Genomic DNA, 72,089 nt, shown 5'->3' with positions numbered 1-72,089 from the left:
TTGATAGGGGAAACTGGTATCTTATTGTGGTTATTTTAATTGCCTTTTTAAAATTTCCTATTTTCTACTAGTTTAATTTTGTAATAAAATTAAATAAATTTGATTACTATAAATCTTAAGGAAATGGATTAAATGCTTCACTATTTTACCTGGAGCCAGACTTAGCTATTTTATTCTAAAAAAATGAGAAAAGGGGGAAGCTAAAAGTATCCCACACTTCTACAGCTTGTTTCAGAAATAGAAACAGCTTCTTTACTCTGAGGAACCACTAAAAAGTTTGTTCCTCTTCTCAACAGCCAGCGGGTCCCCACCAGCATCAGTATCACCAGAGAAGCTAAGGGCGACACACCCATGTGATTGGAAGCAAGCGGGCAAGTATGTGTCAAAACTAGGTTGAGCCTCACGCTGCATTTTCTCCGTTTTTTTATATAAACTCATCACTGGCAATGGTCATACTATGGTGTCTCCACATGCTGAGAATTTTATGCAATGTAATGAATACCCAGTTACGAAACATGCAAATCCCAGTACCTGTGCTCGAGTATAAGGAAGTGGGTCAAACAGAGCAGGTCGCTGCCCTTTCACACTGCATCAAAGGGTTGCATCAAACAGGATGATGGGTGTTGCAAAGGGCAGAGACCACAAACCGCCCGCTGCCACCACTGCCAGGCACCACGGAACCTCACTGTTGCTGCTCCCTTAACCCTTTCCTGGCAAACAGCGCCTGACACATTGCAAGAGGGCAGCTCTAACTAAAATGCACAATCAGGCAAGAGAAAAACAAAATCAGATTATTAGCTATTTTAGAGTACATTTGAATTCCCGAGTGTGATGACTCCCAAATGAAACCACTGTTTCCAACCCAAATAGCTAAAGGCAACTGAGAAACAGCAGGAGAGAAGCTACACCCTCAAAAGAAGCTGGATTTCTGCTCTGGCTGGCTTTGTTAGAGCATATTCTGCCCCAAAATACCACTATGAGATATGTCCTCCAAAAAGCTAAGTCTTCCAGAAGATAAGTAAAGGCTGCTCTAGGAAAGCAGGAATAATGCTCAGATGAAAGGTATATTCATTTCCTACAGCTACTGTAATAAATTACCACAAATCAGTGGCTTAAAACAACACAATTTCATTATCGTATAGTACTGGAGGATTTATGTCTGAAATGGGTCTCACTGGGTTTAGGGTTTAAGTCACAGTGTCGGCAAGGCTGTGTTTCTTCCGGAGGCTCTAGGGGAGAATCCATTTTCTTGCCTTTTCCAGCGTCTAGAGGCTGCCATCATTCCTTGGCTTGTGACACCCTTCTATCTTCAAAGCCAGCGATGATTCTGTCTCTCGCTGTCATCTCTAATTTTTCCTCTTCTTTCTCCGTCTTTTGAGGATTCTTATCCTCTTTACAATGGTCCCACCCAGATGATCCAGGATAATCTCTCCATCTCAAGATCAGCTGATTAGCACACCTTAACTCCACCTGCCAACCTAAATTCTCCCATTGCCATGTGACATGACATAGTCACAGGTTCCAAGGATTAGGACCGAGACATCTTTGGGGGACCATTATTCTGCCTACCACAAGAGGGAACACCAGAGACATTAGTTTTGTATCTCTAATCCACACAGCAAACGTCAAGGTGGGACGTTTACAATATAAGAAACTGAGGTTTTGAGAATTTAAGTAATTTTCCCAAAGATATTCTTCTAGTAAGAGACAGCTGGAACATGACCCCTTTCTGTCTGTTTTGAAAGCGCATTCTCATCCTCCACATCATGCCCCCATCCAGGAGGCAACCCTGGCCCTTCTACTAAAACCCATGTCAGATAGAGCCTGAAGACTATTCAGCAGGAACCTCAGAGGAAATGCATCTTCCTTTGGGAATTTCAGGGAGTGCTGGTGAGGAGAAAGACTTAGGACACTTGGCCTTGACTTCGTAATGAATTGCACCCACTGTGTGACTCTGGGCAATTTACTAAAACTTTCAGGTTCTCAGTATCCTCAACTGTAAAACCAAGGATTTGGACTGGATGGGGTCTAGCATTCCTTCCAGCTCTAAAATTCTAAAACTGAATAATCCTCTGGGCGAAACCACTGTGTTGCAGGACAGTGCTACATAATGCATGTTTTGTGGATCCCTGTCAGTCCACAGACTATTTGTTACCTATCTGGTAGTCCGTTCAGGCTGCTACAACACAACACCGACTGGGTAGCTTGTAAACAACAGAAGTTTATTATTCACAGTTCTGGAGCTGGAAGTCCAAGATCAAGGATTTTTGTCTTTAACTTGTTTGGTAAACTTGGGAAAGTTGGCGTTTTTTCCTCTGCTTTTTTGTTCCACCCAGGGAATTGAATCAACAGTAGTAACATTTATAAAGTGTATTATGAGAAACACTAATTTTTAGAAACAAATATATATTTTAAATACAGGAAGAATTTCTACAGGAAGACTTTCTGTTACATGGTAGGCACTGATGTACAAAACATCTTTATTTCACTTCACTCTCATATAATAATTTAGGTGAGTACAGAGGTCCAGGCTGATGTCTATTTCACTTCAGCACTGTGACATTTATCTTTCGCATCTATTGTTGATAAGTCTGTTCCTGCATGACTACTATTCTTTTGTAGGTAACCTATGGATCCTCTCATTGTGTTTAGTATTTCCTTGTTGTCTTTGATATTCTGAAGTTTGACCCTAATATATTTAGTGTGGACTTGGTTTTATTTTTTATGCTTGGGAATTCAGAATGCTTCTTCAAACTGAGACTGCATACTGTTCCTCTCTAGAAAATTCTTAGCCATTGGCTCTTCATTGGCCTCTCCTTCCTTCCCTCTATGCTTTCCTTCTACTAGATGTAATTTTAAAAAATCTCTTATTTAGTTCCCCATGTCTTTGAACTTTTCTCATGTATATTTCCATCTCTTTATTTTGGTGTACTGCATTCAAGACGATTTCTTCAAATTTATCTTCCAGTATTTCAGCTGTTCCTAATATGCTGTTTAATTCATACAAGTTTTTATTTTCAATGACTTATTTCTAGAAATTCTATTTGATTCTTTCTTAACTCTCTTTTCATAGAACCTATGCTGTTATTATGATTTCTAAGCTTATTAAAAATTTGGTCACTATAAAACATATAAATGTTTATTTTACAGTTTCTTTCAGATTATCCTGTTATTTAAAATTCTCAGCATGTTAATCTCTTGTATATTATATGCTAACTCTCTTTCATGATAGCTGATTTCCTCTTTGAGTAGAATTTTTTTTTTTAATTGTACTCATCTTTACTAGGAGTTAATTTTTCACTGGGAGTCCCAGTGAGCCTTGGGTTCAGACAATCTTGCATTTGTTTTGGCCGTGACTCTAGAGCTTTCCATGCCTCTGTATCAGTTTGCACGTTCACTTCTTGGCTTGAGTATCACAATCCATACAAGCAGGATACATTGATAAGTCATGCCTGTTTGTGGTTCATGCCCAGAGTTTTTATTTTTTATGGGTGACTTTTTCCCCCACGTGCCCATAGATATGATAAATTTTCCCACAACTTCCTCAAGCAAGTGGCCAACATTTTTCTAATATTGTATTTATTGCCAGAACTGCTCCAGGGCTTTGCTCACAACCCTCCAAATTCCACTTTTAGCAGGAGTATCCTTGCTCCAAACCTGCCAACTCCCCCAACCTTTAGCAGTAGTTACCATAAATCTTTTCTTTTGTTAATTTTATTATTTTTATTGATTAATAATTATTTATTATACATAATTAATAATAACATACATATTATTAATAATGTATCATTGCTGTGGGAGTTACACTCTTTTTTTCTTCTGGTTTCTTTCTTTCTTAACATCTTTATTAGAGTATGCCATAAATCTTTAAGTTAAAGGGTCCAGTGATAAGAAAGGAAGCTACAAACAGACAAAACCAGACGGAACCAGTTGGGACCAAGATGCTGAGGAATCTGACCTCCAACAGACACTGAGTCTCATTATACAGTGATTTTACTACATTAGCACATAAAATAACACACCCACCTGCAGCCAAAACCTAAGAATAAGGACCCAAAAAGGATAAAAAGGGGGTAGCACCCCTCTCCCTCAGAAAAAGCCCTGCCCCCTCTCCAGCGGACTAATGCATATGCCTCCCCTCGCTCCTTCTCCCTTTGCCTTTAGTGTTTAAGATTAAACCACTCTCTCCAGGTAGGTGAGAAGCTGATCTGTGAACTTAGTTCCCGCTTCTCCATTCTTTGGCCACTGAATAAAGCTTGTGCTGTGTTGCTATCTCAGCTTCGGTTTCCTTATTCACCTACTGAACCCAAGTGGAAAAAGAACCCTCCCCTGCAGAGACAGAGGGCCTCTGTGGGGCCAGGGCCCGGAAGAGGGTCCCTACGACTCAGTTAGGTAACATACTGGATCACCCCCGACTCCGTCGGCCAACTCTGCCCCCCACCCCAACACCGCCCTTTTCCTGTCCAGGGCAAAGTCCAGCTTCAACTCTGCTTGGGGTTTGGAAGGTTCTCATCCCCTGAGCTTCATCATTGGAGTTGGCATCCTCCAGCCACTCCCTTCACAGTTCTGAGATTTTGTTAAAACCAAACTCAAACTCCAAACTCAAAATTCGCCATCTTAGTTTGCTACTTTAGAAAATCCCTGAGGAAACTTAGAATAATAGTGGCATACCTCTGGTGGTTCCAGGTGTCAACTTGGCTAAGCTAAACGGCATTTTCCAGCATCTCCTTCCCGGTAGGTTTCCAGGTAGAGAGAAACCGCAGGAGTTAAATTTGCACGCGGCACCACCCCTCCTTGCTGAGGACTGAGGGCGCGCAAAGCCTGCCGCAGCGCATGCGCATTGTCATGGCTCTGCCGGCTTGCCTTGTTGAGGCGGGGCAGCGGCTGCGCCCAAAGCCCCTCCAGCTCCCGCGAGATCAGCAATCCAGAAGGAGAACACCAACGGGGTACCGTTCACTTGTCCAGGAAAACCAATACTTTTAGTACAATGCCTTCTTTGTACCAGCATAGTTATTGCATATGCATTTGTATTTACTCTCCTCTTGCATTTGTATGAAACTCATGACAAAACTTTCTTTTGTGAACATCGAAACAACGAAGTCTCAGCGGCGTATTTCATGTTTCTTCTGGTGAGACTCATTTGGTTGCAAGCAACACAAGACTTCAAGCTAACTCAAGTAAAGGGACTTCATATAAGGATATGAATAAAGTAATGGGGAAGGTGGGCTGTCTTTCAAACTTGAAAGCACGTCCTCTTCCCGGGACTGGATCTGGAGAGAGTTTCTGGATCCACAGACACCCTAGGGGTCTGAGTAGCAAATGTGGCATTGCTTCACTCTTGGGCTGTGGTTTTAATACGACTTACCTATACTCTGTGGGTCCCTGTATGGAACTGTATCATTTTTAACCTCAAAAAAATTTGTCTTCCTTTGGTTATTTGTATAGTATCTCATTCTTGTTTGGGATGCAATACCTTCTCTTAACACACTGAGGATATTCGTTTTTTAACTTTTTATTTTGAAATAATTATAGATGGTTGGGAAGTTGCAAAGATGTATAAAGATGTAACACCAGGAGGTCCCAAGTACCCTTTACCCAGTTTCCCCAAATGGTTATATCTTACATACTTGTAACACAATATCAAAACCAGGAAACTGACATTGGTATAATGTGTGTGTATAATTCTGTCATTTTATCACATAAGATACATCACCAAGATCAGCCTGTGCTATCCCTTTATAATCTTACCTTCCCTCCTCCACCATAGAATGTTAATTTATTTTTTTTTTGTTTTCAGCATGATCTGTTTCCTCCATGTTTGTTCTTTCCTTCCTCCCTCCCTCCCTCCCTCCCTTCCTTTCTCTCTCTCTCTCCTCTCTCTCTCTCTCTCTTCCATTTTGTAGCTACCCACAAAATGTCTGGTGATCTTGCCTATTCTTATTTAAGCACGAAGCTAATTGCAAGTTCAGTTGTGAGTATTTGTGGGGCGTCACCACAGGGAGATCAATTGGCAAGTTCCCGTTTTCATGTGGGGGGAGGGAGGTCCTCCAGTGTTGGTGCCTGGGATCTTTTTTCTTGGTTTATTCACAGGCTTCAGAGAAGAATCCTCGGAGTGTGGGGTGGGGGATGAGAGCCTACTATTCAATGGGCAGATTTTCACTTAATTCCCTTGTTTTCAACTTGTATCCCATCTCTCCCCACCCCACTTCACTATGATTCTCCCGAGTTTCTTAAGGTCAGTTTCTCTAGAGAATAAGCCTCCAGACTCTGAGGGGTGGGGAGGGAAGTTGCCAGACTTCACGAGGATGGGAAGGACGGCGAACTGCTCCATAGACAGACTTCCAGAAAATCCCCATTCTCAGCTGTTGCCTTGTGGCACTGCATACCTTGGGAAGCCTTTCTGTGGGTCCAAAGAGGAACCCTTGGCTTCCCATCCTGCCCCCTTCTTTGCAAATCCTCCATCACCCAAAATCGTGTTGAAATCTCTCTCATCTAATGCTGTTTCATATCCAATTCACTTTGTCCTCTTGGATTTTTGTATTTTTTTTGGTTTGTTTTTTACTACCTTTACAGTCATTTTAATAAGATTCTAGGAGGGAGGGTGGGAAGGAGCATGTAGTTAATCTGCCATGCTTATGCAGCACACAACAATCATTTTTTAAAAAACAATATTTGAAATATACAATGAAAACCAAATTTTTCTCTGAGTGCATTTTCAATATAGATGTAACATGGGAGTTTAGTTCAGACAAGGCACTACAAAAAAAGATTAAGATTCCTTCCACAGCTTCAGGACAGAAGTAATATATTTTCCTCATTTGCCTTTAAAACTTTGTTGGGTGATATACGGCTCTATCTTCCACATATATTTACCCCCCTTTGCTGCTATTGCATTATCAGTGTTGTGAAATTTGCCAGGATATGTGAGGAGGGCTAAGTTTAAATGAGCTCCAGAGAGTAGGAACCTTTTGTCTCTGGAGTTAATTGCCTCTAACGAAAGACACGGACCCACAGGGCTCTTTCTTTCGGTTCTTGGCAGATGACTTGAATGAATGATGATTTTGTCTGCTCTTCTTTGTCTTCTAGAATCCACACTTTCTGACTGACCGTGGCCCAAGGGGATGTCAAATAGGGTGGGAGGGGACTGAGTACAGGGGTTATTCACTGAAAAGTTGGCTTTGAAAGATATGAGTAAGGTCTCCTGAAGGCTGAAGACTGGCAACAAGCATGGAAGCAAGAGAGAGACCCCATCAAGCAGAAAGAAGTTAGTAAGAATGAGAACAAAGAGATAAGTGGACAGTAATGGAGAGAAAGACAGTGGAGAATATATGAGAAAAACTGAAAGCAATTTGAAAGACAAGACATACCAAACAAGAAGAAAGCTAGGATCATTAACCAGCAAATACTGATCTGAACAGAATTGAAGTCAGCACACTCATTCACTTAACAAACATTCATTAAATCTCTATTGAGTAGCTATTATTTACAAGCCCTGTATAGGACGGGATAAAATAGACCATAAACGTATTTTTTTTAAGTGAGAAAGGAAAATATCAGATAGTAAGAATTAAAATAAGGTGAAGTAGTTAAGAGTGACAGGTGTCTCAAAGTGGTGATGTTTAAGCTCAAATTTTAATGACCAAAGGGAACCAGCCCTGTATCTATCAGGGCAGGTGATCAGCAAAATGCAACTTTCTGTAATTCAGAAACTATTTCAAAATAGAAACGTTTAAAAAATTAAGGTATTAGAGCTAAGGAAGAGAAAGAGAAGTAGGGAGAGAAAGAGAAACTGAAGGGGGAAGAGGAGGAGAACTTGGAGGAGAAGGAGGAGTGGGAGGAGGAGAAAAAAAAAACAGAACTCCTTTCTTCATGGAGCAACTCAAAGGACTAATGTTCCAGGGAACTCACTGCTGGAAACACTGATTTAGTTCATTTCTGCTCAGTTTAAAGGCAAAGAAATGAAGGCCCAGAGAGGTGAGGTGACCTGTTTATGTCAGTCGTATAACTTAATTGATGCACGTAAGACCTATGTTTCCAAATAAACCCTGGCCCTTCGGGCTTCAGGCCTAGCCTAGCCTCTCTTAGGTGATACTGACAATGTGGGCTGGGGGTGGGATCAGGAGACAGCCCTCACTCAGCTCTGTGAAGCCCTATCTTTGTCACTCGTGCTGCTTCACAGATATTCAAATACTGTACACATTTTTTTTTCTCTTATTGATGCAGCTCATGGACCAAGGCACTTAGACACTCACTGAAGGACAGACCAGCTCATGGCTGACCCTGTGGTCCTACTGTAATGAATTTCTAGTTTTCAACCAAAAGGAAGAAAAAGGCCAAGTTCAGAAAGAGTCCCTTTTCCTTACTGAATTCTCCAGTAGTCACTTTTCCTTGTGGATTTCCTAACAGTGGTAGTGTTGGGGCCCAAGTTGGCATCTCACACCTTCTTTCCCTCAAGAACCTTTGGAATGGGGGCAGATTTCCATTTATTGAGGCTGATTTGAATGTGGAATTAGGATCAGGGTGTAAATGACAGGGGGCCCGTTGACTTTGGGAGAGCACACGCTGTGCTTTCTGCGGCCAGGACGCCACAGGAGCGGGAGGTTGGACCAGGTGCAAATTCAGGTGCCACTCTGCCTCTCCGTGGGCTTGACATGTAGCCCATTCTAGAAGGAGGGACACACCTGATGCCTCTCTGTCCACTCCAACTTGGGGTTTTGACCACCTGGATTCTACCCTTGGGAAAACAAGGAGGTATTCTGTGGCCAGTTGCTCCTGGCTCGGGGTGATGAGTGCTCGGTGCTCTACAAAGCTGTTCTCACCCTTAAAATGCACACACGCCATAGCGACAATGTTCACCATCACTTGTATCGTGCTTCCCAATGCGGCCAGTACTGCGCTGATGCTTTCCACTTACAACCCATTTAATCTTCACATCAACCCCCTAGGGCAGACGCTGCTGTTATGTACATTTTACAGATGAGGAAACTGAGACACACGCATTACATACCTTGCACAAGGTCCTAGAACTCGTATGAGACAGCTTTGAAACTCAGGTGGTCTGGATCCTGAGGCTCTTAAGCTTTGTTCTGCCCATCGCCCCTTCTCCACCCCCCCACTCCAGCCCCAGGTCTAAGAACAACCCTGGGAGTTCCACCTTTAAAGAGGTAAAGATACTGTAGATTTACCAGGAAATCACTCCTGGTGCAGTGTGGTGCTTTGTAATGGCTGGAAAGATAGGATAAACCAACTCTTCCTTATAAAAAGGGGATATGTTGTCCTTGTGGGGAAATGACATGTTTCAATTACAGTCTGATCGACCACCTTCCTAAAGGGTGATTTTCTAGATGATGATAATGATTGATTCGCTGCTTCTTTGCCTGTGGAGACACCAAAGGGAGCTTGAAATGCTGTTGATTTTGGTAGCCTTGATGTGCACGCTTCATTACTGGAGGCTCAAACTCAGAGCAGTGCTGCCACCTGCTGTAGAGATGGATGATATCTTTTTTCTTTTTTTTCTCTTTCCTCAACAATGTTAACAGTCATAGAAACAAAGGAGGGAGCGAGGAGATTATCAGTCTCAACCAATCTCCCCAAGTGCTGAGTGGGTGCCTAGCTGCGGTCATGGCCAAAGATGTAATTTTGTTACTGCATTTCTTCTCACAATTGAGCATAAGTATACTTCGAGGTCTTAATCACAACATTGATGCCTGGACAACAGACCATCAACTTCTCTCAACTCCACTGCTGCCACTGCAGTTTTCGGCACCATTAGCTCTCGCCTGGACTTGGATTGCCTCCAGCTGATCAGCCAGCTACCACTTCTTCCCCTAAACGTGCCCTTCTCTGGGGTGATCACTTTATTTATTTATTTAACTTTTTATTTTATATTGGAGTATAGCCAATTAACAATGTTGTGTGATAGTTTCAGAAGCAAAGCAAAGGGACTCAGCCATGCATGTACATGTACCCATTCTCCCCCAAATTCCCCTCCCATCCAAGCTGCCACATAACACTGATGATTACTTTTTTTTTTTTTCGGTATGCGGGCCTCTCATTGCTGTGGCCTCTCCCGTTGCAGAGCACAGGCTCCGGACGCGCAGGCTCAGCGGCCATGGCTCACGGGCCCAGCCGCTCCGCGGCATGTGGGATCTTCCCGGACGGGGCACGAACCCATGTCCCCTGCATCAGCAGACGGACTCTCAACCACTGCGCCACCAGGGAAGCCCTGATGATCACTGTTAAATGTAGAGCAGAGCGTGCTACTCCCCTTCACGTAATCCTCCAATGGGCTTCTGCTTCACACAGAACAAAATCCAGACTCCTTCCCACGGCCCCGGCAGCCTCACGTGATCTAGCTCCTGCCTGCTCTCTGAGTGCTGCCTGGGTTGCTCTAGCCATGATCTTCTGGTTTCTGGACACAGCAGGCTCCTTGGTACTTTGGATTTTTAGCCTTTGCCATTCTTCCTGCCAAAGGATGCTCAGGCCACAGATCTTTGCATGTCTTTCTGCTCTTTGTTATTTAAGGCTCAGAATCAACGTCATTTCCCCAGAGAGAATTTCTCTGGCCATTTATTTTTAAAATAGAAAACCTCAAGTCCCTACCACATAATAGATGCACAGTAAATATTCATTTTCTCCCTTTTTCCAGACATCCCAGGCTCTGGTGCTGTTAACACAGACAAAGCTGGGGGCGAAAGATTTATCGTTTGAAGTCCTTACCTGCCCCTAGCTCTGAAGTTGGTACAAAACTGGGAGAACACAATAACCTGTTAGCATAAGTTAGTATAGCTGGGAAGGCTGAGGGGATAGTCATAAGTAGGTGAATTTGGCTTGTGTCCATGTGAGGCTGAGCCCCTCAGGACAGGGAGGTCTAGTTGGAGCACCAGAGGACCTCGTTAAAGGAACTGGACTAAACTAAGGGAAGGCCGGGGTCCATAGCCATCCTCCCCCTACACACCTGCCTGTTCACCCTTACAGTTACCCACACCCTGGGTCCCCTACTGCCACCACCAATCCACATTTATAAAAACAAACACCTCCAGATTAGGTCTTTCCTCTCAGGCTGAACATCAGAGAGGGGTCTTGGGGCAGAGAGAAGTGAGAGAGTGGAAGGAAAGAGGATATTTCAAGGCCAGACCGGAAGTAATGGGCATCACCTCCACTTGAATTTCACCGGTCCCACTTTTGCTACATTGGCTGAGCCAGATGCATGGGGCACATTCCATGTGCCCAGGAAGAGAAGAGCAATATTGATGGACATGCTACAAGCTGTAAACACATCTTTCTTCCTGTTATTTTTGGGTTTTTTTCTGTGGTACGCGGGCCTCTCACTGTTGTGGCCTCTCCCGCTGCGGAGCACAGGCTCTGGATGCGCAGGCTCAGCGGCCGTGGCTCACGGGCCCAGCCGCTCCGCGGCATGTGGGATCCTCCCGGACTGGGGCACGAACCCGTGTCCCCTGCATCATCAGGCAGACTCTCAACCACTGTACCACCAGGGAAGCCCCCATTCCTGGTTTTTTTTACAGGCTCATGGTTCATGGGAGCCACTGTCCATTAACTTGATGTAATAAAGATTGCCCACCAGCTACTAATAAGCCAGCTTCTGTCCCCAGAGGCCTCCCCCTTCGGTGGGAAGGCACGGTGCTCGTCTGCCAGTTGTGGGGTCCATAATGAGAAGAGTTCAGGGGAAGGAGTTCAGATCCAGGTAACTTGAGTCTGGGCTCTAGCCCTTTCCCAAAGGTACCTTTTTATGTGCCTGGCAAAAGCACCCCCTCAACAAATGGCCTATGGAATAGCATTGTTAATTTGTTTTTAATGTTGCAACTTGTTTAAAGTGAATGGGACGGGGCTTCCCTGGTGGCGCAGTGGTTGAGAGTCCGCCTGCTGATGCAGGGGACACGGGTTCGTGCCCCGGTCTGGGAGGATCCCACATGCCGCGGAGCGGCTGGGCCCGTGAGCCATGGCCGCTGAGCCTGCGCTTCCGGAGCCTGTGCTCCACAACGGGATAGGCCACAACGGTGAGAGGCCCGCGTACCACAAAAAAAAAATAATAATAAAGTGAATGGGACGGAGGGCAAGAAAAACAGAGTGGGGATAGGGCGGTGGCAGAAGGGGACACTTCCCAAATGACCACGTAGAAGCTTCTCTGCCTCTGCCTAGGTGTGGCAGGAGGGCTCTGTGGGCGGAAGGCTGCTTTGCAGGCTCATGGCTCTGGACACCAGGACTGGACCTCATGCATCCTGGCGGCCTCCCTGCAGCCGCCTTCCTCTTCTCGCTGAAAGGAACAGTGTAGACATGTGAGCAAGGAGTTGGGAACCTCAGTCCCTGCCGCCACGGCTCAGCTGGTTTCACGCCAACCAGATGTCACATACACGAAGCCTCCGTCACGAGACTTCTCAAGGTCATTTCTGAAGGGGGACGTGGGAGAGAATCTCACTGTCTCATTGTCGACATCCTTTGTAAGGTGCTTCCTCAAAACAAACATTTGAGGATCTCTGTCTTTAAATAATTCCCCAACTGGTTTGGAAAGAGGAATCAGAGTTCTCTTTTTCACTTCACCAGAAACTAAAATAGGGCTTTCATGGGTGATGTCACAGATGGCAGATTGCAAACACAAGTGGAAAACCTCAGCCTAAAACTGAGAAAACACGCTTCTCCGCTTCCTCACACACGTAGGGCCAGCTCTCCTGGCCGAGAGGACTGAGGGTCTAAGAGATGAACCCCAGAGTTGAGGCAAATCCTGTGCTTCTCCCTGCATTTTGTCAGGCCCCTGCCTGCACCTCCAGGCATCTCTCCTCCCAGGGCCGCTCCTGACCTTCATCCTGCTGCGTTCCTGCCTCCATGCTCCTGCCTCTGCTGGGTGCTTCATTTTCATGTCAAATCCTCATATCCACTACATATTGTTATTATCCCCCAGTTTTCAAACAGAAGCTCAGGTACTGATAATTTAAGTAGCGTGGTCAGAGTCACACAGGCAGGAAGTGGCAGATCTGGGATTCGGTCCATAGTTCTGGGCAAAGATTCTTACCCTAGTCATCACACCAGGACGACTTTGGGATGGCTCAGCCTCCTCGCCCCATGTCTCCCTACTTGCAGCTGAGAATCACAATTGTAAAGGACGTGTTATTGGGATTTTCCAAGTAAAGAGTAAAAAGGCAGAAAATTGATCCCTGAGACCCTGGGACTGAGCCTCAGTGCCTTACGGTGGGCGATGGTCTGATGAGAAACACTAGGTCTTCGTCTACCTTCCAGCAGCCACGGGAAAACCAGGCAAGGAGTCAATCCCATTAAAGAGCAATATATGTCACAACTAATTACGTCCCTCCGGGGTGGGCTGAGGCCACTTCTCTGTTCCAACAGGTACCTTACTGGGAAGGAGCCTCTGTTACCAGGGCCGGGAGGAATGACAGCCCAGTCAAACCTGTAGACTGGTTATTTAAATGGTCTCATTCTTCCTCAAAATAAAAAACCAAAAGCATCACTTCCTGGTAGCTCCTGTGCACTCTTCCTCAACATCAAAAATGTGTCTCACACCCATACACACACACACACACTCACCAGTGCCTTACAGACCTGGCAGCCTGAACACAAAGCCCTTCAAGCAATGCATAAGCCACAGCAACTCCCTCAAATCAACACAAGGGAAGAATGTGAGAAAGTACTCAGCCAATGCCACCAACTGAGGTTTGACCAGCACTTAGAAGTTAAAGTGTTTTTTTTGTATAATCTAAGAAAGATACCACGGAAGAAGTGGGAGTTGGAACATGGTCTTTGGAGGCAGGCAGCATGCATAACTTGTGGGAACCTAGGTAAGTTACGTCTCTTCTCTAAGCCTCAGTGCCCTTACCTGTAAAATGGAGATATTAACATGAACCTCGAAGGACTGTTATAAGGAATATCAACATGCCCCTCGGATCCTAGATTCCTAAGACAGAATATAAGCTATGGGTAAAAATGAAACAGTGTCTTATATTTCATCTCATTTATCTTATCCTATATGCCTGAATTTCTATTTAAAAGAGACCTAGCTTGGACTTCCCCGGTATCCAGTGGTTAAGACTCCCTGCTCCCAATGCAGGGGGGACCGGGTTTGATGCCTGGTCGGGGAACTAGATCCCGCATGCAGGCCACAACTAAGAGTTTGCATGCCACAACTAAGAGCCCGCATGCCACAACTAAATACCCCACACGTGGCAACAAAGATCCCGCGTGCCGCAACTGAGACCCAGCACAGCCAAATTAATTAATTAAAACACACTGAGATTTTTTTTAATTAAAAAAATAATAAAAGAGACCTAGCTTAAATAATGAATGGGGGCACAGCTCCAGCAGAGGCATCTGGGACAGGAAAATGACTGATAGGATGAGAAGACACCAGATTTATAGTAGACACTCATTTCTTGAAAGTACTCAATATCATCCCACTGAATGAAACACAGACACACACACACAGACACACACACACACACACACACGACTGGATGGGGTAAGGGAACGACCTGTCCCACCTTATTGCTTGCCTGTGCTGTTTGACAAGTTCATTCTGAGTAGGTTTACTTAGGGTGTGAGAATCCTGGGGACATGATACCACGTTCCAGACTAAAGATGTGCCGAGAAGGGACCCAGCCCCAGGGCCCTTTCTCAAGCAGGAAAAAGTATATAGGAGGTGGAAGAAAAGCATGTAAATATACGAAATATTAGGAAAAAGAAATTTATAAAGGTTTAGTGATTCACTTAACCTTGTTAATGGAATGTCTATGATTTTAAAGTTATTACTATAATCACATTGTGTTCATTAACAGCATTTCCCCACAGTGTATTTAAGTCTTCAAATATCTTATGGTCAATTTTATATCTATGAGACAAAACCCTGAGAGTTCTACCCACCCATGCGTCCCCTGACTTTGTGGAACAGAGGTGACAAATACAGGTTTGATTTGTGCCACCTGAAAGAGCGCCATCTAGTGGCAACTACTTCAAATGGCACCTGCATGCACCGCTAAGCATCTCAAACTCATCTTAACACAGATGTAACTGCAGAAGTCATACGTACCCTCTGTACAAACCCTGGAATAAGTAAATCTGTAAGACTGATACAATTACAAAATTGAATTTAAGTTGGAAGAAAAGCCTGAGCAAAACAGATTTTTGTTGCCTTTTTGTTCCTTGAAAGTACCAATCCCTTTCACAAAACAAGCTTTATGGGAAGAGAAACTGAGTCATTTGTCTTGTCAGTTACAATTCATAAAAAATAGGCTCCACCATTAGCTAAATACAACTATTCAAATATAATTTAAGAAGTATCAAAAGAAAAAAAACCTTAAAAAAACAGTAGCAGCAAAAACATTGAACATCTGTAAACAAAATCACCAGTAACAACCCTAGGCTTAATAACAAAGAATCTGCATTCTTGTAAAATATTAAATATATATAATGAAGAGAATATTGGCCATCTTTTTTCTTAATAGACAATAGTCAATAATAAAACAATCTTGCGCTTCCCTGGTGGCGCAGTGGTTGGGAGTCCGCCTGCCGATGCAGGGGACACAGGTTCGTGCCCCGGTCTGGGAAGATCCCACGTGCCTCGGAGTGGCTGGGCCTGTGAGCCATGGCCGCTGAGCCTGCGCGTCCGGAGCCTGTGCTTCGCAACGGGAGAGGCCACAACAGCGAGAGGCCCGCGTACCGCAAAAAAAAAAAATAATAATAATAATAAAACAATCTTATCAATAGGAGATGTGATCATAACAAGTGTTTCACAGTCTTTCTCACGACAGTCAAGGGCATGACGTCGCCACAGAGGGCAAACTTTCCAGAAGTCTTTTCCTGGCTGTGATTCTCTCACACCGGGGGCACTCGGAGGACTGGAAGCACTGCTTGTGAAAGCAAGCCCTGCATGCTGCAAGCAAGGAGGACAACCGTCAGCAAACAGGTAGCTGGTTTTCTGAAGTATGTACAGACGCTCATCCCCATCCCGGGGAGAGAGGGGATCTGAACCCAGAAACCAGAGTCTTCCAAAGAGAAATCAGGCAGGTTGAAACTCAGAGGGACTATAAAGTCCCCAGTAGGTCATGAGGGCCAGTAGAACATGAAGCTCAGAGAGCTTGATGTCGTGGATGCTGCAGTGCCTCCCAGATCTGTCCAAAGACCACCCCCCAGGGTGCTAAGAGTGCATCAGCACATCAATGGCTGATGGCTCAGAAGGAAGCATCCCTTCTCTAGAAATGGCCTTAACTAAAGAGAGCTGGCTTGATCAAGGTCGTGCCCCCTTGCTGGCCCCAGCCCGCATCTAGTGACTGGTCAGTATGAGGTTTAAAGGCCTGGCTGGCTCTCTTGTCTCCAGTCTGGCAAAATGCCGCAAAACCATCCCAGCTCCCCTGAGATGCACTGAGTCTTCACGGCAACCCCACCACGGTTCAACTTCTCCCTCTGCCCAGCCCTGCTGCCTTCACACTCTCACAGGTGTTGAACCTGAGAAGTGCCCTAGTGAACTTGGGATGGACTGTGATTCAGTTACAAAACAGGGGCAGCTGGGGCTTCCCTGGTGGTGCAGTGGTTGAGAGTCCATCTGCCGATACAGGGGACGCGGGTTCGTGCCCCGGTCCGGGAAGATCCCACATGCCGCGGAGCGGCTGGGCCCGTGAGCCATGGCCACTGAGCCTGTGCGTCCGGAGCCTGTGCTCCACAGCGGGAGAGACCACGACAGTGAGAGGCCCGCGTACCACAAAAAAAAAAAAAAAAAAACAGGGGCTGCTGTAACTTGCCCTGACGTAGAAGAATTGGGGGACAGGCCAAACAGGGACCACCTCCTGTCTCCAAACCCTGTTCCATAAGACATCATCCTTCAGCTCTGCCCCACTCAAATCCTCCCCGCTGTGCACCCAAACCTTTATTGGCTCCAATTCAACATAGAAGCACACACCAGCATTATTATACTTTAAAGAAATAACACAGTGCTTTAGTTATTAAGCTCTTTTTCAGCTTAAGTTAATTTTGTGCTTAAGTCAGCAAACTTAACTTTGCGCTTAAGTTATTAAGCTACTATAAAGCTTAAGGTATTATCGCATTATGATACCTGAACATCTTCTACACGTTGCGGTCTGAAACGGGAAGATGACAGCTGTACTCCGGCAAAATTCACAAATGAAACCCTTTCCTTGACACAGCTGTAAGAATAGGAGTCAAAAAGTGAGAGTCCTCATTGGTAATGTTTCTCCTGACGCAGAAGCTGAGTTACCGCTTTCACAGAACTTTATAAACACCAGTTTTTTTCCCCAGGTACTGAAATCTTTTATTATAGCATCCCCCAGATTGACTGTGGAAGTAACAAGTTTCTGCATTTAAAACGTTTAGATAAATTCATGAATTGTAATTTTCATAGAAGTCAAATGAAACATTCTGCGTAGGACAAAAGATATGCCTAAGCAACATATCATATTTGCACAAGGCCACTGAATGTCATGGATATACGTAACAATTAAAAAGCTTGTCTATGGCAGATGATGTAAAGATTTCAGTTTGGTATTCTATAAGCCAAGACTGTAAGCTACTCTGACTATACAAGCGTTCTAATGACATACAGAGTTCTGTAAACACCAATGTTTAAATGTGTATGATTCTAGCCTCTAGAAGGAACGGGATGCTATATCCTGCCACAATGGAAGAATCAGAACAATAAATGTGCATTTGTTTTGTCTGGAGAAATTGCACATCAGGGCAGTTTGAGGCACCAGAGAAAGATCATGATTTTAAATAGGTGTTCTTAAACAATCTCATTTTGTTTCTGATGGCTCCCTTGCAATTTGTCAGGCTGTGAAGACACAGAGGTCCTGATCCACTGGATCCTGAGTCTACACAGCTGTATTTGGCATGTCAGGGCAGATGGGAGTCGAGGGAGGCCCCATACAGCGCTGGGCGCCCAGACTACAAGTCGCTTGGCCCAGGCTTGCATCCCAGTAGGATGCTCTTGGTCTGGTACTTAACAGCTCTGAACCTCATTTTTTCTCATCTGCAAATAGTGTTGCTGGTACTTTCCTCCGAGTTTGTGAGGGTTAAAGGTGGCAAGTGCAGAACACCCTGCCCAGGCCTGGCCACAGAAGGGACCGTTCAGGGATGCACCCACCAGGGCAGACAAACCTCACCTCACAGCTGGCCACGTGCGCGAGGGAAACTTTCAGAATGTCCTTGAGCAAGGGCGCCAGCAGCCCTTTCTTGACCCGGACCAGGTCCTCCAGGGAGAACAGGTGAAGCTCATCAGTCAAGTGTCCTGGCACCTGTTCAAACTCCTTTAATGTGCTGCCGGAAAGGAAACCAAGGGGAAATCAAACCCCCCTGACTCAGGCAAGGGCAGAAACAGGGGGATGTTTCTTCCTGGCACTCACACTGAATATTTTGAACTCAACTTTAAAAAAAATAGCCCCAGGAACAAGTTAACTTTACTCCCCACTCTACATTTTGCAAATCTGCTTGGAAGCCACGAAGTTAAAATTCCATAAACGCCGAATTTCAAAAAGCTGAACAAGAAAAGTGTCTCTGGCAGCCTGCCCATGTGCACCATGAGCAAAAGAAAACTGAAAATTTGTTTTTCCAGTCCTGAAAACGTGTACTGAGATAAAAAGTACCACTTGATTCATTTCCACTAAATTTCAAGTCCATCAGCATCACTGAGTGATGCCTCAGGAGAGTTACTGTGACTCCCAAACCACTGGTCCAGCACTGAGATTAAGATTCAGCCATCTTGGGCTTCCCTGGTGGCGCGGTGGCTGAGTCCGCCTGCCGATGCAGGGGACACGAGTTCGTGCCCCAGTCCGGGAGGATCCCACATGCTGCGGAGCGGCTGGGCCCGTGAGCCGTGGCCGCTGAGCCTGCGCTCCACAACGGGAGAGGCCACAGCAGTGAGAGGCCCACGTACCGCAAAAAAACAAAACAAAACAAAATCTCTCTGCTAAATTCATGCCTGTGCCTTTATGGCCATGGCCTTCAGAAGTTCATCCTCAGGCCATACCTATGGATGTGGTCAGAGATTCAGCTAAAGCTTAGTGCTTTTTTTTTTTTTAATAACAAAAGATATTTAAAATGTATGAGGTGTTCTGTAATAGGACAATACTTAATACCACATCATAGTACAGACTATTACACAGCCAATAAAATTTGACATGCCTCTCTATCAGCAAAGCAACACTAGTCACAATAAGCAAAAGAAAGCAACCCAAGAAGGATGGATGGATCCACAAAAGGTGGAATATATATACAATGCAATGTCATTCAGCTTTACAAAGGAAGGAAATCCTGACACAGGCTACAGCGTGGGGTGAAGCTTAAAGACATGATACTACATGAAATAAGCCAGCCACAAAACGACAAATACTGTTTGATTCCACTCATATGAGGTACTTGGAATAGTCAAAATCATAGAGGCAGAAAATAGAAGGGTGGTTCCCATGGGCTGGGGGAATGGGGGCTGGGGAGATGGTGTTGAATGGGTACAGAGTTTCAGTTTTACAAGATGAAAAGAGTTCTGTGGGTGGATGGTGGTGATGGTTGGCCAGCAATGTGAACGTACTTAACCCCTTAACTGGACACTTACAAAGGGTTAGGATGGTAAATTGTATGTTATGTGTATTTTATCGCAATTTAAAATAATGATAATAATAATAATAGCCCACTGGCTAGAGTTGTTTCATCCTTATACTGGTCCATTCTTCTTAACATGTTAAATTCCCTGCTAGTGAGTTAGAAGGCTTAGCAACATTCAGGAGGGGGTCCGCATCCCCAAGGAGAGTCACAGGGTGACTTCTCTGTACTGGAGGAGCTGGGCCTGAGGCACAAAGGTTCAGCAAGTGCGTGGGGTTATCAGACCTCCCATTCACAGGCCCGCCCGCCAGTCCCAGCCAGCAGTAGCACCTTTCAGCAAACCTGCAGGTCTTCAACAGCTTCCTGATATGAAATAGCTGCTCCTGGATTTCCTGATGTGAGGAACCAAACAGGGGAAAAAGTAAATGTGATAAAATAACACTGGAGGATATATGTATACGTATAGCTGATTCACTTTGTGATACAGCAGAAACTAACACACCATTGTAAAGCAATTATACTCCAATAAAGATGTTAAAAACAAATAACACTGGACATGTATAAGTCAAAATTAAATGTTACTTCTAACCTTGAAATGCTACAAATCTAGAAAATAAGCCTTTGAAATACAGTCTTTATAGCAGGGGTTCATTACTGAGTCCAGAGATCTACAGAGGGTCCAGGACGGACCCAGGTCTTGGGGAACCTGAAGCTTATACAATGTTGGGGGCCTTCTTTAAGAAAAACACCAAACTATATACAAAAGGAGGAGGTCCTGCGATTTGAGACACCATGGATGAACCTGGAGGACATCATGCTAAGTGAGATAAGCCAGACACAGAAAGACGAAAACTGCATGATCTCACTTATATGTGGAATCTAAAAAAGTCAAGTACATAAAAGCAGAGACTAGAAGGGTGGCTCCTAGGGGGGAAGAAGTGAGGGAAATGGGGAGATGCTGGTCCAGGGTAGAGAGTTGCAGTTAGGTAGGAAAAGTCTAGAGACCTCATGTATAGCATGATGACTACAGTTCACGAGACTATATTAGATACTGGAAATCTGCTGAGAGAGTAAATTTCAGGTGTTCTTACCACACCCACCCAACAGGTAACCGTGTGGGGGGATGGATATGTTCATTAGCTTGACTAGCAATCATTTCACCATGTATACATATACCAAATCGTCATGTCATACACCTTAAACACATACAATTTTTATTCAAAAGATAATAAAATTCAAAAGCTAGGTGTAAATGAAAACTACGCATAAATGTGAAATTCGGTTTGGGACCACGGAAAGAGCCCAAGCAGGCAAGGGTCTCTGAAGCATAAGCTCCATCCGCTGGATGGGAAATCCGCCCCTTTGAGGGTCTGTCTGGATGCCCTGAGCTGGGGGAGATGTCCATTTACTGCCACAGGACCCTTTCAGCCGTTGGACTCCCTTCCCCGGAAAGGCAGTTGCTCACCCTCACTCTATCCAGCTCCTTGGCCTTCGTATACAGGCCGTGGCCGACGTGCAGCAAATTGAAGATGGGCTGGTGCCATATGCTGTCCAGCAGCCGTTTGGAGAAATTGCTGACATAGTACCTCCTGAAGTCCCACATCCTGAGGATCCGGGCAGGGATGCACGACTCCGCGTACGAATGGCAGCAGTCACAGAAATACTTGCCCAGGTATTCGCAGTACCGGAGCCGCTTCACAAATTCTGCGGGACACACAGAAGGATGAGCACTGATGACCTGACGCTGGAAACCAACCCTTGCCCGTCCCCACCTCCAAGTCCCACCCAAGGGCAAGACTCAGCTCGCTGTTTTCACGACGCTGAAGCCGTGGTGGGGAAGCTCTGGCAGACACCGGAGATCTTGAGTCATGGCCATTCATGAGCTTTGCTTTCATGTAACAGATGTGGGGAAATAGAACCCTCCCGAAACGCTCTTGGATTTGGAAGATGGGCCTTTTAAACTGACGTGTGGTCAAAAGAATATGAGATTCAGGGTCTGGGGATTTGGTAGGAGTCCAGACTCAACCTCTTACTGGCAGGAAGACTCTTACAAGCCCGAATCTCTTCAGGCTAACTGTCCTGAAGCCACGAAAACAACTCAGAACTGGATTCCATGATATCACACATATGAAAAATGTTTTGGAAATGATAACGCACTCTCTGTAGACAGTTAGGAAGTAGCACCCCAAAGAGTTCCTGAATAAATCAGTGAGGAAAAAAATAAAAACATGCACAGAGGCTGGGAATACATAGGAAGAGGAAACACAACCAGTAAAGATGTAAAAAACACTCAGTCTCAGTAACAAAGACATGCATATAAAATGAGTGAAATACTTGGCTTTGCCTCAGACTGTCACACATTTGAGAGATCCAGAGCTGGTGAGGTGTAGAGTGGTGCGCACTCACTCACAGGGCTGACAGGAGAGGCTACCTTTTAGGACATTTCCGTGATACAGTTCAATTCTTAAACGTGAGGCAGTAATCTTAATTCTGCAGCATTAGACAGAAATGCTAACTTGCACGTGTGGCAACAGAGAAAAGTGTTCATTACAGCACATTTATAATAGATGGGGGGGGGCGATCTAAATATCCATTAAGAAGCTACTGGTTAAATAAGCATGGCACACTCAACAGTGAGATGCCCGGGGGCCTATGAAATACAGGGAACAGTGTGGGCAGTGGACGTCCAGGTACAGGTGTGTATAATGCGATCTGTGTTTTGTTTTTAAAAATAACCACACACAGTCCAAAAAAGTGCCCACCAAAAAGCCATCACTGGGGCTTCCCTGGTGGCGCAGTGGTTGAGAGTCCGCCTGCCGATGCAGGGGACATGGGTTTGTGCCCCGGTCCGGGAAGATCCCACATGCCGCGGAGCGGCTGGGCCCGTGAGCCATGGCCGCTGAGCCTGCACGTCCGGAGCCTGTGCTCCGCAACAGGAGGGGCCCCAGCAGTGAGAGGCCCACGTACCGCAAAAAAAAAAAAAAAAAAAGCCATCATTGAATACTTCTAGAGGGTGAGGGAAAGAAAGGAGTTTTGCTCTTTGCACTTTTTAATTTGCTAAAATGAACATGCACTGCTTTTGGAAATATTGTTAATAAAACATATTGACAAACAAAAGGTATAGAAATTAATGCAACCAATATCTGGGTGCCCACCCCCCGGCTTAAGAAAGAAAATGGCAGTTCAGTTAAACCTCCTATGTACTCCTCTCTCAAGCCTAGGGTCTAAGATGAGCCGAGGCTGACATTTCTCATTCATGAAGGAAGCTGATTTTCTCCTTAAGGCACATCACAGCCTTCCTGTGCTTAAGGACACTGGACAGCACTTCAGCACTATGCTTGGGGGCCATTTTAAACAGCTGAAACCACCCAAAAATGCAAAAATGTAAAAACACATGGCACTAAATAAACTGTGAAAAGGACTTGTTTACAGCATGAGAGCCGGAACAAGAAGGCAGAGCTGCCTTGTTCAATCTCAGCTGAGAGCAAGTGCATCGGGCAACTCACATTTCAGGTGATCAATTTTTCAGTGCTTTGCACATACCTGTGAATGCCCGTGAAAACACCGTGAGCACTGATTTTGGAGTCACAAGTACATTTCAGGGAGTAGGCAAGTTTGCAAATATGGAATTCGTGAATGATGAGGGTCAACAGTAAGTACATATGTACGTACGCTATTATCAAACTCTAAATTAACATATGACACTTCTCTAGGGTTAACAAATTATTTGTGAAGAAATAATTAAGTGCTTAATGATTTACGTCCGAGCTCTCAAACTTGAAACTTTGATAAGTCTACTGTACTGTGTCTATCTCCCACTTTGGATTAAGATCTCTGATATGAAGAAGAATGAGTATTATTTTGCGTACGATAGGGCCTCAACACATTTTATATTAAACAGGAAAAACACAGGGATATCCTGGCCCCTGAACTCTAGTTTTCTGATCGAACTTAGCAAGATGTGAAGACAGAGGACAGAAGGGGCCGATGCATCTTTCCCTAACATCTAAAATCCTAACGTTTCAACATCTAGTCACTCATTCACCAAATTTCATTGAATGCATACTAAGCATTATACTATCAATACAGAATGAATTACGTCCATCTCTTTTGGTTTCCTCAGTCCTTGAATTAAAACAGAACAAAACAAAGCACCCTAAACCCGGCGGTTCTCGACCAGGAGTGATTTTCCCCCTAAGGGACATTTGGAAATGTCTAGAGACAATTTTGGTTGTCACCACTGGGGAGCTGCGAGAGGCATCTAGTGATGCTTCCCAGCTTCCTATAACTCACGGGGTAGTCTCCCCCATGCCCCTCCCAACAACGCACAGCAGAGTCTTTCCCACCCCATCCCCCACACATAACAAAGTCAACAGCACTGAGGTTGAGAAACTCTGCTCTGAACCACAGTTGTTCTCACTCAGGAAAAGTCAGTGTCATAGAAAAAAATTAAGAGGGAAAAATTCTAGAACAGCGCTGTCCAACAGAGCTTTCTGTGAGGACAGAAAGGTTCTCGATCTGTGCTGTCCGATACAGTCACTACTGGCCAGAGATGGCTGCTAGGCACTTGAAAGGTGACCCGTGTGCTTGAGGAGCTGGATTTTTAATTTTAATTAATTTTAATTTTCAGTAGCCGCAGGGGCTAGTGGCTACCATACTGGACAGTGCAGTTCTAGAATAAAGCTGACTAAAGAGAAATAATGACGAAATGCAATGTATGAAACTTGGTTGGAAACTGGGTGGACAAACTAGCCATAAACATCATCTTGAGGGCCATGAATGAATCTGGACTAGTATTAGACAATATTAGAGAATCGTTATTAATTTTCTCTGGTGGGATAGCTGCTCATCATCCTTATTTTTAGGACCTGCTAAAGGGTCAAATCCCATCCTTTCTGCTGCTTACGTTTCAAATGATTCAGTTTGTGTGAGATTGGAGGAGAGCAAGAAGACACGACAACTAAATTCAATGTGGAATTCTGGATTGGACCCTGGAACGGATAGCGGTCATTAGTGAAACCCAAATAAACCCTGGAGGTTAGTTACTAGGATTGTATCAATGCTAATGTATCAGTTTCAATAATTATACTATGATTATTATAAGGTGAAGGGTGGGTGAAGGGTATATGGGATGTGCCTGTACTGTTTTTGCAACTCCTCTGTAAGTCTAAAAATATCTCGAAATGAAAAGTTAAAATTATCCTAAGAACTATAGGAAGTTCATGGGAAAAGTCCAAAATGATTTCCACGGTTGCTAACGTTCCTGCATTCTGTGCTCTGCCTACCTCTGCAGCATGTTGTCCGATCTTGTTCCTACTATCCAGTCATACAGGACTTCTTTGCAGTAGCCTTGGGCCCTTTACATATGGTGACCCCCCCCAACCCGTACACAGACACACACACACAGACACACACACACACACACACACACACTCTCTCTCTCTCTCCTTTGGGGACAATCCCTTCTTTATGAAACCTTTCACTCCCAGCCCCCTGAGCCCAGATTAAGTTCCTTGGCTATAAATCCCATAGCACTCTTGCCTTTCTCTTTTGTCGCAGGCATCACCCTGTTATTTACTTGGCTGATGACTTCCTGTCAGCAAGCTCCATGAGGGAAGGACCATGCTATTATCAGTGGTGCAGGCCTACGTCTCCACATGTGAACAAACTCTGGGAAGTACCTTAAAAGTTGGTGGAATCAGAGTCACGCATTCACAGTTTCTGAGTCATGCATTCAATATTTACTGAGGCACCAGGATACAGTGGTTAACCAAAGAGACATGGTCCCCACTAGACTAGCGGGGAAGAGGGTCATTCAAAGAAAACTAGTCACAACTGTGATGCATGGCAGGCATTATCATTCAACATGGCAGAAGGAAGTTCGGATAGATTTCTGCTTTCTATTTTTATTTCTCGAGGTGGAGATGCTCAAAGTCTTTTTCCTTCCAAGACTGCCTATCAAAGGAACCCTTTCCCACAAAGTTCCTCTTCCCAGCCTTCTCAGGTTAGACCTATGGATGCCTTCATAGCAAAACAAGTGATTCCCAGTCTCAAGAGAGCAACTTGCCTTTCTGACGGGGTGAAACCTAATTTTCTAGGCCCTGGGGCCACTCCCTGAAACCCTCTCAGAGGAGTCTGGTTAGCTTCTGCATAAGCCATTCAGTCATTCAACAAATATCTTCTGAGTCCCAACTGTGTGCCAGGCACGCTTGTAGGAGCAACAGAGAAAGCAATGGATAAAACAGACCACATATCTGTCCTCATGGAAATTAGAGTCTTCTGAGGGAGACAGACAATAATAAGAAAAATCAGTAAAATAGGAAAGAATATTTTAGGGAGATAAGTGGTTGAATAAAAAATAGAAAGGAAGGGGAATATAAAGTGTGTATGTGTGTGTTCATGGCCAGAAGGGTGGTGAGGTGCACAGTTTCGATAGGGTAGCCAGGGAAGATCTGTGAATGAAGATGGGAAGGAAGGAAAGGAGCCAGTCAGGGGGATGTTGTAGGGAGGGCATTCCAGGGAGAGAGAAGCACAAATGCAAATCCCTGAGTCAGGAGAGAGCCTGCTGCCTTCAAGGGCCAACAGGGAGGCCGTGTGGCTGGAGCTCAATGCCCCACGGGGAGAAAGCTAGGAGATAAGAGTCGGAGAGGTAATGGGCAGTCACAGAGCCTTGTAGGTCACGGTGGCCTCTTCACGAAAGAGAGGGCAGCACCATGAAGTGCCTATAACTTCTCATCAAAGGCATCTCTGACAAAAACAATGCACCGCCCAACTTTGGATGTATAGAGGGATAAACAGGAAATGTAAGAATTGGCTATTTGGGGGTGCTTTTTAACTTACAGTATTTAAAAATGCAAGGGTATGGATATGAAATCATGTAAATTTCATTCACATGCTTATGAATCAAATCATTGTTGAACAGAAGATTGGTTGCTGTGTAATTATTGCTTGTATGCATGTGAGAGAAAAATATACCCATACTTATGTTTTAAGAAAAAAGTGTTATCACCTAATAAGCAGGCAACCCATTATCCATACTTACTAGGTTCTATTGGAGTTCCACAGCCAGCACAGAAAAAATTTTGGGCTGCTACCATGAGATCCCTCCTGAGGGCAGGAAACGATAAGAGTTACATTTCAGAAAAGGCCAAGGGGGCATTTTTCACCGACTGTAAGAGAAATTGACATCATCATACTTTTCTTGGTATGGGGGCTTAATTTTATCATTTTTCATTTGGGAAAGAAATAGAATTATGCAATAGAGTTTTCTAGTTGAAATCTCTAGGTCTTTTAAAAGCCCCTGCTGCCACCAAAGCAGAAGTCTGTATCTCAAGTAACTATTCCACCAAGGGGTCTTTAGAGACTTCTCACTGGGCATACACAGAATTCTCTCTCCACGGAGAACTAGAGGCACGTAATACATGGGAGAAAGTTCAGGGGGACGAGACACCAAGAGATGATGCACTTGGGCAGTTTACAGATGGATCCGAAGATATTTAGATGAATAAGAGGTAATGTAAGACAATGCTATCGAACATTTTTGGTGAAAGATAGTCTACTGAAGTGTTTGCTATTGACTGTTAGTGTCACAGTTCCACATGGGATTTGGAAATATGGAGAAAGTTGTAAATTTTTAATACAGTTTAGGGTCAGCAAAAGTGGCCACGGTAAAAATATGTGGAACCCTACTCATGTGCCTTTGAGAGGACCCAGGGAAATCCCAGAGGAAAGACATCCCACACCAAGGGAAATGACCCCTCAATAAGGCTTGGAGAGAAGGCTCTTCTGCCCAAGCAGCCCCAGAGAACTTCCTGGCATTCTCTCGAAAGAAAAGAATAAACAGTCAGTCTATAAGGCACCTCCACAGGGAAGGCAATGACCCTTACCAGTCCCTTCATAACTGCAGTTTGTACACTGTATTAAATACCAACCAAGAAGAATGAAAAAAACTGTATTTCATTACAATGTCCCTTTGTCTACAATGCCATCTACTCTCAGAATAAACACTACTTTAAATTATTATATATATTTATATAAAATGTATTTATTTCCTTTTTTTTGCACCATCTTAGTTTTTTTGTCTTTTAGGATTTTGTTACTTCATAGAGAACAAAGATATTTTTATTTGCATTCCGTTATGTTTCTTAACTGTAGGTGTGCTTTTCAAGATTAAATTTTCCTTTAAAAAAAGTAATTCATTGATTTTTACTTCACATTGCACTGGAAAATAGTGGTCTACTCTTAAAATTATTGTATGTAATTTTTTTTTTTTTGCGGTATGCGGGCCTCTCACTGTTGTGGCCTCTCCTGTTGCGGAGCACAGGCTCCAGACGCGCAGGCTCAGCGGCCATGGCCCACGGGCCCAGCCGCTCCGCGGTATGTGGGATCTTCCCGGACCAGGGCACAAACCCTTGTGCCCTGCATCGGCAAGCGGACTCTCAACCACTGCACCACCAGGGAAGCCCTATTGTATGTAATTTTTAAGGCTCACTATTAGCCACTTAATATGAGCCTATTTACTTTTCAATGGTTATGTAATGTTCATAATTAAGGACACATAGTTAAATTCTCAAGTTGTTAAAACTTACAGAACCCTGGGGCTTCCCTGGTGGCGCAGTGGTTGCGAGTCCGCCTGCTGATGAAGGGGACACGGGTTCGTACCCCGGTCTGGGAAGATCCCACATGCCGTGGAGCGGCTGGGCCCGTGAGCCATGGCTGCTGAGCCTGCGCGTCCAGAGCCTGTGCTCCGCAACGGGAGAGGCCACAACAGTGAGAGGCCAGCGAATCGCAAAAAAAAACAAAAAACAAAAAAAAAAGCCTTACAGAACCCCAAAGCCCATGATAAACAGGGTGCCAAGAAAGCTAACTCAGAAAAATATGCCCAACTCTTCCTAAAACAAATTTTTCTTTGTCCCTTGGTATATTATTTTTTGCCTTCACCTATTTTCAGAACGAGTCAGGTGGGACCCATCACAACTTGTTTTAACTGGACTGGAGGGTCCAAGCAGCAACCCAGACTTACTTGAGTGGTGGATGAACATTAAATATGATTTGAAACCTAGGGGGCGCCCAGTCTCCAGTCCCTCTGATCCTCGACTTCAATTTAATTTCCTGCACTACATCCGTGCTGGATTCAAAGTCTTTCTGGGCACATTCTTCATTTACAACCTGCATAAATAACCCAGAAGAGGATTTAGGAGCAACAAGCATATTTCAGGAACTGAAATAAAAGAACATTCAAATGTGTTCCCAACATTAAAATTTACCTTGAGAAATGAAAACTGCTTTCATCGGAACTAAAGGACCTGGGCAGAGCCCTCCCTGTATCTAAAACCCTCTGCAGGAGAATTGCTTAAGACACCACGCAGCTGAGATCACTTTGCTTGGTATTTTCAGTTAGTTCTTTTGTTTCCAGAATTGCTGTAAGTAGGTCAGTGTGACCTGGAATGCTTTTGTGCACAGCAGAACCTTACCCTGCTTAGTCAATAGGCTGACAAATGCTGCGGATCAGAATCCCCTGTTGTAGTCAGACTTTTCCAGAAGCAGCTCTCTGCAGACACTTCCCGGCTTATACAGGTGCAGAGGCCCCTCTCCCAACCATTATACTTTCCTCTTAGCATCTAAAATCCAAACTCCTGAACTTAGCATCTATGCCCTCCATAGTTTGGTCGCTTTTGAGCTTAATTTCCAAGGAAGATTAAGATTAACTGTCCCCAAAACACACCCAGCTACACACAAACACACGTTTTCCAACCACACCGAATCACTCTGCTCAAGAAACACACCATGTGGACTTCCCTGGTGGAGCAGCGGTTAAGAATCTGCCTGCCAATGCAGGGGACATGGGTTCAATGCCTGGTCCGGGAAGATCCCACATGCCGCGGAGCAACTAAGCCTGAGTGCCACAACTACTGAGCGTGCACTCTAGAGCCCGTGAGCCACAACTACTGAGCCCACGTGTCACAACTACTGAAGCCCACACACCTAGAGCCCGTGCTCCGCAACAAGAGAAGCCACCACAGTGAGAAACCCGCGCACCGCAACAAAGAGTAGCCCCCGCTCACCGCAAGTAGAGAAGAGCCCGCCGGAAGAAACGAAGACCCAGTGCAGCCAAAGATAAATAAATTAATTAATTTTAAAAAATATTAAGAGAAAAAAAAAAAAAAGAAACACACTACGAGGACTTCCCTGGCGGTCCAGTGGTTGAGACTCTGTGCTTCCACTGCAAGGGGCGTAGGTTTGATCCCTGGTCAGGGAACTAAGATCTCATATGCGCTGCGGCATGGCCAAAAAAAAAAAAAAAGGGAAACACACCCCGCACCTCCCTGTCACTTTTGCTCCAGCTGCCCTTTGCCAAGAGTGCCCTTCACGCGCCCCTACCTGCTACAGTTCTGCCTGGCCCGACACTTACCTTGAATTCTGAGATCGCCTATCCGCCTTCCCAAGTTCCCCTGATGAAATGGAACACTGCCTTCCCTGCACTTCCAGAGTGCTTTTCTCCCACCCTGACTTTAGCCTCTACCACAGCGTCCTCTGCCCCGGTGGGTGGCCTGCTAGGCCGGCAGTGTGGAAGGGAACCAGTCCGGGCTTTCAAACGAGGCAGCCTGGGGCTTGACTCCCGCCGCTCTACCACTGACCAGCCCCACTGAGGGTCTGGAACGAACACTTTCAAATTAAAATAACAGTAGCATCTACCTAATAGGAGACTTGTGAGGATTAAAACATGAATTGCCGAGCACAGGCCCTGGTGCATCACAAGTGCTCAATAAACATCAGATCCATCAGCACCCAGCAACCAAGAAAGACAGAAACATCTGATGTGAACAGCAGGCAAAATGAGAATTTCGGAACTTTTGATTCAAGGTCAACTTCTGTTGATACTTACTGTGGAGCCAGCTGCATTCAGGGAGCCTGCCAGCTGAAAATTAACTTCTGACATCCAGCACTTCTTGAATAGGTGGTATAACTCTTTGGCTATTAGCTCAGCCGAATTGAAGTTTGACTCATAAATGACACTAAAATGTAAGAGATGCAAAAATGGAACACTATATTCACGAGGAGTGTTTTACGGTCTTGTGCTTCAGGTTTTCAACTATCCTTCCCTCTCCAGAAACCAGAGGAGGTGTCATACAGTGGGCCGTGCATCAACTGCCCACCGACGGTTATCTTACTTGACTCAATTCCTCCACGCTCAACAGGGCAGCTTGTATTTGTTGAGGGTACCAAGGTGGGGAGGGGTGGTGAAAATAGCACCAGATGTAGAGTCAGAAGACCTAAGCACAAGCCCTACCTCTGCTATTTAACAGCACGGCGTCCTGAGGCACATCTCATCCAAACCTCAGTTTCTGCATCCATAAAATGGGGTTTAAGAAAACCCGCCCATCCCACCCATGAGGATTAATGAGAATGTGTACAAAAGTCTTTGAAACACTCTAAAAACACTGTAGGAACTTTAGTAGTGATGGCTTCATTTCTAAGCAGTAATCCTTGTTATTGGAACTGGCTGAATTTGGTCCAAGATGTCAGAGGCCTGGGGTCTACAGTGCCTCAGAGGTGATGGCCCGGGGGGTCTGTGTGCAGATGATACCTCTTAGAGGAGCTGCAGGAACATCCACAGGTCTCTGTGGTATTGCTGAAATCTCCAAGTTCTGTGGGAAAATCAAAGAAAGGGTAGTGAGGTCTTTTAATCTGTTTTACTTCATCATAGTCAAGTTTATGAGAACACAGAAATAGCTGCCTGCATCTCAGAAAGGACCAGTTATTCAGCATCTCCATACTTCGCATTCTTTTGTGTTTCTACTATGAGACTACAGCTAATGACCAAAGATGGGATTTCAAAATATGCCCATCTGAAATTTCATCAAAATATAATTGAGGTGCCAAACAGATATCGGACCATAACAAGCACCTGCTTTTGCATTCAAATCTACAAATGAGATGAGAGATTAATATCGAGACATCTTATTTTTTATATCAGGGACATTGTCTGATCTTGGGAGGAGCTTCTCTGAATGCCACGTAAGGTCGTACTGTATGTATGTGGGGAGGAGGGTACCTAGTCACAGATCATGAGTTTCCAAATCTTACCTACGATAACGAATTCATCCAAGTCACATTTGGAGTCCTCTTTCATCACATCACAGTAAGTAGGTGTTTCAACCACTGGGCTGACCTGTAACACAGCACAACCTAGAAGAAGAAAGGAAAGAGGTTTCACCAACAAGAAGAAAAAGGACTGCCCAACCTGCAACACCCAGCTAAATCGAAATTGGGGAATGAAAGGGCTATTGATTTGTTTTAAATTTTAAAATTCAGCTGTAAGAATTAAAAAGTACAGGGAGCTCTTTTTGTGTTGTTCTTATATTCACGTGATTAAGTGAAACAGATTGCTGAGTCTATTGGAGTCCATAGGAGTATTCTGCCTACTTTTATGTAAGTTTGAAAATTTCCATAATACAAAGTTTTACAGAATGAAAGAGGGGGAAAAACACTTTTTTTTTTCACAGTGAGGCAAAGAGTATAGGTGACAAACATTGTACTGGGTTGAACATGTCCCCCAAAATCATGTCTACCCAGAACCTGTGAATGTGAACCTGATTTGGAAATAGGGTCATTGCATTGTAATCAAGTTAAGCTGAGGTCGCACTGGATCAGGGCAAGCCCTAGATCCAATACGACTGGTGTCATAAAAAGAGGGAGATTTGGACACAGACACAGATATTCGGAGAAAGAACATCCTGTGAAGACGGAGGCAGAGACTGGAGGGATGCGTCTACACACCAAGGAACATCAAGGATCCCCAGCAACTGCCAGAAGCCAGGAGACAGGCATGGACCAGAGCCTCTGGAAGGAACCAACCTTTCCAACAACTTCATGGCTGACCTCTGGCCTCCATGACTGTGAGAGGATAAATTTCTGTTGTCTTACGTCACCCAGTTTGTCATATTTTGCTACAGGAGCCCCGGGAAACTAATACAAATACATTTATGCTTTTCTATCCCTAATACCAGTTTGGGGAATTATCCTAAGAATGTCATTAAACAGAGGGAAAAAAGTGAAAGAGGAAGGTTTTGATCACAAAGGAGCTATCTGCAGTCCTTTTAAAGTGTTAAACTATTGAAAGCTACCTAAATGCCAAAGAATTGGGAAATGATTTTGCAAATCATGCTATTACCTCAAGAAATACCCTCACTCGGGCTTCCCTGGTGGCGCAGTGGTTGAGAGTCCACCTGCCGATGCAGGGGACACGGGTTCGTGCCCCGGTCCGGGAGGATCCCACATGCCGTGGAGCGGCTGGGCTCGTGAGCCATGGCCGCTGAGCCTGTGCGTCTGGAGCCTGTGCTCCGCAACGGGAGAGGCCACGACAGTGAGAGGCCCGCGTACAGCAAAAAAAAAAAAAAATACCCTCACTGAAAAATGTGATCGTTGAAAAACCATTCTAGCTGGGGGACAATCAACTTCTCAGCTTGCTTTCCTCATGGGTTAAATGGGGGCAATTTTACCCACCTCTGTGTTTCTCACACTCTTTCAATCATGATCAGCAAGTAACATACAATTTACATAGCAACCTAGTACAGGCACAAAAATATACTTAACTGATAAAGTTCCAGGAAGCATCGCTCACCCTATGTGAGGTGCGTGCTGATATTGACTAGTTTTTTGTTTTTTGTTTTTTGTTTTTAATACTCTCTTGATCAACCTGCAATTTGTTGAACACCTGCCTTACCTCATGGAGTAACCTCTATGACCATAAATGTCACAAGAGTGATAAAAGATAAATATTTTTATCTGGGTGGTAGAAATATTTTTAAATTTCATTTAACATATTCATATTTTAAAAAAATTTCAGCTAAGCATGAGCTTCCAGTCAACCATTCAACAAATATTTATAAAATATTTCAGGCCAGGCACTATATTGAATGCAAATATGAATAAGACAAATTCTCATCTCTCAAAGAGCTTAAGATCTCATGAGGGGTCTGAGACACCGACACACTTAACCACAAGAAAGCAAGGTGTGTGTCATGGGCCTTCAGAAGTTCAGAGGCCGGGGGAGCCATGCACATAGATAATCACAGAGCATCCTGGAGCACAACTTATGATTCATTTCCCATGGATGGTACCCCTGCCCTGTGATACAAATCAGGGAGCATGTCACAGAGCTCGTACTGGGAGATTGCTTTTGAAGAATGGGAAGGAGGAAGGAACTAGTGTGCTGTTCCCGGGGAACCGGAAATCCAGGGGAGCCCAGGGAAGCAAAGGGAAGGAGGCAGGAGCTTCTGAAAAATGTCTGCCAGCGAGTAGAACAGGCTAGTAAAACTGGAGCCCATGGTACAGCACAGGGAAGCAAATGGCAGGAGATGCCTGTTGGAGAGGCAGGGAGCAGGTGGAACCCAAAGGCTGAAATCCCAGGGTAAAATGTGGAACAAACTCAGCAGGCCATTTTAGAGGATTAGAAGCTGTGTTCTAGGAAAACAGATGTGTGTAGAATCAACGAGGGGAAAGAGGCTGAAAGTAAAGAGAGAAGATCAAAGGCAGCAAACATACACGGAGGACCTAGATGTAGATGTTACAGAATGACTGGCCAGAAGGCTGCTGTGATGGTCCAGGTAAAAGGTGGGACTGGGGCACAGGTGGCAGGATGTTATATTACTGTTAAGTCAGGACTGATGTTTTTCCCTTGTAGAAACAGGACGGAGCATGGGCATGAGGAAGAGGAGGCACAGATAGAGCCCCGTGTACAGGAATAGGAATCCCTTCTTTTCTCCCCACGGGTGGCCTCAAGGGGGACAATGGTCCATATCACATTCCCCGGCTCCCCTGGCCACCGCTGGCTGACCAGCTGTGGACACCCAGTCAAAGCAGGCCCCGCCAGGTGCTCTTCCCTGGGTACGTGGACTTGGGATCCCGCGAAGCTAGGTTGAGCTGTGAGACCCTGACTGAGCCATCGGGGGACCGCCGAGCTGAAACCAGATGCTAGGGGGAGGGTAGAAGTCTGGCCTCAGGAAAAGGAGAATGAAACGACTGCACGAAGAGAAGTAATGAGAAGCCACAAAACCCCAGAAAAGACAGATGCCAGAGCTGCCTCTCTACTGGTCAGTTCTGTACTGGCCACCACTGGGTTCGACGGGATGCTTTGTATCCTTTTTTTAAAAAATCCTTGTAAATCTGAGCGAGGTAGTATATTCGACATCTATTGATTGTGCACCTGTTTTGTGCCAGGCGTTGGAGCCGGTGCTTCCCTCATCACTGGAAGGTTCCTGATTCAGATGCTAAGTAAAGGCAGTCCCACGGAAAAGTAGGCTTTAGTTTTCATCTTTTTTTTGAAAGGAGGGGTGTTGTAAGGGAGTGATAGATGACTAGCTTAGACAAGTTAAGTTAGTTACCTGCCCACCAGGTAAATGTGTTCAACAGCTCCCAGGCTTGTGAAGCAAGCCCTTAGAAGAGAGGTGAAAGACTGCAAAGAAACTGGGGAGATATCAAGGGAGAAGGAATAATGGAAAAGCATTGCAGTGGATGAAATCTCCCAGAAAGTAAATATAGAGAAAGACTCTAGGACTGAAGCAGGACTCAGATGTAGGAAATGGGAAGAAAATGGTTAAGTCCTAACTTCAGTTCTCAGCTTAGGTCTCCTCCGGTCCAGGAAGGCTCCCTGGATCCCAGAATAAAGAGAGATGCTCTGAGCCCGTGACTCGCCACGCTGGGCCCTTGCTTCTGTTAGCCCAGCGATCACGCATCCCTTCCTCAGCCTCTGCTCCAGCGTGACAGCTCCCTGGGGGAAGGAGCATATCCTGTTGCCTGCAGATTCCCAGCACCCAGCGCTTCATGGGTTCCTTGTTATCGGAATGAATGAAAGAGGACTACAGCGGGGAAGGAAGCCTGTGTAAGAAGAGGGATGCTGGGCTTCCCTGGTGGCGCAGTGGTTGAGAGTCCACCTGCCAATGCAGGGGACACGGGTTCGTGCCCCAGTCCGGGAAGATCCCACATGCCACGGAGCGGCTGGGCCCATGAGCCATGGCCACTGAGCCTGCGCGTCCGGAGCCTGTGCTCCGCAATGGGAGAGGCCACAACAGTGAGAGGCCCGCGTACCGCAAAAAAAAAAAGAAAAAGAAAAAAGAAGAGGGATGCTGAGTGACAAGACAGAGGAAGAGGGAAAGCAGGATGGCGCCCAAGAAAAAAGCGCATCGATTTCATAACTGAATGGAGCACAATGACCAATTCCAAGCCAAGCGGCAGATATGGTGGGCATTGTACAGGTTACTCCAGAAGCTTTAGACAGAGGGTTTGACAGAGGGGATGCACGTGGCAAATACAGCAGGAAGCTTTCTCATATTTGCCCCACTTGCCTTCAGAGCCACTGTCGGACGAAGTGGAAGAGCCAGATTCCTGCTTTCTGTGGCTATAAACCATCACTTCCGAGTCAGCCTGCTCGTCCCCGAGCGACCCGCTGGCCTCTCCTGTACTCCAGGTCTCTGCGTGCTGTTGACTCAGAAGACTACACTTCGTGTTCTCCATGACCGATATAATCATATCTGCAATGTAAAAGTGAGCATTTTCCTGCAGAAGAAAAGATGATCAGTTAAAATTCTTACAAGCATAATCAACTTTCTTTTCCCACTGAGGGTGTCTTAGATTGAAAAATCAAGAAGTTGTATTTAAGTGGAGTTAATGCATAGACATATAAACGTTTATTTAACTGCGTTATCATAGGTCATTACATCAAATGCAGCCCATATCTTCCAGAGACAGAAGATTTAGCCCACTGCAACCAAAAGATGACCCAAGTTGAATTTCTTGTGATATGAAACCCTAGACTGGTGGTGCCTCAGTGGGAGACATCATTCATCAATCATGGAAAACTTCCCAGCTGAGTGCACACACTACCAATCAAATGCTGAAATGAAACTTATTTGCCATGCCTCATCCAGTGAAGTTTCCAGACTGAAATCAGAACAGCACATTCTAAGGGATTAACACTCTCGGTGGTTTTAAAAAGGAAAAAGAAGCTGTGTTCACCTTTTCTACATCCACAGGGAGCACGAATGCCTCTGGTGAGAAGGAATTTGAAGAAACGGTTCTTCCACCGACTTGAATAGCACCTGCCAGTACAGCAAGTTATTAAAAACAGAGAAAAAGAAGTTCAAAGATTATCTAAGAACCATTCAAGGGAGTGGCTTTTAAATGCTGTTTTAAAAATCAGCACAGGGTCTTCCCTGGTGGTCCAGTGGTAAAGAATCTGCCTTGCAACACAGGGGACGCAGGTTCGATCCCTGGTCGGGGAACTAAGATCCCACATGCCGCGGGGCAACTAAGCCCGAGCACCACAACTCCTGAGCTCGCGCGCTTCAACAAGAGAGCCCGCATGCCACAAACTATGGAGCCCACACGCTCTGGAGCCTGTGTGCCATGTGCCACCACTAGAGAGAGAAAACCCACACGTCACAAGTAGAGAGAAGCCCTCACGCTGCAACAAAGAGCCTGTGTACCGCAAGGGAAGATCCTGCGTGCCGCAACTAAGACCCGATGCGGCCAAATAAATAAATATATAAAATAAAAAATAAAATAAATAAGTGTAAAAAATAAAAATCAGCACAATTCTAGAATAAATTAGGATGACAGAAGAAGAAAGACCCTTCTGATGGTAGACCTTGCAGATGGGAGAGGGTCATCATTTCTGCAAGAAGCTTCTGGACTAACTTGGAAGGAATCCTCAGAGAAGGATTCCCAGAGAGCCATGGGAATGGAGGAGACCAATGAGGAAAGAGGGTAGAAAGAGAAGAGGATCACGGAATCTACCTACAGGAGATGGAGGGTGAGAAGGAACAGTCTAGAAGCAGGGCCTTAAGAATTGTGGGATCATTCCTCCAACTCACTGCATTTGACCTAAAACTTCCTGTTTACAGAAACAAAATGTATCTGAAAAAGGTCAGCACTGCTTCTCTAAAACGTTCTTCCTCCAGTCAAAAACAAGAAGCTACAGAGGATATCTTCGGCTGACTCAGCCATTCTGCATCCTTATTAAGCCACTCCATTACTGGCAATGAACGCCATCAAGACAAAAATGAGGCCTGTCATGTGACACCTTATTGCAGCTTGTAAGGCAAAACATTTCTGTGAGAGCCATAAGCGCTGTTGTCCCAACCTGGTGAATCAGAACAAAGTGCTACAAATGTTTTGAAGGCTTTAATGCTCTCGGGGTGGCAAACAGAGAGGCAAGCAGGATCCCTCCAACCCCTCTGCCTTGTCTTCAAGAACTCCACTGTTGCCTGGAAAACTTTGGACCTCTTAGCTTCAGAAGCCATCTGGGGTGGGCCAACTTTTTCTGAAAAGGACTAGGTAGTAAATATTGTAGGATCTGAGGGCCACACAGCATTCGTGGCAATTACTACTCAGTTCTGCCACCATCCTGAGAAAGCAGCTACAGACAAAACAAACACAACTGTATTTGTGACATCAGGAGTCTGGCGGGGTTTGGCTACAGGTCATAGTTTGGGGACCCTGAGGATAGAGGAAAAAGCACAGAGAAAAATCAGACAGTGGATTCCAGTTCCAGCCTCCCCCCACCCCGGGTTCACCAGCTGTGCCCCTGCAGTAAAATTTCCTCATCCCTGGAATTGGGATAATTATTATTGGGATACTTAACCTTATTAGGAAACTGAAGGAGACAAGGAATGTGAAACCACTTTGTAAACGTGTAGATCCTATGCAGACAAAAGGAATTGTTTCTTACAGCCCCAGGAAATGCTGACAGGCTCAGGTGTCTGTCCCTCCCAACTAATCTAAAAAAGGAAAACCCTGATGCCTGCCATTTGAGAGACGGCAGATCCAGGAAAATCCCAGGCCTTGTGGCAAATGCCTGCTCTCCCCACTGCTGCCCGCATATCAAAGAAAGAAAGAACCTTTGTGACCGCCTGGAGGGGTGGGATGGGGAGGGTGGGAGGGAGGGAGATGCATGAGGGAAGGGATGTGGGAACAGATGTATATGTATGACTGATTCACTTTGTTATAAAGCAGAAACTAATAAAAAAATATTCATCTGGAAAGAAAGAACCATCTCACTCGGGACTTCTTTTTCTTAAGCCCATGGAATGAATCCCCTTACCAAGTTTAAGAGACTCTCAAAAGACAGAGTGGTTTTTAAAGGTACTAAAGAGAGATTGCTGGGAGTCACTGTTTTTGGACAAAGCGGCTGGGGTGCCTGTTTTCTTTCTTGGAGAAAGGATACTTGGAAATTGCAGAACCACTTCCTGTAGAGGAATACAAAAAATGATTTGGGGCAGGGGTACACTAGGCCCTACAGGTCATCTTCCGTCACTTTATAAGTTATCGTGGTGGTGGCCTGCGGGAGAGAGGGCTTTCAATTTTCTCTGTTTTTTTCCTCACTCTCCCTTGAGACAACCTAGTAGGAAACTAATTTCTCTCTTTTCAACCAGTGGATTTACAAGTCACTCTTTTCCTGAGAACTATCCGGCCAGGTGAGTGAAAAGAGAAAAAAGGCCTATAATCAGACTGTGCCATTTTGCTCAAATTTGGTTCTTAACTCAAAGTTAGCCCACTGAAACATTGTCCAAAATCTGCTCTTCTTAAACTATTAATAATATGTTAAAGATTGTCACCATCTTTGACTTTTCAAAAGTTTCAATAGAACAAATAAACCCCGCATTTTAGGAAAGGGGGAGGACTGCTTCCCGCTAGTGAGAAATAAACACACACACACACACACACACACACATATACAAAGGGAGGCAGCTTTTAAAACTGTTTTGAAAGAAAAAACTTCATTGACTATTTGAACTAGGATTACAACAGAAATACACGTTAATGCAAAGTGTGAATATAGCATAATGAATATTTAAAAATAAACTAAGCATGCCACAAATTTTAACAAGAATTGCTAATTTATTGACTCTTCAGTGGCATTTGGTATGGATTATCTCATTTTAGGAATTTCAGTATTTTAGGAATATGTGTGTGACCTCATAGCCCTGGTTTTAACAGGAAAAGGTTTTCTCCAGTTTGGAGGAATTGTGGTTACTGTTTTTAAGTCTTACTTTTTTTCTAGCCACACCTTGTCCAGGTAAATCTAACAGGGGAGGCGAGTTCCTCTCCCACCTCAGCACTGGTGTGAACTGGAGCCCACTCTGTCTGGACCACCTTCCATCACCACACTGAATGCAGACCACTTCTGGTGCTCTCCTGCAGGGCACATACCTGCTCCACGATGGCAGGTGACACTGATTATCACTAAGATGACATTTCCCTGCAGTCTAAGGAGAAGGGGAATCCTTGACTCCGCCCATCGTGACCCATTGTGCTGGGCCAAAGACCGCATGAACTGAGCCCATGCCCTGGATCGTGGGCAATGTGGAAACCCAGGAGCTTTTCCCTCGCGAGGAACAACTGGCCTCAGCCCCGGGCAGAGCTGGTGTGAGAACAGACAGGAAGGAGGGCAGTCCCCACCAGAGTTACCTGCATCAGTAGAAGCTGTCAGCTGGGAAGGCTTGCAAAAAGCATTGTCAGCCTCACGACACGGGGAAGCAGCCAAATCAATCTTGGAGCTTGTGGACAGAGGCGTCCAAGGACAGCGTCCTGGGAGCACTGCCCGTACTTCCTTTGAGGTAAGAGAGAAGTCACTGCCTTTTTCAGCTGAGCCCCGGGCAGAGGAGCTGCCCATGGAGTCCACAGTGCCCTTCGACAATGATGTCTCCGCCACGGAGTCCCCAAGAGATAACGGTGAAGGGCCCAAGGGAGAGGCAGCGTCCCGGGCAACACGGCTCTCTCTGTTCCCCACTGCTGGCACCTGGAGGGGCGAGTCCTGCAGCTGTTGCTGCACACACTGGGGGTTAATCCAGGCAGCTCTGTGCCTCGTAAACCTGATGTCTGATGCGCAAGAGAGGTGGTCCGTGTCCAGGAGGCTGGGCGAACCATCAATGTCGCCAGGGTCATTGCTGATTCCTTCCCAGGGGTCCACAGGAGAGTCCTGCTGGCCCGCAGACTGTGACACCATCTTCGAGGCTCAGGGCTGGTGTGAGTTCCCTTGTGCTGTCGGATCAGGACCTTGGACTCACCACGTGGTCAGCTAGAGGGCTGGGGAGCTTACCTGCAATGAGCAAGAATCATTCACGATAAACAAGGGCTCGATCATATTGTTAACTCCAAATTCTTTTAAGGAAGCAAAGAAACAAGAAATAAAGTTTGTACTTCGCCCTGTACAACACAGTAAGTTCTGCTTGGATTTAAAAGGAAAACATTAATAAATGAATCAGCCATAAAACTAGAGGCAAACGTAAGGGATATGACATTGGGATAGGAAAGGGATTTCAAAGCATAAAAATATTATTTTTATACCAGGATAAAGTCGTACAAGGATACCGCTGATTAAAAAAACAGGTCAAAATGTAAAACATCCATGCAGTAGTCCAATAAAATTAAATGTCAGACTCAAAATGGAATGCCATCTGGAAGTAAAGACACATTTTCATAGTTTCTTATTTGTATTTAGTTTGTGTTTGTATTTCAACAAAGTAGGCAAGTGGCATGTGAAACTGAGAACAACCAATAGCACCAAAAACTTTTGTTTTGTATAACTTTACATGAGCCTGTAATACTTACTTAGATTATAACAGCAATACGAATGTATGATTAGCTTATAATATCTAAAGACCACACTACCAACCTAGACTCTGTCTTTAAAATGGTCTGCTCACTTTTCAGCTCCGTTTTTAGCTTTAGTAAATTAAGTAGTGATTACAATGTTGAGAGCCACACAAATGAGAAGCGCCCTCGTTACTAATTACAGGCCCAGCATGTGTCTTCCTAATGGTCTCCCACTGTCCTTCACGTTGTAAAGCTCCAAACAGCCTTCAACAGCCAAAGCAAGGTTGGCAGGGGGAAGGTTTAGAGATGGAGGTGTCTGCTTGGGCACTGACCCTAAAGGAAGGGTGAAATCCACGGGCACACTGCAGTGAGCCTCCGACTTTGGTCCTCATAAAGTTCCAGGGCTTTGGGCTTCCCTGGTGGCACAGTGGTTGAGAGTCCGCCTGCCGATGCAGGGGGACACGGGTTCGTGCCCCGATCCGGGAAGATCCCACATGCCGCGGAGCGGCTGGGCCCGTGAGCCACGGCCGCTGAGCCTGTACGTCTGGAACCTGTGCTCCGCAACGGGAGAGGCCACAACAGTGAGAGGCCCGCGTACCCCACCAAAAAAAAAAAAAAAAAAGTTCCAGGGCTTTAAACACCATCATTATGTATAGGCGGTTCCCACATGGATCCCTATTCCTGACCTCCCCTGAACTCTGGGCTAGTGTATCTTACTGCTTATTTGACGTTTGTCCAGAAGGCATCACAACCTGATATATCCAAAATAGACACTGATTTTTCCCCCCAAATCTGCTCCTGCCTGGTTTTCCCCATCTCAGCACCCGCCTAGCTGCTGAAGCCCCGAATGTAGGAGTCAGTACTGACCCTACCTTCCCAGGCTCTCCATCTTTAACCTACCAGCAAGCTTATATCTACAGCCACCACCCTAGTGTAAGTCAGCATCTTCTCCCCCTGGACCTCCCGCCATCTTCCCAATGGTCTCTGTGCTTCCACTCTCACCTATTTATAATCAAGTTATTCAGAGACATCTTTTATAAACCTAAATCATACCCCTAATCGACCCCCTCCCCATAGTTTCCCATCAAATCTGGAATAAAATCCAAAATCCTTACCTTGTCCTGCAGACCTCTCTCGCCTGTCCAACCTCCGGAAGTCCCAGCCACGCAGCAAACTCTTGAGTCCCATACCCTCTCGCCCACTCTCTGGGCCCCGTTGTAATCTCTCTGCTTGGACCACTCTTCCCTCAAGTGATCACACATCTGGCTCCTTCCTTTCTTATGCGTGCCTGGGTTTATGGATGACTTCCTCAAAGAAGTCTTTCCTAACTACCTCTCTTAATGTAGTTCCCTGGTTACGCCTTCTCACATCACTTCGCTTAATTTTCATCACAGTAGTTCTCACTTCCTGATACTTCCTGTCATCTCTGTCCACCCCCCTGACTAGAAGCTCCAGGACAGCAGGGGCCTTGTCTAAAAGTGGCAGATGGGGGCTCAATAAAAGTTGCAGACTGAATGAATAAATCCAACAAAGTGGAAATAAAGTCACGGGTAGAGGAAAGACTTCTGTGGTCGATACAACTGCTCTATTATGGTAGCAGACTTACTCATCCAGGGGTGGAAGTGAATCAATGTTTCCTAAAGATACAAAATTTTTCTCACCCAATGCTTACAAATAGACCAAAAGAAGGTAATGTGGAAACTGGGTTTTCTTTTTTTTTTTTTTTTCCGGTACGCGGGCCTCTCACTGTTGTGGCCTCTCCCGTTGCGGAGCACAGGCTCCGGACGCACAGGCTCAGCGGCCATGGCTCACAGGCCCAGCCGCTCCGCGGCATGTGGGATCTTCCCAGACCAGGGCACGAACCCGCATCCCCTGCATCGGCAGGCGGACTCTCAACCACTGCGCCACCAGGGAAGCCCTGGGTTTTCTTGATTTGTGGATCCTCCATGGTAGGTCATAGTTTTTGGAGTGATGTAGGACATCTGTGTATATATATCATCCTGAGAACACGGCACAAGCTCCAAATCACCAGTCACAAAATATCACAGGATTTGGTGAGAACGGCCAGCACTCACTACCTGAAGTGTTTCACCTTCCTCCTCCCGACCTCAAATCTCACTTTGTGCCCCAATTTCTCTTTGTCGTACATCTTTTCCTCTCCAGTAATTTCGAGTGTTATAATTCCCAAAAAACCCACTCATGACTATGGTTTTATAAAATGCCAAAACCACAGAAGCCTGGAGTAAAATGTGAAGCAGTGTCACTGCACCAAGCCCCCACCAATCCTACTTCTTTCCCAGAAATAACATCGTCAACCATTTTATTCCATCCAGACCTTTTTCTATGAATTAACATAAATATGTCAGATTAGAAGATGTCTTTTTTTTATATACACACGAGATCACACTAAACATACTCTAAACATACTTTCTTTTTCTCTCAGCAACATGTCTTGAGGGTATATATTCTTTTTTAAATTAATTAATTAATTAATTATGGCTGTGTTGGGTCTTCATTGCTGCGTGAGAGCTTTCTCTATTTGCAGCAAGCAGAGGTTACTCTTCCTTGCGGTGCACGGGAGGTGGCTTCTCCTGTTGCGGAGCACAGGCTCTAGGCAGGCAGGCTTCAGTAGCTGCAGCACATGGGCTCAGTAGTTGTGGCTCGTGGGCTCTTGAGTGCAGGCTCAGTAGTTGTGGCGCACGGGCTTAGCTGCTCTGCAGCATGTGGGATCTTCCCGGACCAGGGCTCGAACCCGTGTCCCCTGCATTGGCAGGCAGATTCTTAACCACTGCGCCACCAGGGAAGTCCCATTGAGGGTATATATTCTTTATCTTAACTATTTTATCACTTTTTATGGTACAAATGTATCATAAGTTCTTAGCCAGACTCCTATTGATGAAACTTTTCAGTTTTTCACTATTATAAAATATACAGCAATGAACATCTTCATTCATGTTGCTTTTGATTGATTTTCTTTTACTAGATCTTTTCTTTCACTAGTGCCACTTTTAGTTCTGAGTCCACAGCCCATGATAATCTCACTATTTCCAGGAGAATGAAGCTATGTCAGTCACGTTTTATTCTCAATTTTCTGCACATCATATCTGGTTTTGTGTGTGAGAGATGATTACAGATATGAAATTATATTAAAAACACAAAACCTCAAACAAATGGTAAGCAGTAGTGATACCTGTGTTTTTATAAACAGTTTAAAGTTAATAAGTCAAAGAGAATGATGTTATTTATGAGCCTCCCAGATACGGAATCAACTGCACTGAGCAAAAACAGACTTCCTTATAGAAAGTAATTTTCAGAAGCAGGTGCTTGTTCTACTTCCTTCTAGAAAGATGTTCTTGCTTCATACAAATAGCCAGCAGGTGCTGGCTTTGCCAGGTTATAGAATAAGAACATTTTAGAGCTGGAATAGGCCCACAGAAAGTCAAAGCCATATCTAAGGTCACAGCTGGGTAGTGGCAGAGAAAGGATGACAAGCCAGGTTGGACACTCATTAGGGAGCGTGAGTTTCTCTGACATGCAGACTGACACAGGAGACAGCAATGATTGGAGATAAAGTCCAGACCCTGGAGGTGAGAGATCATCTCCATTTCTTGATCTTTGGGGCAACAGATAATTCAGGAGATACCAAGATATGGTTGCTGGTTGTGTTGCTTATTGCCACGTTGCTTGTAGTCTGTTATTCAATGAAACCAATATTTATGGAGCGTCTACTACATGACTGGCAGTGCTTTTGTTCTGGTAGCACTGGGATAACCATGGTGACTGAAATAAGTTTCCTGCCCTCCAGTAGCTTACATTCTGGTGGAGGGGAGACAGGGACTAAACACATTCATAAATTTCAGGCACTGGCAGCAGGTAACATGGATCTAAGGAATGCTTGGCATCTTCTCAAAGTCCTTCCCACTGTCACAAATGAGCTCCCTTGAATCAGAGATGCTTAGGTCCAAAGATAAAATCAATTTCCAAACACATTTTAAAGGAAGAGAAAGCCAGTTGCAAAGCTTACTGTCATTTCTATTGAGATTTTCCTACTGAAGGTAAACACAGGCCAGATTACTAGTTAACACGTGTGCAGCAGCAAAAGCCCTAGACAAAGGAAAGACTCCAGGACTCGACCCGCAACACCCCAAGTCATTCTGGAAGGTCCCTGAGCACTGGAGTCATTGGTCCCATTGAGAATGATTGCATTACGAGGGCCACTGCTGAGGTATAGTGTCCGCTGCCAAGATGCAACCTTTGCAAGAGGGGCGGATGACTCACCGTGAACCTCTATAGAGACCTGCAAGTCAAAAGTCTTGCAGACCATAAGCAGCCAGCATTTTGATGGTAGCGAGGAGACGTCTTTAGTCCCTAATACCCCTGAGAATCTTAAGGGTACTCCAGGGCTAGGAGCAAGCATGTCAGGTTTAGGATTTAGGATTTTCTCTGCCTCAGCACTAGTACCTGAATACATAACTGGAAGCATCAAAGACTCATCTTAAATGTTACCTTCTCTGTGAGGCCTCCCTGGTCACCCTACAAATAATGGCAACTGCCCCTCCCCCATAGTTCCTCTCCCCCTTTGCAGCTATCTTTCTCTCCTTCCTCCTCAGCACTGGCCCTCATTTCATTTAACCTCAGTGACTAACACCCACTAGAATGTAAAATCTTTGAGGGCATTTAAAAAACTTTTAATTTCCTTCACTGATTTGTCCCTAGTATCTAGAACAGGGGCATATCACAGGTACTCAATAAATATATTGAGTATATGAATAAAAGAATGAACAAACCAACTAACAGTACCTAAGTACGGTTATAATGGTTATTTCTGTTGCCCAAGAACAGACGTCACCCTGGAGAAGAAACTGGAGATCACGACCTAAAATATCTGCCAACCATTTCCTTAGAATAAAGGGTGTTAGAGAAATCACAAACAAGAGTTGAGGGTGAAAGGACAAATTCATTTCCCTCAGTTTTATGGTGTCGTACTGAGCATGCCAGGTAACAGACAAAAGCAAGCCAAGAATGAACTGATCTTTAACCACAGCCTGGAAGCTCTTTGGTTAACACAGTCCCCAGGACCTCTTCCCATCTTTCTGTATCTACTTCCCTTCATGCTTTGACTTTAAGCAAAGGCTAGTATCCCCCAAGGATGTCTACAGACTCAAGCGATCACAGATCACACAGAAACGTTTAAGATGCCCAATAATGCAACGCCATAGCTTCCATGACAGTGGCCAGGAATCAGGGTAAGCTGCAGTTTTGAGACAGCTGCACCTTTACTGCACATGTGCTGAAGGCTGAGTGCTCATGCGAAAAGCACCAGCAAGGAAACAGTGCCACGCCGCAGTGGTGGCTGGTGGCATCACAGGACTCCTCTCCGTCCAAGGCAACCTTTGGCAACGACCCTTAATTTTGAAGGTCTGTTGTCAGAAGGACACAGAGGAAGGACAGAAAGCAGGATGGGGTGGGAAGGGGAAGACCCAGCCAGGGAAACGGTCAAGGAAACCCAGATGTTTGCCTAAGAAAACTGCAGGGTTGCACGAGATGCACAAATGACTAACTTCCTGTGGTCACTGCATCTGCCACACTTACCACTCTCGCTCTGCACAATGAAAATTTATGATGTTTCACGTGCTATTAGGCCAATTGGGGAACTGAGATGCAGACCTTTAGGGGACTTGCCCAAAGTCTCACCATTAGTCATCAGCAGAAGTAGAATAAAAATAAAAGTCCAACACCTGATCCCAAACTCCTTCCCCTGGTATCTACATGTTCCATTTGGGCGGAAATTAGCCGGATATTTTCAATTTCTTTAGCAAAGTAACTTTAAGAATTTCTCCATCAGAATTGTCATAAAGCATGGGATTAATAACCACACAGCTACATATATTTGATCCCATGCCTTTAGAACAGTTGTCCCCAGAATTTTATATGACTTCCTACTTGTAAAAAAAAAAAAATATTTGCCTTTACATCTCCAATATAGGACTATTTACTTATAAACCTTACATATATACAGATATTCTAATACATTGTATAATTATAAAGCATCATTGAAAAGATGCAAGAACATAGCATTTTGTTCTTGTTTTCCAATGAATCATCTTGTACCCTAAAGGTACATAACTTCCACTTTGGGGACCACTGCTCAAGTAATGCTTTACTCAGAAATCAGTAACAGGGGCTTCCCTGGTGGCACAGTGGTTAAAAATCCTCCTGCCAATGCAGGGGACACGCGTTCAAGCCGAGGTCCAGGAAGATCCCATGTGCCACGGAGCAACTGAGGCCATGCACCACAACTACTGAGCCTGTGCTCTAGAGCCTGCAAGCCACAACTACTGAGCCCGTGAACCACAACTACTGGAGCCTGTGCACCTAGAGCCCGTGCTCTGCAACAAGAGAAGCCACCGCAGTGAGAAGCCCACACACCGTAACGAAGAGTAACCCCTTCTAGCCGCAACTAGAGAAAGCCCGCTCATAGCAGCGAAGACCCAACGCAGCCAAAATATAATTTAAAAAAAAGAAACAACAAAAAACATCAATAACAAAAAAGACTTATACATGAATATAATTAGATAACTAAATAAGACTTAGAAAAATATTAATACAAAAATTTACCCAAAGTAAGGGTGGGTACCTGCACTTGAAATATAGCTAGATTCCCATATTTGGGCACAATAAAACGGGGAGCCGTATTGCTGATAGAAAACAGTCTGACAGTTCCTCAGACTGGTTCAACATCCAGTTACCATTTGAACAAGCAATTCCACTCCTGGCTATATACCCAAGAGAAATGAAAGTATATGTTACCACAAAAGCTTATACATGAATTTAAAAAATCAAGATGTAATTGACATACGGCCCTGTATAAGTTGAAGGTTTACAGCATAATGATTTGATTTACATACACTGTGAAGCAATTATCACAGTATGTTTAGTGAACATCCATCCTCTCATATAGGTACAAAATTAAAAAAATAGAAAAAAACGTTTTTTCTTCTGATGAGAACACTTAGAATTTACTCTCTTAACAATTTTCATAGATAACACACAGAAGTGTTAATTATATTAATCATGTGGTACATTACATCGCCAGCACTTATTTGTTTTATAGTTGGAAGTTTGTACCTTTTGACTGTCTTCATCCAATCCCCCTCCCCTCCCCCTCCAACCTCATCACTGGGACCACAAGTCTGATCTATTTCTCTATAAATTTATTTGGTTTCTTTTTTTTTGCGGTACTCGGGCCTCTCACTGTTGTGGCCTCTCCCGCTGTGGAGCACAGGCTCCAGACGAGCAGGCTCAGCAGCCATGGTTCACGGGCCCAGCCGCTCCTTGGCACGTGGGATCCTCCCAGACCGGGGCACGAACCCGTGTCCCCTTCATCGGCAGGCGGACTCTCAACCACTGCGCCACCAGGGAAGCCCAATTTGTTTGTTTTTGAAGTATAATTGACCTACAACACTATGTTAGTTCCTGTTACAAAACAGTGATTTGATGTTTCTATACCTACATGAGTGTTAATGGCAGTATTATTCATAATAGCTAAAAAGTGGAAACAACCCAAATGTTCATCGATTGAAAAATGAATAAACAAAGTACACTACAGCCATATAATGTAATATTATTCAGCCCTAATAAGAAGGGAAGTACTAATGCATGCTACAACATGGATGAGCCCTGAAAACATCCTACTAAGTGAAAGAAGCGAGTGACAAAAATATTTCTTATGTATTTATTTATTTATGAATGAATGAAATGTCCAGAATAGGCAAATCCATAGGACAGAAAGCAGACTAGCAGTTGCTTTGGGGGATGGGAAGACAAGGGTTAACAGGTAAAAGGTATCTTTTTGAGGTTCTAAATGTTCTCAAACCAACTGTGGGAATTCTGGCACATACCTGTGAAGACACTAAAACCACTGGATTGCACACTTTAATTGGGTGAATTCTATATTATGTCAATTCTATCTCAGTCTCAATAATGCTGTTGAAAAAATGAAATGGGCCAAGTACCCATCTCCCTTCAAAAAGGTCTGGGAAGACTATAGAGCACTGGTATTTCGTGTGCCACAGGGATCAAAGGAGCACAAGCTGTAAGTCAGGCTGAGAACAAAAGCACTGAAAGCTGAAAGGGGAAAAAGAGAGTAGATAAAGGGAGTACGGAATAAATGTGCCTAAAGTAGGCGTGGAGAAGGGAGTAAGTAGAAGTGAAAATGCCATGACTGAACTATGTAGGAAAAAAAAAAAAAACCCAAGGGAGAGTAAGGACAATACCATCGGCATGATGGCTGAATAACAGGGCACCGATTGTCTACACTGAGGGCTCCAAGCATCCACCCTTATCTTTACACAAGCACCGCAGGGGAGGTTCTACTGGTGCCAATTTAGATATGGGAAAACAAAGGCAAAGAGCTTAAGTATCATGGTCATGTTTGCTTAAGTGCCTATCTTTTAGAAATATATACAGGAGGATTTAGAAATAATTGATAGAATTTCTTGAATTTGCTTTAAAATAAAACAGTGCCAGTGGGGGGATATGGATGAAACACAACTGGCCACGTTGATCATTGCTGAAGGTGGGAGAAGGGCACATGGACTGTTCTCTCTACTTAATGGTTGAAATTTTCCATAAGAAAATTCCCAAGTTAAAAAAACAACCTTCAACATGTGCTATATCTGTCTGTGTGTCCCTAAGTTACCTCTCTGACCTCCTTATCTACCTCTATACCCCTCTGCAACCCTACACCACTATACCCCTTTACACCCCTACACCTTTCTATCCCCCTGTCTTACTCAAATTTACCTTTGGGTTGAGAATTTCCCTATCACCCTGTTAAAAACTGCATCCCTACAAGTATACCCTATCCCCATTTACTGCCTTTTTTTTTTCTTTTTTTTTTTTTGGCGGCATGCGGGCCTCTCACTGTTGTGGCCTCTCCCGTTGCAGAGCACAGGCTCCGGACGAGCAGGCTCAGTGGCCATGGCTCATGGGCTCAGCCGCTCCGTGGCATGTGGGATCTTCCCGACGGGGGCACGAACCTGTGTCCCTTGCATCGGCAGGCGGACTCTCAACCACTGCGCCACCAGGGAAGCCCCTGCCTTTTTTTTTTTTTGCCACACTGCACAGCATGTGGGATCTTAGTTCCCTGACCAGGGATTGAACCCATGCTCCCTGCAGTGGAAGCATGGAGTCTTAACCACTGGGCCACCAGGGAAGTACCTGCCCTGTTTCTTTTTCCATAGCACTCATCCTCTGAGAGCACTCATCATCATCAGTTCATTAGTAACACTTAGGTGGCATTTACTATGTGCCTGACACTGTTCTAAGCTTTCTACACACACACACACACACACACCTGATCCTCCTAACAACCTATGAGGTAGATATGACAACACTGTCATTATTTTACAGATGAGAAACCGAGGCATGGTTAGTCAATGGAGCCAGTTTCCCACCCAGGTAGTCTCGCTCCAAATCCACATTCTTACCTACAACAGCACAGGGGTGAAGGGAAGACCTTTAAATAGCACAGATCCAAACATCACTCCAGATAATCAAAATTCACTAAGTGTGGACTGGCTGCTGTAAGCCTGGCCACATCAGTAACACTGACACGGTTACCTCCCTCAGCCCAAATCTCCATCAAGACCACAGTCTAAATTAAGAGTGAGAACCTCCCCCAAAAAGGATTTTACACAGGTCACAGGACAGTTCAAATGATTTGACAACTGAACCGTATTGTTTAAAATACCCTTAATATAAGCATATACAGAAGTTCAAGTTTCCTCACCTACCAGATTTAAACTGTCTGTCCCAAAAGCTGTATTCTAAGAACAATTTCCAAACAAAGAAAGAGAGGATAGGGAAGTAACTTACATACATTTTCAGGACTCAGTTGTTTTCTGACCCACTATAGCTTGTTGGAATAAAAGGATGTAGAATGTAAGGATTAAAAAACAAACAGGGGCTTCCCTGGTGACGCAGTGGTTGAGAGTCCGCCTGCCGATGCAGGGGACACGGGTTCGTGCCCCGATCTGGGAGGATCCCACATGCCGCGGAGTGGCTGGGCCCGTGAGCCATGGCCGCTGGGCCTGTGCGTCCGGAGCCTGTGCTCCGCAACGGGAGAGGCCACAACAGTGAGAGGCCCACATACCGCAAAAAAAAACCCAACAACAAACAAACAGGGGCTTCCCTGGTGGCGCAGTGGTTGAGAATCTGTCTGCTAATGCAGGGGACACGGGTTCGAGCCCTGGTCTGGGAGGATCCCACATGCCACGGAGCAACTAGGCCCGTGAGCCACAACTACTGAGCCTGCGCGTCTGGAGCCTGTGCTCCGCAACAAGAGAGGCCGCGATAGTGAGAAGCCCGCGCACCGCGATGAAGAGTGGCCCCCACTTGCCACAACTAGAGAAAGCCCTCGCACAGAAACGAAGACCCAACACAGCAAAAATAAATAAATTAATTAATAAACTCCTACCCCCAACATCTTGTTTAAAAAAAACAAATAAACAAAAAAACCCTCCACCCTCCAATTTTCATCACCTGAACTCAACCAGAGAAAAGCATGTGCTGGCTGTGAGTGTTATTCAATGTTACTTGCCAGAAAAACTTTGAGGTCTAATTTGCATTTACCTCTTTTAATAAATGTAATGCTAAGGATCCAAGAACAGAACTCAAGAATTTTTTAAAACAATTTTCAAACATAATTGTTGGGTAAATCACATTGTGTGTAGTCTCCTCCAGCTTCTACTCATTTGCCACCTGCCAGCCTACTGTTAACCAATGACAAAAACACTTTGAAACTTCCCTTTACATGCTGAGAAGTATTTCTTTCACAGTTCACGCTCCATGTTCCAGTGAGAAATAAAGCGTTCGCTCAATTTGGGATTATTATCACTATTCTGTGGGTGAGAAAACCAAAGCTCAGAAAAAAGAAGTAAAGACCACACAGCAACTTGGCAGCAAGCTCAGGGTCCTGAATCCCTGCTCCAGAGCCCTTAGTCTCGCTCCTGACTGCCTGTATGTGTGGGAGAAAACCCAGCGCAGAAGTTAAGAAACAAACACAAGAATACCAATCAAATGTAATTGTTATGCCAATCTGAGAGAAATTCCTCACTACTAGTTGTGTGACCTTGGGCAAGGCACTCAACGTCTCTGTGTTTCAGTTTCTTCACAGACTTTTTTTTTTTTTTTTTTTGCGGTACACGGGCCTCTCACTGTTGTGACCTCTCCCGTTGCGGAGCACAGGCTCCGGACGTGCAGGCTCAGCGGCCATGGCTCACGGGCCCAGCCGCTCTGCGGCACGAACCCGTGTCCCCTGCATCGGCAGGCGGACTCTCAACCACTGCGCCACCAGGGAAGCCCTCTTTACAGACTTTTGTGAGAACTAAATGGACTGTAACATGAATATTGGAGTCTGGCACACAATAGTCTATAAAAGTTAGCTTTATTATCACCCTTTGTGTTATTTTATAAAGTATTAGACAATCTAGTTTTTTAAAAATACATTTATTTATTTATTCATTTATTTAATTTTTGGCTGCATTGGGTCTTCGCTGCTGCACGCGGGCTTTCTCTAGTTGCAGTGAGCGGGGGATACTCTTTGTTGCGGGGTGCAGGCTTCTCATTGTGGTGGCTTCTCTTCTTGCAGAGCACAGGCTCTAGGCGTGCGGGCTTCAGTAGTTGTGGCACACGGGCTTCAGTAGTTATGGCTCGCGGGCTCTAGAGCGCAGGCTCAGTAGTTGTGGCACACGGGCTTAGTTGCTCCGCGGCATGTGGGATCTTCCAGGACCAGGGCTCGAACCCGTGTCCTCTGCATTGGCAGGCGGATTCTTAACCACTGCGCCACCAGGGAAGTCCCTAGACAATCTAGTTTTATTTCCCAATCTCTTAAATGAGTCATCTTTCAACTTCTTTTAGTTAAAATGGAAATGCCAGTCAGAGGTCTTGTTTGGTATCATGAAAAGATACAATATGACATACAGGCTCTAGTATTGCTCACTTTTATAGCTTCTGGAAGGCTGGACACGCTTATCTCAAATGGACTGCTTAAATTTTAACAGTAACACAACCAAACATGCGAATCTCTCCTTTCAGTATTAGATATATGAATCCAAATTTAGTAATAAGAGAAACTATTCTAACTTGTCCTTGCTAATATGTGCCATGATTTGTGTGGGAAACATTTCCGGAGCTCTTTACTTAGCTTCCTCTAAAAGCATTCGAATTAAAATGCTTATACTTGGATGTCTATCCTTGGCCCTGACAGAATTTTCCCCGCGTCAGAAAACAAGAACTCCAACTTCAGAAAGCCAACAATGTTTTCGGAGCTAAACCTGTTCTCCTGAAGAACATGCCCAATCAAATCTAACCCCCCAGCCGCTCCAACAAAGACTTTCAACTTTCTTGCACTGTCTGAGCACCTCCCCCGCTTTGTACCCGCCCTAAAGAAGCTGATGAACAAGACAAAGTTCCTGTCCTCTGATGTCACACTGTGCTGGGCAGTTTCATGACGGCTGGCCGTGAAGAGGAACTGCAACAAGAGATTGAGAAACAGACACATCTCGGCCCTCTGACAGGTAACCAGGAAAACGCCCGCACTGCCGCGAAGTTCCTGCCTTAACTCGGCTATGAGCAAGGTTCCGTTGGTGTCCAGGAAAAAGGTGTGGGCAAGGCTTCCCTGGTGGCGCAGTGGTTGAGAGTCTGCCTGCCGATGCAGGGGACAAGGGTTCGTGCCCCCGTCCGGGAAGATCCCACATGCCGTGGAGCGGCTGGGCCCGTGAGCCATGGCCGCTGAGCCTGCTCGTCCGGAGCCTGTGCTCCGCAGCGGGAGAGGCCATGACAGTGAGAGGCCCGCGTACCGCTAAAAAAAAAAAAAAAAAAAGGTGTGGGCAGCAATGCTTAATTTGCACAAACCACACTTTATGCTTTTCAAAATACCACCCTCCAATTCTCTTCCAAACCACCCAGTGAGGTGGGGCAGGAACCATCCCCACGCTTCTCACACAAGCAAACTGAAGCTCAACGAGGTTCCTGACTTGCTGAGACCTCCCTGCTATTCGGCCTCAGGACAGGGTCTAAGAAACCCAGGTCCGCCGACCCTCAGTCCTTTGCACTTTGCCTGCACATCTTCAATGTAAAGTTCCTTCCAAATTGCACTGGCGTAACACAGGGCAGCTCTTGAATATCCCCCTTCCTTTGAGTCTTCGTTCCCATTAAGGCTAAAGAACCCCTCTTCTGAAGGCGCTCTACCTTCTCCAAGCCGACAGCATCAATTTCGCAGGAGGTCGGTAGCAAACCTCCCGCGCGGCCACGGGCAGGCGGGCTGAGGGTGAAACGCAGCATCCGCTTTCCCCGCTGCAATCTCAGCAGGTGGATGTCACACCTGGCGCCCGGACGAAACTTTGCGCGGCGCTTTCGCACTCTAACCTAGTTCAGTTAAGCAGCCAAAAGTTGCTTGCCACCAGGTTTGGGCGTGTTAGGCGGCTGCTCCTCCGCAGACCTTCGCCTGCTGTGCGGGCGCTTTTGGTGGAACCGGGAAAAGCCACCGAGTCCGGAGCCAGCGTCCGGGACCACGCAGGGCGCAGGATTCGCGCTTACTGAGAGTCGCCCTGCGCAAAAGTGTCTGGTGATCCGGCTCCTGCGCCCCTCCGGACCCAAGCCGAGCACAGGGTCATCCCCACCCTCACCCCCTGCAAGGCAACTCCACAAAAATCCGCCACGCGTACCCAGATGCCCCCTCCTACCTTCTCCCGGGCGCGGGGAGGGCGGGACTCTGCACTGCCCTGACCTACCTTGGGGTCCCCCGAGTCTCCGCTCTGCGCTCGCCTATCTGGCGTCCCTCCCCCTCTCCCCGCACCTCCCGCAGCTCTCGCGTCCCCGGCCCCGCCCCGCTCAACCAAGCGGCGGAAAACCGTGTGGCGCGGCGTCTCCTCTCTGGCGCGGCTCCGAGCCGCGTTGCGCGGTCACTGCGCCCCCCAGCGGCCGAGAGAAGGAGCGAGGAGGGGGAAGCGGCGCCCTGACGCCGCCACCCCCATCTCCCCGCGCCAACCAAAAAATCCGGGGCTCCGGCCGCAATCCGAGAAGCTCCCCAGGGAAGCGAAGCGCCACTCCCCGGCCTGCTGCTCGCGGGGAGACGCCAAAAGAGGCGAGCTGGAAGCCACTCGGTCCCCCTGCGCTCCCCCCGACACCGGGCCCTGGGTGATGCGGGCTGGGGACCGCCGGAGCAGCTGTGCTCCCTTCTCCCTCGGTTCCCTCCGGAAATCCCACCCTACCCCTCGCTGGGGGCCCAGATGGAACCGCGCTTTCCGGGGTCGAAACGAGATAATCACACACCTGGCGGTCTTAGATGTCCAACCCCAAAGCTCAAAGCGTTGGTCTTTAGCGTCAGTGCTATTGCCTGAAATGATGATCTTCCTTAGTAATTTGGATTCAAGTCTGCACTGCAATCAATGGGCCCAACAAGGGACCTGCAACTTACCCGGAGCGCGAGCCGCGTCTTTCTGACCTCAGCGGGCTGCTTCCCGCGGAACCCCACTCCGAGGACGCCACCGCCAGCATTCGTCCAACCTAATCGTCCTTGTCCGCCTGCAGCGAGGGTTTGGAAACCCACCACAGCTGTGCCGCGCAGAGCACGCAGATCGCGGTGGAGGCTGGCGAGAAGCAGCCAACCAATACAGAAAGTTTTCACAAATAGAAACCTAAGCCCTGACAGTACGGCTGAGTGCACGGCGTCCCTCGGCCCCTAGGGAGCTTCAGCGCGCTCCAGCAGCGCCCTAACGTCTCTAGGGGAAAGAATCTCCCAGTTACCTGCTCCGGTAACAACACGCAGGTGAGCCAGTCCTGGCCCTTCTGCTCGGTAAAAGCAAACCCGCACCGCAATCCTTTTGGTTCCTTGGCTTTGTCCTTTGTCACTTCCAGGAACATGGAAGTGACATTGTGGAACCATGTCAGAGGTTTTTTTGGCTTTATTTGCCGGGGGTCTCTCTGAAACATCCCCCTCCTTGGCGCAGCCTGGCGTGGAGTTAGTTAAGGGGCGGCGCCGCGTAGACGCTGCTTCTTCAGGTGAAGACCAGGATCACAAGCCAGGTGAACGCTAGCTGTCGATCACCCGCTTCCGTTGAGGGCAGCCGGTGTGGAGCCTAGATTGGCTTAGACCTGAAAGAGCTCTGGACATTTGGGGTTCTGTCTCAGGAATTCAAGTCTGCTGAAGGCCGACTGGGAAGGGCTTACACTAAACTAGATCAAGAAAGAAAAGGGCATGGCATGTGTGCTAACGTTTGCCGAGTCTCTGCTATGTGCCAGGTACTTTTCCTGATTATTTTCAGCAGTCGTATCAACATCCCCGAGAATAACAAATCATTTACTCCCATTTCACAGAGGAGGGATCTGTGGCTTAGAAAGGTTAAGTCACTTGCCCAAGGTCACACAGCCAGGAAGTAGCACGATCAGGCTTTGAAAGCAGATGTATCTAACACAAAACCCCATGTCCAGTTGCCACTGTGCCACTAGCAAGACACACAGGAAGAAGGAAATGACACGGAAGGGGCCAAGCCAGAGCCTTTTTAAGGAATATTTAAAGGAGGAAGCTGAGAGAAAGAATCTTAAAACAAGGGTAAATGTCATGCAAAGTACATCAGAGTCTACTAGTCAAAATCAAACAAACAAAAAACAACAACAACAAAACTGAGTAGGTGCTAGACTGGGCAGAGTCTCAGGCAAGAAAAGCATTCTTGTAGGGAGACTAGGAGATTTTGGACCAAGACGGTAAGGTCCTCTGAAGCCACTTTGAAATCATCTTTACTAACAGGTAAAGAGGTAAATAGCCTGGCCTATGCACTGTTGTGTGGGGCATCCTATAAATTTGAATGTACACATTCCACATCTAATCACAGATAAAGGCAGCCCACATTCTGGAGGAGTATCTGTAGAACTAAGAAAATTCGAGGACAGATTTTTCAAATTAGGAATACTCACTGGAAATCTGCCCTGACCCCTCAGGGATCTGGAAGTAGAATTTTCCAGTCACTAAATGCTGAGGGATAGGCTTTCCAAGACTGCCTTATTGATTGGTCAGTCCTGAAAAAAATCACAGATAATTACAAACCAAGAACCATGCAGGAGAAGCAGAGGCAAGTTTTATTTTTCATGGGGAAGGTCATCTGCCGGGTCACAGTGCCCTCCAGGCCCCAGGTCTCAAGGGCAGTGAGAGCAAGTACCAGGAACAACTTAGCGCTTCAGCCAGCAGGGCTCCCGCCCAGCACCCGCTGGTCACACACAAAGCTCCTTTGTGACCGGGACGGCCTTGTAGGAGACTAGAAGCCTGGCAGCTGCCTGTCCAAACCCAGCCAGGCTGCACAAGAAGTTATTTGTGCCAGGAGCAGAGATGCGACCCTGCTTTTGAGCTCAGCTGACAGAGCCAGCAAAGGGGAAATCAGCTTCTGTGTAGAGCAGGAAGGAACTGAGCTGAGATGAACAGCAGAATGAGTTTCAAGAAGGTGCCTAATGGTATGGTCACCATGCAGACGTGCAGGGAAGGAGGGACCCTCCTGTGTGGGAGGGAAGCCAGGACACGCGCCAGGGAGCTGAAGAGCCAAGGGAAGCTGCATTTGGCTTGTCTCCATTTCTTTTCTTCCTGTCTGTCTGTCTGAGAGATACCCACTTTTTTTTAACCCACAAAACCCCAAATCTGTATGATTCCATTTACATGAGGAAGCTAGAATAGGCAAATTCATGGAGACAGAAAATAGAATAGAGGGTACCAGGTCCTGGAGGAGGGAAAATGGGGAGTTGTTTCATGTGTACAGAGTATCTGTTTAGGATGCTGAGAAAGTTCTGGATATGGATAGCGGTGATGGTTGCACATTACTGCAAATGTACTAAATGCCACTGAATTATATTCTTAAAAAATGTTTAGGGCCTCCCTGGTGGCGCAGTGGTTGAGAGTCCGCCTGCCGATGCAGGGGATACGGGTTCGTGCCCCGGTCTGGGAGGATCCCATATGCCGCGGAGCGGCTGGGCCCGTGAGCCATGGCCGCTGGGCCTGCGCATCCGGAGCCTGTGCTCCGCAACGGGAGAGGCCACAACAGTGAGAGGCCCGCATACCGCAAAAAAAAAAAAAAAAAAAAAAAAATGTTTAAAATAGTGTTATGTATATTTACCATAATGAAATATATATGTATTTTATTATAATGAATACATATGTACGTGTTGAAAATCTACTATCACGATGTGATACTTCTTTGGAGTAAAAGCCCAAGTGGGGCTTCCCCGGTGGTGCAGTGGTTGAGAGTCCGCCTGCCAATGCAGGGGACACGGGTTCATGCTCCGGTCCGGGAAGATCCCACATGCCGCGGAGCGGCTGGGCCCGTGAGCCATGGCCGCTGAGCCTGCGTGTCTGGAGCCTGTGCTCTGCAGCGGGAGAGGCCACAGCAGTGAGAGGCCCGCGTACCGCAAAAAAAAAAAAAAGCCCAAGTGAAAGCATGATGCTAAGAGAGGGGCCCCGACCTCTAGGGATTAGTTTCTTAAATTTTAATAAATCTTGCTCTCTTTTGCTTTCCTTTAGGGGTGTCAGAGACCAGCTTTTGGGAAGGAAGAAGAGTTTTGCCATTTTACTATTTGCTTCTGCTGTGATAGGTAGCCTGGGGTTTGTTAGTGGCATGCTCAGAGATACCACGCCCTGAAAGAGCCTCTTTACCTGTAAGAGGCAGAGGCAGTTAAAACAAAGGGATTGTGGCCCCAGGTGAAAATACTCTTTGCTTCAAGGAATACCAGGCATGACAGTCCCACAGCTTCAGGCAAACCCCGATCCCCAGGGTCAGCCTGTTCCATGGAGATGTCAGGATGAGGGGCCTGTGCCCTCGGCCTGACAGATAATGAGTAAATATTGTCCTCTAGTTCCCCTTCTCTCTCTCTTCATCACACAATTTCTGCTTTTCCTTTTTGAAGATGCTCTCAGCTGGACGAGTAGAACCAGAAGCTGCACCTGTTCTCTGGTCCCTTTTCGTGATGAAAAATGTGGTATGCACAAAAATCTGAGGTCTCGCATGAGTGCAATTGTAAACAGTTATCTGCGTTAGAACTAAAAATATTGAGTTGTTTGTATTCTGTCTTGCCCACTAGATTGTGGACCCAGAGGACCTTACTTATTTCTGAATTCCTTCCCCCATGATGCCTCCTCCCCAGGACCTAGTTCTGTACTTCATATGTTTTAGGTGTTTCATTAAAATTCCAACTGTTCATGTGGCTTGTGGGGTGTGATTTGAATGCCATCCTACAAAAGAGGAAGACATTCAGCTAAGATTAGCCCATGTCTGGGGACAGTGAGTGTGTGCAAAGTTCAGTGTCTTAGTCAACATTTAAAGTGTTCTTTACTGTGGTCTCAACCCAATTTCCAGTCTCTTCTTTCACCCCTGCCTCAATTACTCTGAGATCCACAATGGCCCACCAACTGCTCTGGGAGAATTCTTCATATTTTCCTACCTTTGTAACTCAAGCCATTAACCACGTCTTATATTTTTCACACCTGCTTCCCAGAGCTGACCCTTCAGTGTTTCATGCCTGACATTTCATTAGTTTCTGTGGGAGCCTTCTTTTCCACATGGACGGTTTGATAAGGAAAGGCCGAAACACCTAAATAAAATCCTGTATGGCTGGTATTGAATTTTTCTCCAAAATTCTGTTACCATAACAAAGTTACATTATTTTTCTAAATTTTTTTTCTAAATTAAATTAAGTTTAACTTGGTATCTCTACTTGAATAAGTGGCAAGAAATATCTGTCGTGTGTTAAGAGAGCCTTGCTCCCTCCCTAGATTTTCTCAAGAGCCCAGATGCTTACGTAACGTCCAAGGAAAGGTTTCTGGTCTTTGTTCCATCACGGTCACTGCATGATTCTCATTGTCGAAGTCTATTAATCTGGGAAGTTCCATCACTCTGTGCCAAACGTGGTTGCAAGGATCCTTCGCCAAGCTCTTAGGGATGCATTTACTCAGCATCCAAATGTCCCTTCAGAGAGTCTGACCCTCTCTCACAGGTCCTCTCTGTCCTTCCTATCAAAAATAAAAAAATAAAAGTAAAAATAAAAAGAATCTCTTTTCCTTAGCTCCTACTTGAAGAAGCTACTTCCCACTCAGGCAACTCCTGCCTTTTTGCTTATCGTATGACAAAATCACAATTAAACCAAATACAAAAATCTCTTACCTCTGACCTGGGGGACTCAAAGCCCTGCTGGCCCTTTCCAGGGAGGTAAGAGAAAAGTGGTCTCATTCATTCAGATTTTTCTGCAAAGCAGTAAGAACAAAACAACTGAGTTTCTTAAGAAGTGATTTTGCCACATGAAATTTAAAAATTAAAAAAATTTAACGTGCCAGTACAATGAATACCAGTGGATGAATGGAAGTTACGTCTCTATAACATACATGGATCCAACCAACAACTTCTCTCTCACTGATTCATTTCAGCAGCCATTAAAATCATTCAGCTTTATTTGATGTTCTGATTTCATGCTCTCCAAGCTATCTTCTATTTAAAAATTGATTTTCTGTGTCAGTTTGCCTACAGGGAAATGAGATGCTGACCAGCCAATATGGGCATTCCCACCTACTCCATTTCCCCAGAGTTATATTTCTCACAGTAAATAGTAATAAATTATCATTCTTGCTTATATATAAATCTCCAGTGAGTTTCATCAGATTAAATCAGATCCTGGGGGCTTCCGTGGTGGCGCAGTGGTTGAGAGTCCGCCTGCTGATGCAGGGGACGCGAGTTCGTGTCCCGGTCCGGGAGGATCCCACATGCCCCGGAGCGGCTGGGCCCGTGAGCCATGGCCGCTGAGCCTGCACGTCTGGAGCCTGTGCTCAGCAACGGGAGAGGCCACAACAGTGAGAGGCCTGCGTACAGCAAAAAAAAAAAAAAAAAAATCAGATCCTATGATAGAGAGAACAGTGGTCCCCCAAAGATGTCCACATCCTAATCCCCAGAACCTGTAGTTATGTTATGTTGCATAGCGAGGGGGAATTTAGGCTGCAGATAGAAATAAGGCTGCTGATCTGCTGACTTGGATGATTCCCCATGGGCCCATTGTAATCACAAGCGTCCTTATAAGTAAAAAAGGGAGGCAGGAGAGTCAAAGTGATGCAAGCGACAAAGATTCAACCAGCCATCGCAGGCTTTGAAGATGAAAGGAGGCCATGAGCCAAAGAATTGCAGGCAAGATCTAGAAGCTGGGAGAGACAGGAAATGGATACTTCCCTGGAGCCTCCAGAAGGAATGTAGCCCAGCTGACACCTTGATTTTAACCCCGTGAGACCCATTTTAGACTTCTGACCCCCCAAACTGTGCAATAACAAGTTTGTATTGTTTTAAGCCACTAAATTCTTAATATTGTGAATCAGCAATTGGAGACTGCTACAGCTCTATGATAGGGAATTGTTACTGCTATAGTACAGACCGCAAGAGACTGAGTGATTTTATTTATTTATTTATTTATTTTTAAATTTATTTGTTTATTTATGGCTGTGTTGGGTCTTCGTTTCTGTGCGAGAGCTTTCTCTAGTTGCGGCGAGCGGGGGCCACTCTTCATCGCGGTGCGCGGGCCTCTCACTATCGCGGCCTCTCTTGTTGCGGAGCACAGGCTCCAGACGCGCAGGCTCAGTAGTTGTGGCTCACGGGCCCAGTTGCTCCGCGGCATGTGGGATCTTCCCGGACCGGGGCTCGAAGCCGTGTCCCCTGCATTGGCAGGCAGATTCTCAACCACTGCGCCACCAGGGAAGCCCGAGACTCAGTGATTTTGATTGCACTGATGAAATGCAGTTCCTGGAGCTGCAGTCTCGCATCCGTGCCAAATGGGTTCCTGCACTCCCCTGAAAAATCTCAATTTTTTTCCCTCTCTCTGATCAACAAAGTGCTCTGAACATAATATAGGCCCTTAAAAATATTTGTTGAATCAATGAGTTTTTGGCCAAATATAGAGACGGTGAGCCATTACTGGTGTATTATTGATAGTCTGAAAACTTTAAGGCTTAACCATCTCTCTCTCTATAACTAGTTGTGAGTGAATGCCTCTATTATCAAGAAATTGGTAGTTAAATTATATGGACTTGAAGTAACAGAGAATTTGGGATGAGAATACCCAGCTCTCTTTTCCACTTACAGGGAAAATGTGAATTCAATTTAAAAATCAATGCTTAGTCTTAGCCTCGGGTAGTAACTTCCCTCCTGCAAGAGGAAGCTTCATTTCTATTCTGAGGCATGTGGAAGCTCTTCAGGCTGGCTGGTGAAAGAGCTTGTGACATTCTTGTCAACACAGCTGACACCCATATCATGTCCAACACTAAACACTAGACCTATTTGAAGAAGGAAAGGCAAGTAGAGCATGTCAATGAATCATGACAACTTTTGGTGAGCTAAGAAGAGCACCCGAGAATCCTGTTGTCATTCTCTGGTATTGGAGCTGCTGCCAGAGAGTCAAACCAAGTGTAAATAAAAAGGTCCCTTGGAAAATGCCATCAGTTGAAAGTTGCTGACTCAAGAACCCTTCTGGGAAGAGATGTGCTTCTCACATTGAGCTGTGTGCGGAGCTGATACCCTGACTTGGCCACATTCACACGTAGCTCTCCTACGGGCCAGGAGAGCTTTTTGTATGTTCATTGTTCCTAACTGGTATTATATTTCTTTGGCTTTAGAACGCTCCTATTTCAGTTTGCAGAAATATATGCAGCACACAGAGCGAAAAGAAAGCCTGGCTGGTTCGCACAGCTGCTCTAGGTTGAGTTTGGGGAGAATATAAGAGGGAAGAGGAGGGAGAGGTGCCTGGAGACTGAGTCTAAAGCCCCATTAAGGAGTTGGAGCCTTATCCTGGTGGCAGTCGGACCTACTAAAGGCTTCTGGATGGGGGGACTGATGTTTGCATTTTCCTTCCTTGGTGATCTAATATTTCTTAAGTTCTCAAACTTTAATGTGCATAGGAATTACCTTGAATCTTCGTAAAATGCAGATTCGGATCCAGTAGCTCTCAGGTGGGGCCCCAGATGCTGCAACAAGCTCGTGGGTGATGCCAGAGCTGCTGAGCCATGGACCACGCTTTTGGTAGCAAAGGCCTAAACAGAATTTCTTGTCTGCATCCACCATTGATTTTTTTCAGAGCCTGCAGGAAGGCAAGGGAGCGGCTGGAGGGCACACACAAAGCTCTTTTCCATCCTCCAAATGGCTGTGTGTTTTCCTGGGGTGACCTAATAGCCCGGGCAGAGAACATTGTGGAAATCTCCTTGGTCATTCATTCTGAGTGCTTCGTTTGTTCTGGACCATTGCTCAGACTCTCTGCACTTTTAGCTCAGAACTCTCTGTCTCATCTTGCTGTCTGTGTGCTTCGTTACCAAATAGGCATTGAAATTCCTTTTTCCTGATGTCTTTAGCAGGATAGGTTTCTCAAATTCTTGAGGATGACACCAAGCCAAGAACATCACATTCTTCAAAAATGACCACCGTGCTGTGGTTTGGATAATTTATGGATGTGAAGGAAGGTTGCAGATAAATAAATTAGGTTCCTTTAAACTGACATCACAGAGAGAAACACAGGACTCTTAGAGCCTTTGCTTGGTCAATATAGTATATATACACACCATTGTACACTATAAATGAAATGATAAATGTAAAGTATTTCAGCACAGTGTCTATCTAGCACAAAGGAAGCATCCAATATATGGTAGCTATTATTATTATTTTTACAAAATAACATACTAGTTTATTCAATGTTTTGCAACAATAGATTAACACCACCTTTTTGAAACAAATCACATCCAGTCTTATCAAATTTGTTTCCTCAACTGTAAAATAAGCATAATAATACTTGCATCTTCAGGTTCATATAACTTCATGGGTTCAAATTCTGGCTCTGCTACTTTTAGCTCTGTGACCTTGGACAAGAAACTTAGTGTCTCTGTGCCTCAGTTCCCTCATATGTGAAATGGGGCTAATAAGAATAGGTATCTCATAGAGTTGTTTTAAGAATTCAGTGAATGAATAGATGTGAAGTGCTACAGCAGAGGCTGAAACAAAGTCAGGCTCTGTAAATGTTGACTATCATTATTATTATTAGGGGAGGATTAGCTATGATAACGCCTGTGAAAATGAGTTGTCACATTGCACAAATGTAGGAGGAGCTTCAGGTGTATATGTGTGGGTGTGTGCATTTTTGATCCTCGCCACAGCAATGAATAGTGGTTAAAGGTGTGGGCTCTGTAGCTATATTGTTCAGAATCAAATTCTGAATCCACATGTACCAGCTGTGTTTATTGGCAAATTACTCAAACTCTCTTTTCCTAAATATCCTCACTCATCTTAAAAGTGAGAATAATCATAATAGTAATATAATATAATAATAATATAATATAATAATTATAATACAATACAATAATAATATATTATATTATATATTATATAATAATATATATATTATTATTATATAATATAATAATAATAATAGTAAAATACCTCCTTTATTGTATAGTTTTGTGGCATACATGCAATAATACACGCAAAGCGCATTTCCATTGACTCAGCATAGTAAGCCTTTAATGAATGTTAGCTATTATGATTAGCTCTTATTTGTGGTGGATCCAATGTCACGGAGGCCTTAACGTACCAACACTATTAATTCTCCAAGTTTTACAGCACGGTCTGACTTTGTGTGTCCATTTTGGCTAATAAAGCAGGTGGTGAGAGGTTGAGTATTAAGGCCCAGCCTTGGATTTAGCTTATTCTGCCTTATAACATGCAAACACTTCATACTAATCTGGATTTTTCCCACCCTGGCTAATCATTACTTCTCAAAAATGCTGACCAAATCTGAAAATACTCTTCAGATCTGTCATTAATTTAAGACGTAATGCTTTCCTGTGTGGCTAGCTTTCTCAAGCCACTCTCCTGCTGAATTACATTCATTACTGTGGTGGGTATTCAGTTTTGCTAAATTAATCTTTTAAGAGTGAGTAGTGACCATAAGAGTTGGAGTATTTTTCTTCTCTGAGTGGGGGATGGAGCTTGGTTATTTTTTTTAATTGATTTTTATTGGTGTGTGGTTGCTTTACAATGTTGTGTTGGCCTCCACTGCACAAGATGAAACATACACATACAGATATCCCCTGCCTTTTGGACTTCCCACCCATTTAGGTTACCACAGTGCATTAGGTAGAGTTCCCTGTTATGGTAGCCATTATTATCAAAATATATACTTGATAGACAGGTCATGAGAGTTAAGTAAAATAACACGTGAAAAGCGCTTAGAACAGCACAAGGTAGATGTCGGTCACACTATAGCAATCATGTGATGATGGTGATGGTGATGAGGATGAGGATAACGAGAAGGAAGAGGATATGAGGATGATGGGCTTCTGTTGCCTCTTCTGTCAGTAGAATTACCTCCCCAGGGTGAGATTTTGGGAGGATTAAGGAAGTAAGGTAATTTGCTTAAACACATTTCAACAACCAACAGTAATCACAACGCGACCGAAACCCTTTCTTGGCATTTCTTGAGCATCATCAAAGGTGATCCAACTCATAACTCTCCACCCCCACTTCACTGCATTCCTTTTCCCCCTCCCCTCCAATTCATTTACACCCAGAATCTACTCTCAAGCATCCCTCTCTCTCCAAATGCCACTTTTTGCGTCGAGTTACTCAACTCGCTGTGGCTTCCTTCATTTGACACAGAGTGCATCATACAGTGAGGGCTCAGCGAACAATTGCAAAATTGAATGGAGTTTCATCAGAATACAGAGTTCTTACTCCAAAAGTACTAGAGTAAATGGCTATTTCTTACCAAAAACAAAAAACAAACCCTTCAACTTCAGTCACCTCTCTCACCCATCTAAGACAGAAAAGAGCACGAGGAACAGGATGTGGGTGTCTCCTTGACAGAGTAACACACCAGTCCTTCCCCATCCTATCATCCTATTAGATTAATTCAATAAGTCAGTGACCAGGGAGTGACCTCAGTGAAAGTCAGGGTGCTGTGTGCTCCTCTCCAGCTCTGGAGTGCTTCTAACTCCTTAGGATGGAATGAGATGTTCTTCCCTAAAAGTGCACGACCTAGGGCTTCCCTGGTGGCGCAGTGGTTGAGAGTCCGCCTGCCGATGCAGGGGACATGGGTTCGTGCCCTGGTCCGGGAAGATCCCACATGCCGTGGAGCGGCTGGGCCCGTGAGCCATGGCCGCTGAGCCTGCGTGTCCGGAGCCTGTGCTCCGCAGCGGGAGAGGCCACAGCAGTGAGATGCCCGCGTACTGCAAAAAAAAAAAAAAAAAAAAAGTGCACGACCTAGTTTTTACCAAGGGGAATTGAATCCCATTGTACAAATTAACCTCTCCTCTTCACCTCTATCAACCCAGAGACACATATACACCTACTCTTGCTATTCTGGTGAGAGAAGGCTCCTGTCATTGCTCCCTTGGATCACATTACAACAGCAGAATCCTCAGAGGCATTTGTCTCTAAGGCAAATATAGTAGGCTATTAGATAACACTTCTGAAAAAAAAAAAAAAGAAGGAGAAAGCTTGTTCTGAAGTTCAAGAGAGGTTTATAATCCCTTTAAATATGGTGGTAACAAAAATCAAGTTACAGTCTGATAAATGACATTTTCTGATTTGTAATCATAGAATTCATAAAGTTATAAAAACTGTGCTAAACTTGCTTAAACACTTACTAATTTGCTTTTATGGTAAAGAAAACAATAGAATTTAGTTGCACTTGTCTGGAATATCCATGAAACAAGGCTACCTTGTCCCTGTGGGTTTTGTTGAAGTGCCAATGGGCATCATTCTAAAAGCAGCTCAAATTCCCTAAATCAGCTTATATGCTTGTGACTCTGTTTTTTTCTTTCTTATAAAATTTAAATGGCTTCAAATTTACTTCAACACATTTCAACAACCAGCAAAAGTTGTAATACAACCAAAACCCTTTCTTTGCATTCCTTGAGGGTCATCAAAGGTGATTCACCAGCTTCATTGCTTTCCTTCACCGCCCGCAATTCATTTACACCCAAAATCTAATCCCAAGAAGCCCGCTATCTCTCCATAGGTCACCTGAACTCTCTCTCAACACACAAGCCAAACAACTTTTGGCTTCTCTCTTTTATACTATACAAACCTTTTTAGACACTTTCCAAACAAGCAAGACTCTCTGTATAAGTGACAAAGTGGGAGAAACTGAATAGGCAAATACAGGATTTGTTTTACAGGGTGTATATGGTGAAGAAAGACCAGAATACTTACATGCTGATAATTTTTTGGTCCATCAGATATTATTGTATTCAATACACCTTTTCACCTCCCAGGAACTTTTCTTAAAATTTTATGTGGCTTTATAATTTAGTTACTATATTAAACTGTGTTAAACATAGGTCTTCTTTTCCTTCCAACCTCAGAAAAACAGTATAACTCACTAGTGAATGCTAAAGGCTTTCATTGACTAATTGATCACGGGAACAAAAGAGAAAGTCCAGACACAGACTCAGAGATCTATGGTCACTTGATTGACAACAAAGGCGCCCCTGCAGTCCAGTGGGGCGAGTACGGTCCTTTCCGATAAACATAAATGGTGCCTGGGCAATTTGATTGCATGTGGCGTAAACCTGAATGTTGACCTCCACCTCACACAATACACAAAAAATTAGCTCGAGGTGGATCACAGACCTTAATGGGAAAGGTAGAACAATAAACCTTCTTTTAAAAAACACATGAACAGAGATGACATAATCAGGACACAAGAAGCACTAATTATAAAAGATATGATTGGTATTTGAAATAATATATTCAGTAATACCTACAATTTAGCTGTCTTTTATATGAGCTATGGTTTGTATTTATTAGAGATTCACAATGTATTGTGAACGACTACTCAGATGGACCCAGATGCTCACACACACAAAGCCTTACGTTTCACATTGATTTTGTGGCCGCGTTACAGTTGCAAAATACCAGACCCTTTCCCAACTCATGATTTACAAGAGAGAACAAACAAGATGAATCGGTTGTGCTTTTAGAATCCCCTTAAACAGACCACAGGATAGGAAGAAAACAGGATTTCAGTGCATAGAGCTCTTGATGAAAGTGTCAGCATAACTTGAGTCATGGGACCCTCCCAGCTACTGGAGTGATGATCTTGTTTTTCTCAAACTTTTTTCAGCAGGTAGGTGATTCACCATCAGACGTAAGGATGAACTTACTGACATTAAAGGTTGGTAGTTCTGGGGAAGTCTTTAAATAAAATGCGAGACCATCATCTGTGCAATGGTACTTTGGATTTCTCTATCAGAAAAAGAGGATAATAAGGTAGATAATTTCAGAAAGCCCTGTGACTTTTCCTTTTTTGGCCATACCACATGGCATATGGAACTTCCCCACCAGGGATCAAACCTGTGCCCCCTGCAGTGTAACCGTGGAGTCTTAACCACTGGACCACCAGGGAAGTCTGATTCTTTATTACTTTAACTGCTTTTTTCCAAGCTAAAAATTTATGTCACACATTTGATTCATTGACTTCAGTTACCATCTTATCCATTTTATTTTCTTCCATAAATCCTCATCTTCATCTTATGGTTTTGAAATATCTTTTTAAAAACCCGATTTTGAGTGACTGGGTAATAGTCCATCACATGACTGATCCACAATTTATTTAACCAACACTCACTGCTTCAGATGATAAAATTATCATTCCACCACAGGGAATCTTATAGAAAGAATGAAATGTATCTCAGGTACTGCCTAATATATATTCTCTTTCTGGGGATATAATTTGCTCTTTTAATGCAAAGGGTGGGTCAAGCTCTATTTGTATAGTTAGAGACCAAAGCATACCTTAATGGTTTAAATATCTGAAGGGGAAGATATACAAGAAATGACAGCAGATAAGTACTTTGACTGGGTCTTCATTTTTTTACAACCCCAAAACTTTGCCTTGAAGGGGGTCACACGATGACTGATGTGTTTGTCTATGGAGATAAACACTTGGTAAGTTTTTACATTGATTCCCATATTTAGTTTTTCACTCACATATTCCCAGAGGATCCTAAAGAATAAAAGCCCTGATGGTGAATGAATTATTTGTTCATTTGATAAACTAACTCCTACCATGTGTTGCTATTCCTCTTGGCCATGCCGAGTTGTAGATGAATGAATTCTAATGTGAGAGGAGATTTGTATTTACAGTTGAAAGAAAGGGATATTCTAACTAAGTGAAATGTATATTTTAGACTCCACATACAAGTGATATCATACAGTATTTGTCTTTCTCTGACTTATTTCACTGAGCATAATTCTCTCCAAATTCATCCATGCTGCTTCAAATGGCAAAATTTCATTCTTTTTTTATGGCTGACTAGTATTCTTTTGTGTATATATACCACATCTTCTTAAACTAATAGGTACCGATGGGGAGGGGGGGAGGGGGGGAGTAGTGGGTACAAGCTACTGAATGTACGAGAAGCTCAGTGATGTATTATACAACTAGGGGAATATAGCCAATATTTTGGAATAGCTGTAAATGGAAAGTAACCTTGAAAAATTGTATAAAAAATTTAAAATATCTTTTAAAAAAGCAACGCAAAACTTTAAAAAAACTAAGTTAAATGTAAACTCTTCCAATAAATCCTAAACATATCTAGCTCTTCCTTTTATTTTCAAAAGGTGAGGTGTGGACTGATTTTCTTCCATAAAAACTCTTCTTCTGGCATTGCCCTGCTTTGCCGCTGAGCCAGCCCCACTCTCTGGCCCATGCCAGCCCCGTATACCTGCCACCCTCAGCTGTGAGCTCTGCCTGGCCCTCTGGGGATGGGTTTATGAGGCGCCTTCTGCTCACTGCTAGTCTCATTTTAATAATCGTCTCTTATTAACAGAGCAGCTGAGGATGAGAATGGACCCTAAAACCGTAATAACTGCAAACATCTCAGTATCCTAACCAAAACACTAAAAGGAAGTCATATACCAAGCTGACTACTTTTGAAACTTATAAAGCACTGCAGAATTTAAGGAATCTTTCATTAAGAAAAAAAAAAATGCTGCACTACATTCTGGTGGAACGGGGTTGTATAATACATGGACTAGATTTTATCCAGGGCAAACGGAAGTAAAGTGAGACTTTGTTTGGGGAAGGGGTGAGAAGGCGGTAGGCGGAGGCAAGGAAGGACGTCTAATCACTTAACTTTGTGCTGGGATTTTTTTTTTGGCCTAGACGTGCAGCATGTGGGATCTTAGTTCCCTCGCCACCCCTGGCATTGGGAGCGTGGTGTCTTAACCACTGGAGCACCAGGGAAGTCCCGGATTTGTCTTTTTTTAATCTGTTGGCAGCACATGAGGGGACAGAGAAAACACACCTCCCGGCCCCACTTGGGTATGTTCCCGGGTTGCAGAGGTAAAATCAGCTCCGAAGTTGAACTCCCAGCATCGACTCTTTGAAGGGTATTTTTACGCTAAACTCTGCCGCGTGTAGTCTCCAGAAGCCATGGCACCCTGACCTGTGGCTGCCAGAGACAGCCTTCAGCTGCTCTTTGCAGTCACCTAATCTCCCTCCGCATGGAGCTACCCAACTGCCTTCGCTCCAGGAAGGAGAGGTCTCGACAGGAAGTTTGGATGAGCACCAAGAGGTCGTCTAAACTTCATGTTTCATTTCCTCCTTTTTCCTGTATTTGATATCCTGCAAATGGTTATGTGAGAGCTAATCTCGCCCATTCCTTAACTCGTTGGTAGGAGAATGTTTGGCTGTGCGAGGGGTAGAAACGCAAAGGCAACCGGGCTGTGCGGGTCTGCCTGAGCATAAGAGTAGTTCTCTAAGATTGCATAAATCCAACTCCTCTTCAGCAGCTGGGAGCCTGGGTAAGAAATAGAACCTGCTGATGCAGCCCTTTGTAACCACCACGCACTGGCCAGACGACCCTAGTGCAGAGCATGAATGAGCTCAGAGCAGTGGGTGGATTTATGCAACAATTTCTTGGAAACACAGTGGAAGCGTCTGACTTGATTGCCAACATAAGAGGTTTTTATTTATTTATTCATTCATTCATTCATTCATTCATTGTCTCAGAATGATCACACTCAGAGTTTAAGTCAGTTCTGGGTGGCACCACTGATGCAGAAAGCCACGTTTGGAACAAGGTCAAGAGGCGTGACTTTCGTTACTCATGGCAACCCAGAGAATACACTCAGGCCCTATTTACAAGATTGTGTGACATAAATACAACTGCACAAACGGGCTTCCCAAAAGATTTAGCTTGAATCAAAAAACTCACTATTAAAAAATTGTTATAGGGGCTTCTCTGTTGGCGCAGTTGTTGAGAGTCCGCCTGCCGATTCAGGGGACACGGGTTCGTGCCCCGGTCCGAGAGGATCCCACATGCCGCGCAGCGGCTGGGCCCGTGAGCCATGGCCGCTGAGCCTGCGCGTCCGCAGCCTGTGCTCCGCAACGGGAGAGGCCACAACAGTGAAAGGCCCGCGTGCCGCAAAAAAAAAAAAAAAAAAAAAAAAAAATTGTTATAGTCTAGAATTAGACAATCTTAATTCTAAGAGATATGAATGTGCTCTAGAATTGGGGTACTTCAAAATGCATTAGTGTGTTCCCTTCGAAAGCCCTAGAGAAAAGCTTCTCTTTATAAGAGGTTAATTATTCGCTGCTCCACGCTGTTTTTATCCAAGATTGGCTAACTCTTCAATATTCTTTTCCTACCTCAGAACAATGGCCTCAGGAATTCTCTTTCTTTGTCTACAGAATAAGAGCTTGTATATTTACATACTAGGTACCAATGCAAGTTATCGAGCATTTGGATCTCTATTACAAATGTGCAGATGTAGAGATAAGAGAGCGTCTCATGTTCTTTGTTTGGTTGAAGGGGTGAGTAGTAGGCAGCTAGGAGGGAGTTAGAGTCTGTGCTGCAGAAC

The 72,089-nt window shown here is 45.0% G+C and overlaps 1 protein-coding gene across 3 annotated transcripts; it reads right to left on the bottom strand.

The window, feature by feature from the left end:
- Positions 1–15,649: 15,649 nt before the first annotated feature.
- RUBCNL (rubicon like autophagy enhancer) lies at positions 15,650–56,068 on the bottom strand. Of its 3 annotated transcripts, none has more exons than XM_082602169.1 (14): positions 55,649–56,068; positions 40,039–40,669; positions 36,586–36,668; positions 35,916–36,126; positions 31,657–31,758; positions 31,157–31,217; positions 30,455–30,584; positions 28,592–28,737; positions 26,612–26,676; positions 21,035–21,273; positions 19,900–19,961; positions 18,138–18,291; positions 17,072–17,162; positions 15,650–15,895 (listed from the first exon to the last, which is right to left on the bottom strand). In XM_082602169.1, exons 2-14 carry the CDS (start codon positions 40,574–40,576, stop codon positions 15,774–15,776), a joined length of 2,004 nt encoding a protein of 667 aa, XP_082458295.1. In that variant the 5' UTR covers positions 40,577–40,669; positions 55,649–56,068; the 3' UTR covers positions 15,650–15,773. The 3 variants fall into 3 exon arrangements, with proteins under 3 accessions (XP_082458295.1, XP_082458294.1, XP_082458296.1); XM_082602168.1 differs by lacking the exon at positions 55,649–56,068 and adding an exon at positions 42,282–42,858; XM_082602170.1 differs by lacking the exon at positions 55,649–56,068 and having other exon boundaries at positions 40,039–40,798.
- Positions 56,069–72,089: the final 16,021 nt, after the last annotated feature.

The sequence above is a fragment of the Mesoplodon mirus genome, assembly GCF_964341445.2.
Source record: "Mesoplodon mirus genome assembly, chromosome: 17".
In the NCBI taxonomy this organism is placed as follows: domain Eukaryota; kingdom Metazoa; phylum Chordata; class Mammalia; order Artiodactyla; family Ziphiidae; genus Mesoplodon; species Mesoplodon mirus.
The sequence above is the reverse complement of the archived record's forward strand: the minus strand, read 5'-3'. Positions and strand labels throughout refer to the sequence as shown.

Bases quoted from the DNA above. Each gene is read 5' to 3' on its own strand.
- RUBCNL (XM_082602169.1), bottom strand. From the start codon at position 40,576: ATGGTGTCACAGTCTGCGGGCCAGCAGGACTCTCCTGTGGACCCCTGG. The intron at 30,585-31,156 runs GTATCATCTGCA...CTTACATTTTAG, and splicing joins TCCTGCAGCTCCTCTAAGAG to TGTCATTTATGAGTCAAACT. The intron at 26,677-28,591 runs GTAAGTCTGGGT...TCCTGCCCTCAG, and splicing joins AATGTTCATCCACCACTCAA to GAGGGATCTCATGGTAGCAG.